This window comes from Vicia villosa, linkage group LG3 (assembly GCF_029867415.1).
Source record: "Vicia villosa cultivar HV-30 ecotype Madison, WI linkage group LG3, Vvil1.0, whole genome shotgun sequence".
Taxonomy (NCBI): Eukaryota; Viridiplantae; Streptophyta; class Magnoliopsida; order Fabales; family Fabaceae; genus Vicia; species Vicia villosa.
In genome coordinates, this window is record NC_081182.1 from 83,194,751 (window position 1) to 83,266,158 (window position 71,408).

The 71,408-nt window shown below is 36.5% G+C and overlaps 5 protein-coding genes across 7 annotated transcripts; all 5 read left to right on the forward strand.

Moving 5' to 3' along the window:
- Positions 1-566: 566 nt before the first annotated feature.
- On the forward strand, positions 567-4,992 carry LOC131662083 (protein STICHEL-like 2). Of its 3 annotated transcripts, none has more exons than XM_058931772.1 (6): positions 567-1,027; positions 1,439-2,985; positions 3,077-3,287; positions 3,402-3,572; positions 3,801-3,995; positions 4,137-4,992. In XM_058931772.1, the coding sequence occupies exons 2-6, from the start codon at positions 1,474-1,476 to the stop codon at positions 4,715-4,717; spliced, it is 2,670 nt and encodes an 889-aa protein (XP_058787755.1). In that variant the 5' UTR covers positions 567-1,027; positions 1,439-1,473; the 3' UTR covers positions 4,718-4,992. The 3 variants fall into 3 exon arrangements, with proteins under 3 accessions (XP_058787755.1, XP_058787756.1, XP_058787757.1); XM_058931773.1 differs by lacking the exon at positions 567-1,027 and adding an exon at positions 1,143-1,236; XM_058931774.1 differs by lacking the exon at positions 567-1,027 and adding an exon at positions 1,269-1,317.
- Positions 4,993-13,518: 8,526 nt separating this feature from the next.
- On the forward strand, positions 13,519-19,864 carry LOC131662084 (probable Ufm1-specific protease). The gene is made up of 12 exons (XM_058931775.1): positions 13,519-14,123; positions 14,826-15,085; positions 15,269-15,356; positions 15,448-15,623; positions 16,360-16,450; positions 16,622-16,744; positions 16,900-16,947; positions 17,034-17,110; positions 18,215-18,303; positions 18,500-18,611; positions 19,064-19,166; positions 19,283-19,864. The coding sequence occupies exons 1-12, from the start codon at positions 13,583-13,585 to the stop codon at positions 19,510-19,512; spliced, it is 1,938 nt and encodes a 645-aa protein (XP_058787758.1). The 5' UTR covers positions 13,519-13,582; the 3' UTR covers positions 19,513-19,864.
- A 7,151-nt stretch (positions 19,865-27,015) lies between these two features.
- LOC131662085 (probable UDP-N-acetylglucosamine--peptide N-acetylglucosaminyltransferase SPINDLY) lies at positions 27,016-32,096 on the forward strand. The gene is made up of 11 exons (XM_058931776.1): positions 27,016-27,234; positions 27,512-27,731; positions 28,101-28,193; positions 28,264-28,365; positions 28,441-28,608; positions 28,734-28,822; positions 30,003-30,124; positions 30,256-30,437; positions 30,756-31,040; positions 31,249-31,396; positions 31,573-32,096. The coding sequence occupies exons 1-11, from the start codon at positions 27,071-27,073 to the stop codon at positions 31,944-31,946; spliced, it is 1,947 nt and encodes a 648-aa protein (XP_058787759.1). The 5' UTR covers positions 27,016-27,070; the 3' UTR covers positions 31,947-32,096.
- Positions 32,097-32,518: 422 nt separating this feature from the next.
- LOC131662086 (CBBY-like protein) lies at positions 32,519-34,800 on the forward strand. The gene is made up of 8 exons (XM_058931777.1): positions 32,519-32,902; positions 33,018-33,088; positions 33,197-33,355; positions 33,563-33,629; positions 33,770-33,865; positions 34,036-34,082; positions 34,286-34,366; positions 34,516-34,800. The coding sequence occupies exons 1-8, from the start codon at positions 32,558-32,560 to the stop codon at positions 34,637-34,639; spliced, it is 990 nt and encodes a 329-aa protein (XP_058787760.1). The 5' UTR covers positions 32,519-32,557; the 3' UTR covers positions 34,640-34,800.
- A 21,443-nt stretch (positions 34,801-56,243) lies between these two features.
- LOC131658428 (uncharacterized) lies at positions 56,244-57,628 on the forward strand. The gene is made up of 3 exons (XM_058927722.1): positions 56,244-56,438; positions 56,552-56,950; positions 57,017-57,628. The coding sequence occupies exons 1-3, from the start codon at positions 56,244-56,246 to the stop codon at positions 57,626-57,628; spliced, it is 1,206 nt and encodes a 401-aa protein (XP_058783705.1).
- The last annotated feature ends 13,780 nt before the right edge of the window (positions 57,629-71,408 follow it).

Here is a 71,408-nt window from a genome sequence, read left to right on the forward strand (position 1 = left end):
TTAATCTTATTTAAATTTATATATATATAATTATAAATTTTATTAACAATTTTCTTTATAAACAAATAAGATTGTATTAAAATGCAGCACTAAGAATGCTTAATTCAAATACAACCAAGAAAACCAGTTCAGAATATATATCAATCAGCTTAAAAAAGAAAATCTACACGGGATAGCCGCTAACCAACCAAACATTCTTATAAATATAAATATAAATATAAATAATACTACTATTTATTTATGAATTCTTTTTACTATAATTTTTTTATATTTGTAAATTTAAGATAGATTAATGTATATTTAAAAATTAAAGAGATTTCTCAATCATTTTAAGAAATTTCTCGACGAGAGTAATTTTCTATTTTAATATATAATAATATTAATATAGAGATATAATTAACAAAATTCATCTACCTAAGTACTTTTGTAAACTCAAGGAAACTCTAATTTTATAAGATAGGAGTATATACTGTACATTACTAAAGACAAAGAGAAATACATTTTGATTTTGATATAAAGAAAGAAAGAAACATAAAGATGCATGGGGAAGTGAAATATGAATAGCTACCAGCTAGTAGTACAAGAAGCAATGTTGGAACGTGTAATCGACTATTGCCCACACAAACTGTAGAAGAAGCCGACCGCAGTCACATCATATCTTCACCTCAACTAAATTAACCGAAACTTTTCCAGCCATAAATTACCATAAAGCCCCCTCCTCCCTTTTTAATACCCCGAAAAGAATGGCTCACTGGCCGAGACAAACTCCTCTCACCAGTCACCCACAACCACCGACCTGTCACGCTGAAACTCTCTGCCTCACGCCAAACTCCTCCTCATATCCCATGCCGTGACTAACACACCATCATCGCATTTATGTCATTTACCATTTTGCCACTCCACCACTCTTCATTACTAGTCTCACACTCACACGTTAATTCGTTCATTCAACTCATCACCCGCTTTCTACGCTACCCTTCATTTTCCCAAGAGATTTTCCATTTTTCTATTATTTTTCTTTTGCAAGGTTTGCGTGTCTTTTTCCCTTTTTTTCAAACTCTCTTGTTTCTTCTCCGTTCATAATATTTTATGCTCCGGAATCTCTCTTTACTGTTCTATTATTTATTCATTTTTCTTTATTTTAATCTTTTATTATTTCTTATTTCTTATAATAATGCTAACTGATTGAATGTCAATGAAAATTTGATTACTATATCTGTTTTTCTCTTTCCGAAGGTACTGCATTTTCTACTCTTGTTCAGTTAGTTGCAAGTTTTTCTTTCTAACATCAAATTAATATCTTCACAATGAGTTACAGTTAAACTGAATTTTTTGTATTTAAATCTCCTTTGGATTTTACCTTTTTGCATTTGTATGCTTTTTTTTTTTTTGGATTTAGATGTATAAACTATATGTTGATGTTAAATTTATCTTTTAGGTTGGGGTTGAAGCAGTTTTCAGTGAAGTCTGATTATGATGGACGAGCGGCGCCATTCTGTTGATATACCGATTTCTAAGACTCTTGTGGCATTGAGGAGAGTGAGGTCATTGAGGGATCCATCTACTAACTCTATGATCAAACGTTCTTCTTTGATTGACAACTTACATTGGGATAACCGTTCCGGAAATGGGATTTCTCTGCTGTTTCCGGAGGATGTTCATGTTTGCGATTCTGATGATAGTGTTGCTTTTAGAACAAGGAGTTCAGGTTTTAAGGAGCAAAGAGAGCTTGGTGCTAGTGGTTCAGAATTGCATCATGGTCTGTTGAATTCACGGATGTATCAACCAAGTGTTTATGGAAATAAATCGCCTAATGAAAGCTGTGGTAGTAACCACGGAGGGAAAGGATTTGGTATCAATGATTTTGAGGATGGGGAATTAAGCTTTAGAACAACGGGCAGATCGTCTAAATTAGGGAGAATAGATCGCTTTAAGTCGGCCAAAAAGCCCCCGCGCAAGAGTCAAGTTAAACCATCTGATGTGATGGGAGATACTGCTAGCCATTTGAGCAGTCCGTGCCTTTCTGTTCGTGATAGTTTATTGCGCCATGGTTCCTCGGGGTATATGGATCAAGATTTTGATGTTCAAGATAATAGTGATAGTGGATGTGGATTAAGTTATTGTTGGTCAAAGTCACCAAGGTTTATAGAGTCGGATATTTATTGTGAGACAGAAGATCGTCCCTTGATATTGCATTGCGTGGAGGACATGGAACTTCATGAACGTAGAAGCACGAGACTTAGTGGTGGTGAAGTTAGTCCAAATTTGGAAACACCTAGAATGTTTTCAATAAAATTCAGGCCTAAATTGTTTGGTGATTTAGTGGGACAAGATGTGGTTGTTAGGTCTCTTTTGGGTGCAATCTCCAGTGGAAGGATAACATCATTTTATCTTTTCCATGGTCCACGCGGTACTGGCAAGACATCTGCGTCAAGAATATTTGCTTCTGCGCTGAATTGCCTTGCTGTTGGGGAGCAAAGACCGTGTGGTCTGTGTAGAGAATGTGTTCTATTCTTTTCCGGAAGAAGTAAAGATGTTAAGGTAGTGGATTCTATGAAAATCAATCAAACAGACCAGGTTAAATCTCTTGTTAAGAGTGCGTGTTCTCCTCCAGTTTCGTCACGTTTTAAGATTTTCATTATCGATGAGTGCCAGTTATTGAACGGGGAGACATGGGCTTGCCTTTCAAATAACCTAGAAAACATTTCTCAACATGTGGTTTTTATGATGATCACTCCTGATTTGGATAAGCTTCCTCAAAGTGCAGTTTCCCGGGCTCAGAGGTATTACTTTCCAAAGGTTAAAGACGCTGATATTACACGCCGATTAGAAAGAATATGTGCAGAAGAAAGTCTTGATTATGAACAAGCTGCTTTAGACCTAATTGCTGCAAAATCCTCTGGTTCTGTTAGAGATGCCGAAATTATGCTTGATCAGCTAAGTTTGCTTGGAAAAAAGATTAAAGTTTCCTTAGTTTATGAGCTTGTAAGTATAGTGCTTCCGTTCCATACGTTTTTAATGAAAACATTCTTCATGTTTTCCTTAGTGCTAAAGCTTGCCATTTGTTTTTATGCAGACCGGGATTGTTTCAGATGATGAATTGTTTGATTTGCTAGATTTGGCCCTATCACCTGACACTTCAAATACAGTTATAAGAGCTCGTGAGCTGATGAGATCGAGAATAGATCCTTCACAACTTGTGTCTCAGTTGGCAAATCTCATAATGGACATCCTTGCGGGGAAATGTGATTATGAAGCCAGAAGTAGATTTTCTAGTAGATACACATGTAAGTACTTAAGGATAATTTAGCATATTTCTGCAGTCCATGACTGTGTTTTACTGTCTAAACTCTATTCTGTTTGTATCTTCTGTTTCTGACCGGTAATTTTCTCTATCATAGCGGAAGCAGACCTTCAGAAACTAAGCCATGCGTTGAGAATACTCTCCGATGCCGAGAAGCAATTAAGAATTTCAAAAAATCAAACAACGTGGTTCACTGTAGCTCTTCTACAGTTAAGCTCTATTGATTATCCTTCCACAGATGCAAATGGTGCCAAGTTGCTTCTGAGAGGTACATGCAATGGAGACAGGCTTATTTTTTTTCTTTCAGATTGTTTGTTTTTTCGGTTTAATTACTTTGTAGATTTTCAAGTAGGCCCCTGAACTAACAAAGTTCTAATTAGAAAGATCTTTGGATTTGTTAGTTACTTATAACTAGGTCCTTAAAATAAAAAGTTTTTCATTTTTGTCATTCCTTAATTGGACGTCGGTGGTGATTTCTGCGATGCATCATCTACAGGGCAGAGCTTGGAACACCTTTCTACAGGTGGTTGTGAAAACAAGTCATTTAGATTAGTGGCACACGAGGATCACGAAGGAACACTGGATTCCATATGGTATAGAGCTACCGGGATATGCCAATCTAGTCAGCTCAAAAATTTTCTCAGAAAGAAGGGAAACTTGTCTTCACTTCATGTTGATCAATCTACTTCATGTAATTCTTTCCTCATTATGTTACTTTAAAATTATTGCTGTTATATTCTTTGTTTTGCCACACATTTTCTTTGAGAAATTTGCTTGTTACATTGTCTAAATCAATTTTTTTTCTTGCAACTTTCAATACTATCATTTTCAGGTCTTGCTATTGCAGAGTTGGAGTTTGGCCATCACCGCCATGTATCCAGGGCCGAGAAGTCATGGAAATTGATAGCAAGTTCCTTGCAACGCATATTGGGTTGCAACATTGAGTTGAGGATCACTCATGTACCTCATACTTTTAATTCACCAAAGAGGTTATCTTTCAACATCTTTAGTTGTGCGCGCAACATACAAGAAAGTGAAATAGACTATGCTGATCACACTTCTCAAAAATCCATGATGAAGAATACAACACTATCTTCTTCCTCTGATTGTGGATCCCAGGAGGCACCACTAAAGTCTTATGAAGGCATGGATGTCATAACGACTCTGAGGAGTTGTGAAGGGAACTTGCTCTGCTCAAGAGAAAGATTTTTGAATCGGCCTTCTTCTCTAGAAACTCTGGGAGCATCATGTTCAAGAGTTGATTCTTACAATGAAGAGGGACACAATGGTGCACATTTAGTTCCATATGTTCCCAATTCCGACAATCAGTCTAACTGTTTTCCTCAAACTCTCTGGCTTCAAAAGAAGTCCCCAGCTTCACATTCTTCCAAATTGTCTTTTCAGGGTATCTAGAAATAGAAAGATTTTGCTTTATATATCCAGAGTTGTACATGTTTTGAGACATATATATACCTATGCTGATTGATACTGCATTTTCTGCAGTAGCTTTAAATGTTTGCATTATTAACACTATGCCGACACTTGTGATTATTTTCAATTTATTTATTTTTATTCAAATTATTGGAGTTGTTGGACCACAAGTTCATAACTTTTATCATGGAGAAAAATGTAGCTGCCTATGTGGTGTATACATAACTGTTGTTGATGAACGTGCCTTCTTTGCCTGACTTTTACAGGAAGCAAAAACAAATTGTTTTTCTTTTTTAGTACAAAACTTGTATCAAAAAGATCAGTGTCTTGTCTGCTGCTAGGGAGGATAGTGACCTTGCATAAATTCTGGTAGTTGTACTGATGTTATACTTATTGTCTTGCTTGAATTTATGTAACTAACAAAATTGAAATCTTCCTTTAATATCTTGGGAGGTTAGATCCCAGTTTGCCCTCTATTTCAACTAGTAGTTATTATTTTCTGAAAAAGTTTTTTTTTTTTTAATGATTAACCTATTTTTCCAATCTACCATACTTTTTAAAACATATCCCTAAATATCATATTTTCTTGTTGCTAAAAAATAAACTTGATATGAATATATATACATTTTTTTGAAACTTATTAAAAAATTGATGTGTATATTTAATAATATTAAATTTGTTTTTCTTTAATGGGAGAATAATGGGCTATGAAGAGCAAAGGTTTTAAAATGTACTGGTTTTAATATCTTGCAGCCACCATTTAGAAAATATAAGTGCCTTGTCTATTTTTATTTTAAATTATTATTACATAGAAAATTAATTTAAAATTTTGTTGTATTTTTATTTAAATTGAAAAATGTAATATTAATTTAAATATGTTATGAAATTAAACAAAATAATATAGAGATGAAGAAAAGATGAATGGGAAAAAACATAAGAGAGAAAATAATCTTGTATTATTATCTTCAAAAAGTTTCATTTACATTACAATATGATCCTTATTTATAAGACATTAGGAAGGTGAGAAATCATAGCACTTAATAAGAAATAGGAAGATGGAAAGATGAAAATATATAAAGATGGACACCCACTTTGTATTTATTCATAACACTCCCCTTTGATGTCGATTGAGGATATGCCTCGTTAAAACCTTACTAAAAAAAATCCAGTGAGACAAAACCATAGTGAAGGGAAAAAGAGTGCAAAAATATTTAGGGTTAAATGCAATTCACCCCCTGCCATTAGGGCGTGTTTCAGATTTGCCCCCCTGAATCTTTTTTTTAAGAAGACACCCTTATAAAAGTGTAAAGCCAGTTTCACCACACCCTTTTACTACTAATGCTGACTGGGCTTTGACTGATTGGCTGACGTGACAAAGGAATAATTGCTGACTGTGTTATCTTCTTAAAAATAAATAGAATTCTAGGGTTTTGATCCACATATATCATTTCTTTATTATTATTATACATTTTTTTAAAAGAAACAAAGAGGAATAGTTGAAACCTCAACCCCAGCCCCTCCCCTTCTCGATCGTACTCTCCCTCTCTCAACTTTACCAACTATCTCTCTCATCTCCATCGGCCTTTCATCTTTCTCCCATAACCACCAAAAATCATAACACAAACCCAGAAGAAATCATGCATTCAAACCCAGACAAACCCTAATTTCCCCAAATAAATCCCTAATTCAGTCAATAATCAAGAACCAGATATCAATTCTAAGGCTAAGTGTTATTCGCGCTTACCTCTTTACCGTGAATCCCTGTATCTCAGTTCCGATGTCTCTAAATCTCCCCCTAATCCCCCTTCTTTTCTCTGTGAAGATCGCAAAAGACTTCAATCCCCCTTCCACTCCTTCTCCTCCTTTTTTTCTTCCTGAAATTAGTCTTAGTTTTTAATTTATAGTTAGGGTTAGATTTAGATTAGGAAAAATTAGATGAGTATGTTGTTACAAAAATATTGATTGATTCCATTAGTTGATTAGGGATTTGATTCGATTTGATTTGTATTAGAACAGATTGGATTTAGTTTTAATTTTAGGATTTGATTTGATTTTTAGAGTTAAATTTTTTGATTCGATTTGTTGTAAGTTTGTTTTTGATATTGAATGTAATAGATTGTTGATTCAGTTGTAGAATGTTTTCCTGATTTGCGTTTGATTTTGTTGGATCTGGGCCTGAAATGAAATTAGGGTTTGAGTTGATGATGGTGGTGGCCGCCGCAGCCCAAGGTTGAAGAAAGTGAACATGGTTCAAAACCCAAGTTGACTTAGTCAACGATTTCTTATAAATTAATAATAATATATTTTTCTTAATAATAATCATTAATAATAAAATGAAATATTAAATAACTGATTGTAATATCCTAATTAATAGCTATTTAATAATAATAATATAAATGATTAATGATATTAGTTAGCAACAATAGTACAATTAGATGTTTAATACTAACACTAATGATAGTATAGGGTGTGGTGAAACTCTTTTAAGAAGATAACACAGTCAGCAATTATTCCTTTGCCACGTCAGCCAATTAGTTAAAGCCCAGTCAGCATTAGTAGTAAAAGGGTGTGGTGAAACTGGCTTTACACTTTTATAAGGGTGTCTTCTTAAAAAAAAGATTCAGGGGGCAAATCTGAAACACGCCCTAATGGCAGGGGGTGAATTGCATTTAACCCAAATATTTATTTCTCCCCTCATGCATACATTTATATGTGAGAGTATATTCTTTGTAGTAGTTACTCAAAGTGTCTTTTTCAAAGTGACTTCATATAGTGCTAATAGTTATGCAGGATTTTATGAAGTTGTTGTCATGATTTGTTTCATAGATCTCCACAAAATGGTTGTACCATCACATGCAAACAAATAACATGTTTCAAATCTACTGTTGTGAGAATCTGTCAAGTAACCTGCATCTCTAAGATAGCAAAGTATATGTTTGACTCTATTCCAATGTCTTCGTGTAGGTGAATAATTGTATCTTGTTAATAGATTAACCGCAAATGATATATCAAGACGTGTATAATTAACAAGGTGCATTAGTGCTCCAATTGTTCATCATTTTCTCGAGGCCTGAAAAGATCTTTCTCCACATCTAATGATCTAACTGCCATATTGGAGTAGGCAACAAGTGACATTTGTCTATATAGAAGCATTTCAACACTTTTCAATATAGTCTTCTTGATGTACAAATATTCCTTTATCCAGATGCTCAATTTGCAAACCTAGACATACCTTGTTTTTTCTAGGTCCTTCATCTCAAACTCTTTACTTAAGCAATTTATAGTCTTTGGAAGCTCTTCAGGAGTTCCAATAATATTTTAATGCAAATCCTTTTCCACATCATTATATGAAAATACAAAGACAAATGGAGTTATTTGTATATCCATCCTTTAGTAAATATTCACTGAGGTGGTTATACCACATGCGTCCAGATTGTTTCAACCCCTAGAGAAACTCGTTCAATTTGATGGAGTAGTTTTCTTGAGATCCAAAATTACGAGCCTCTGATATATTGAACCCTTCAGAAAGTTTCATGTAAATGTCACTATTAAGTGAACCATATAAATAATATGTCATAACATTCATCATGTTCAAATTAAGCCCTTCATGTGCTACAAGGCTAATTAAATATCAAAAATCAATTGAATCCACTACATGTGGATATGTTTTATCAAAATCAATCTTAGGTGTTTGTGGAAATCATTGAGCAATAAATCAAGATTTATATCATTCTTATTTTTTTTCTCACAAAAACTCATTTACATCCAATTGGTTTTACACCTTGAGGTATTCGGACTACAAGTCCAAAATTGAGTCACTTATAAAGTGAGTTTAATTCTTCTTCAATTGAATATATTCATTTTGGTCAATTCCCACTTAGTCTACAATCTTTAATAGTTTGACTCATGATCCTGGTTATCATTGATCACTTTTAGCGCTATATTGTGTACAAAGACATTATCAATATTTACTTTATTTGGTTATCTCAATTTCGGTTTCATTCCATTTCATCCATGACAAAATTTATCGATATCTCTTTATTTCATATTTCAAGCACTTGATTTGTTCTTCTAGAACTGAAAATTAAATTAGGTCAAAGTGCTTTTAGAATTTTCATATCCTCACTTGGGTTATCTTTAACATTAGTTTCTTTTCTTGGCAGATGGCTTTTAACATTGGAACCGACTTTTCTACAATACTTCATGTACGGTTTCAATTCATTTGCAATATTAGATTATCCAACGGGAGAATCCACATCAATTGTAGTATTAGCAACTATAATGGGTTGTATAAAATTTGCAAATGAATAATATTTCATACTTCTAGTTCATATTGGTTTGTACGAGGATCAAGATATAAAATTGTTCATTGAATTTCTTGTTCATGATTTCGGCCACTTATTCCCTCCTCCTAATATTGGAAAAATTAATTTACTAAGTGGTAATCAGCCTATTGGACCATAATCAAGTATTTTATTATTTGCTCAAATTATATCCTCAAAATTGAGATTCGTATCAATTATATTTTTTCAATATTCTTTCATGAATCATCTTAATGTATTATATTGGAGCAATTGGAATATAGACACCACATCCAAAGATTCATTTAGATGAGAAGTATTAGAATAAATTGTAAGTTAAGGGAGGATTAAGATATAGGATCTTGTTGGCTTGATGCGAATAAATATTTTAATGTACTTGATTAAATGTTCCCAAAGCATAATATAGAAGTTATAATCTCATAAGTATCAATCATACAACTAACTTTAGACATCTAAAGAATGGATCTTCAAGTCCTTTTTTTTCTTTCATATGAACATATGCTACAAGATGTTCAATATCAATTTTTAATAATATATGTGATACTTATCAAGAAAGTTCTGTAAATAAAAAATTCAGAAAATGGGATCGTTGTCTAAGAAAACGATTTCAAAAACTTCTGGTTATGAGTAGACAATAAATATATTGCATGATATTTTGGTCGATGCAACAATTAATGTCATGAAAAACTCAATTTCTCTGATTTTATTTTTCTTTAGAAACACACAAGAATTTACTGGATCGAAGAAACTTTTGGTTCTTCAATACTAATTATCGCATCATATTATATCTAAGATGACCCAACCAGTTTTACCAACGATAAATTTAAGTGTAATTTGTAAACTCCTGTTTACAATGACATGTGTTTCAATTGTACTAATATAAGTGTAGTACAATCCCGAGGGAAAACCTGGTACGTAGGTTTTCTATTATACATTTTATGTCCAAATTCATTTGTGTAATACAAAGATATTCAATACCTCCAATATAATTCATGTGAATGATCTATGACGGAAATATTTGGCAAGATATAAAGAGAACACACAAAAACAAAATATAAATGATTAAAATTCATTCGAATCTAGGCTATATCAAAATATGAGCGTACTTTCGTGTGCCTTTATTAAGATGGACTAACAAATGTCATCCATACACTATACTTGTAAAAAGAAAAGAATAGTATAATCAAGATTTATATGAGAAATCTAAGCAATATTATAACAACTTTAAAATAAGTAGCAACTTTAGACTATTGATATATTCTTTAATAGGTTGCAACTAGGACCGTCTTTGAGGGCGTGCAAAGCGGACTACCGCACATGGCCTCAAAATTTCCAGAGTTAAACTATAACTAAATAGGGCCTCATAAAATATTTGGTAGGTTAAAACATGAGTACATAGGGCCTCTATTAATTTTTTGTGGTTAAACGATGACTATTCTACACAGGGCCTCCAAAAACTTGAGACGACTTTGGTTGCAACATATTTTTTTCTCCTCTAGTAATCAATGTTTCAATTCTCTTGTTAAAATATAAATATTTAGAAATAATATGAATAAAGAAATTTTATTAGGAAGACTTTGTTTAATACGAGGTATTACAATTGAGGACACAAATTAAACACTCATCATACTAATAATATCTCATGATTTAACATTTTAATTATACACATGCATATAAACATATTATCATATAATTATCCAAATCATATCACTAAAATTATATCATCATATAATTAATTTGTTTTACTATCCTTCATGGATGCTTGATAGGATCTTCAATAACTATATAAATAATTTGTTTTGTTTCCTAAAAATGTATGTTACAAATTTCTCCGTCAATAAAAGGGAAAAACTCAAATTTCTTTGTGAAGCAATCATTTTGTTAACTTTTAACATGATTGATACAATCCTTCTAGGATTTAATTATATTATAGGTGCAACCTTTTAAAGGTGCTTGAATGTTGAATTCTTCTGGAATTCATCAATTATTGATAAACACAATAATCAATTAAATTCAATCATTAAACAATAATTTGGAGATAGTTTAATATTAATGTTTAGTTCTACAAAGATCACATCTCAAACTATTTCCATAAACAACAGTCACGAAAAATTATTCTTTGTGCAATCTTTCAGGGATGCTTGAATATTAATGTTTAGTTCAAGAAAAACTAGTTTAATATTAATGTTTAGTTCTACAAAGATCACATAATATCACACCTTAAGGGAAAACAATTTATTCATGCCCTTAAATGTACATTTAACATTTGGGGACATTACCATAGGATAGTCCTATGCCTTCGCTTTCCAAGGCTTCGAACAGCGCGTCAAACCGTGTTATGGAACTCCAGATGCACCTTTTTCAAATTTGCGATTTTCCACCCAAAAAAGTGGTAACCGGTTACACTTAGTGATTAACCGGTTACAGGCTAGAAAAACAGTTGAGAAACTTATTTTTCACCATTGGAGGTATTTTGCACCTCTGATTTCGATTATGTAAAAAACCCTCGATCTCAAAATTCGGCATACTAAGATTATCCAATGATTAAAAAAAAATTCACAATATATCATAGATTGAAATCAATAAAATAATCACTTTTCAAAGTTTTTAGATTATGTTTTCAAAGCTTCGTCACAACACAATGGAAATAAAAAATTCATAATTAAATTATCCAACTCATGTATAAAAATCAGTATATAAGGGAGCACAAAATTCACATTCACAAACATCATAAAATTTTTATATACACACATCACAATAATATATTAAAATAGACCCAATTGAAATCCTATTGGAGGGTGAGGACCCCTCTCTACCCCATCATACCATACACCCATACAAGAGCAATCTCCCCCTTATCTTAGATTCCTAGCAGTAAAACTGAATTTATATTAGAGTGGCTGTTCTTACTTCTTCAAGCTCTAGCCTCCTTCTACCAAACTCTCGCCTTTCTTTCTCTTTTTAGTGTCTACATACCGATTAGAATTAGGGCTCTAAACTTATTTTAACCTAATTATTACAACTCTTAATTTAATTAACTCAGTGAATTAAAACACAATAATTGAGTTTATGGGCCCCTAAAAGACAAGGTGTGTAAGCTATAAATGTTAAAAATCTCATGTTGCCTAATGATAAACAATGTGATGAATGGGTAATAAGAGAGCTTTTTGATGTTGCAAAGGTTGAAAGTATTTTACTGGTCCTGTTAATGGAGGATAAGATGGTGTGAAAAGAGAAGCAAAATGGGATTTATAGTGTGAGATCGAGATATAAATTATGGAGGAAATCACAAAAGAATCGTGGGTATGAGAGGGAGGATGAGGATTGATGTAGCTTGTGAAATATTAAAGCACCGCCTCGTGTCAAGCATCTATTGTGGAAGATTGGTGTAGCTTGTGAAATACTAAAGCACCGCCTTGTGTCAAGCATCTATTGTGGAGGATTTGTAGGGGCTGTGTATCTACGCATTCCAGACTCCGACAACATCGGGTTCAGTGCCCGACAGAGTGTTAGCTTTTCGAGACTAATAGTGAAGATGATTGACATGTTCTGTTTTTGTGTAGTGCCACTAACCAATGTTGGTGGGCAACAAATTTATCCACTATTATAGATCCTCGTTTAACATCATTTACTAATGCGAAGTCCATTATTTTTTATATTTGTAGTAAGTAGGATAGGAAGGCCACGAGGAGAGTGGCGATAATGATGGATGTGATCTGGAGAAATAGAAATGATAAGCTGTGGAATGATAAGCAGGAGGAAGCATTGAAAGTCGGTATAATTGTGGTTTGTAACTGGCAAGATTGGTTCACAACTCAACAAGTTCGAACTAACAATAATATGCAACAACAATTGTTGACTTGGCAACCGCCGGTTGTTGGGTGGTTCAAATGCAATGTTGATGCCGATTTTAATGCTCAGAGAGGTACCACTAATAGGGGCTTGTATATGCGAGATCACCGTGGTCGCTTTATAATTGAAGGTACAACGTGAGACTTTAGTACTCAGTATGTCATAAAAGCATAAATCACGACCCTTAAAGAAGCAGTTTAGGAAGCTATAACTTTGAATATGCAAAATGTTATTTTCGAAAGTGATTCTCAACAGGTGGTTCAAGCTCTCTGGTCCAAGCGTAGGGGTAGCTCTGAGTTTAGAGAAATTATTCTTTCCTTACAACAATTGTTACAATTATACTTATAAAACACAAAGCAAATTCGGTTGTCCACGTGTTAGGGAAGGCGGCCAATCTTTTTTCAAGATGAGTTAAGTTTGTTTGTTAGTTAATGACAAGAGTGTATTTTGTGGAAAAAAAATTGTTTCTAAATAACATTATTGCACTTTGCATAGGCAATAATTTGTTTTTATGAAATGAGACTTGAAATCACCTTATGTCAGAATTGACTCCAAAATGAATCAGACTAAACCTGTGGTGGAAAAAAAAAAAAAGGAAAATTATAAAAAATTGAGGCGAGAGTGATATGTTGAAATTGATTTGAAAACAGCAGAGTGAAAGCAGAGAATCCCGATGGCGTACGATAGCAATCACACCGTGAGACTGCTATGCCGCCCAAAGCAACTCCCCAAAGGATCCGACCCGGGAATCCACCACTGGTTAATCGGATCCCCATTCTTACCGCCACTTACCATTGTCTCCATCATCCGCCGCATCAACACCACCCCCTCTTCCTCTTCTCCCGATTTCCGCAAAGAATCAGAGGACCTTCTAACCTTAATTCCGAAAGGTTTTCAAATAATCGGAGCCCTAGCTTCCGGAGACGACACCGATGCTCGTGCCGCAATCGAAGCTACTCGTGAATTAAGGAAGATCCTCTACGGTGAAGGATCGGTAGAAGATCAATCTCTGATCGGAGCTATTTCCAGTTCGGATTCTGGTGATCCCCGTTATTTTGTGGCGGAGAGTGGAAATGCAAATAGCGGACTTAAGCTTGTTACATCGGTTATACAGGAAGAACATCCTGAGAAGTTTTTGTGGGAGAATGGTTGCATGCTTCGTTGTGAGCTTCCGATTAAGTTGCCTGTCTATTACCCTCTCAAAAATCCAACTGGTAAGTGTTTCCAGAAACATACCAATGCTGTGATTTGGCAATGATTTTTATTTAACTTTTATTAATTTGTAATCTCTGAATGTTAGTCAGAATTGGGTATGTAATTTACACTCGTCGCGTTAGGTTTGCATAGTGGGTGGTAGGAAGTTACTGACCACATGCCTCGAGTAGTGAGTTGCAATGAAAACTCTAGCTGAAAGCACTTTAGTTTGAGTTCATGATGATATACACATACTACATGCGAGGTAGACAAAAAAATGCAGGTCACAAATGATAGTACCCTTAAACTAAGGGAAATTGATTACATGCAGTCACAAAAAACACACTGTCATTTGTCGAAACCGTTTGATGAAGATCAAGCAGTTCGCAGTTTGAGTTACTATTATTTATTTTTTTGGAAAAGCATCTTGAGTTATTATTTTAAGTCTGTTATGAGAAGTCATCTTATTATTATTTTAGTGTGCTTTGTGAATTCAATGTAATCTGAGTCCATAGGTCAAGATCCACAGTACAAATTTTGAACTTGACATGTATTTTTGCAGTCAATTAGATGAAACTTATGTATTTGATTTCAATTTAAATAAGTCAGGTACATCTTAGTGTTCATCTGTACAGAGTAATATCTGGATCTCAGTGAATCATCTAAGATGCATGTTTTACTATGTTCTAAATGCAGTAAACTGGACAAATTTTGTTCCACAGATGTTGAGAAAGCATATGTAAAGGCAACTGAAGCTGTTATTGCCAAGTTAAAAGACCCTCAGGCCGTGTACATTTTAGAAGTATTGAGCAAAACCTCTCCAGATAAACCTCCGCCTGCCATAGTTCGAGGTGTACAATTAGACTTTGACACAGACCTCTCCGAAACCAAGCCTTTGGCTAAGAGTGATGAGGGCTTTGATGCAAGCTCACTATCATGTTCATACTTTTCCTTCAACAATAAAGCAGCTTTTTCCATAGAGGTAAAATAAAAGGTTATGATATTCTTTTTATCTACCATTTTCTTTTTAACTATTTAATTTTTGCTATATTATTTTATTTTGTTTGTGATTTTGCTTATATGTTGATCTTAATTTTATGCTGGATCCTTTACGAATAGTTAAATGACTGCTATTGTCCATTTTGTGAAATTTTCTTTTGCTTAGAATGCAGATACTATCCAAGTGAGTGTTCTATTTAATAGCTTAGGGCCGTCATCAGCATCTGCTGCACCTATTGCAGAATATCTTCCAGGTCAGGATTTGGGTCATACTTGGTGTTGAATTACTTCAGTAGTGTTTTTAGCATTGTTGACTCTTAATTGAAATTGAGTTATTACTCTCAGTCCTGGAAGAAGCCAGACTCGTTGTTGTGGATATTAAGCTAGATGTACTCTGCTATTCTTCCAGGGATCTTCCACTCAGACATGCAGTTTCGTGTTTAATCATCCCTGGGTTAATTGACCAGTTAAATATCATGCAAAACTTTATGTTGCCTAGCCTATTGGTACAACATCCTCAGGTGAGGCAATGAGTTCATCTTTCTAACTATATAAGATTTCCATGGTTCTACTGTTCCACCATGATTCCAAGTCACGAGAAAATAACTTTTCTTTAGTTAGTAGATGTTTTGTTATTTATTGCCATTCCTTTATCCTATCATTGCTAAATTTCAGATGGGTTTTTGGTATTTGTCTTGCAAATTCACAATTCCATATCTATACATTATTTCTCCATGTAAAATAGTTCTCTAATGAAGTGACACTGTCTATTTGATGCGAGCTGTAATGTACCTGAGTTTTCAATTTCAAATATATCTCAGTTGGAGATCTGTCTTATAGTTGTAGAACAGCCCGGGATTAATTGCTTTAAAGAAGCAGACCTATTTCTTCCTTGTTTGATGGGTAATATGAATTATGAATGTGCAATTACAAAGATATATGCATGTTGTGAGATGCTAATGCTTTGACTTTAATCTGAACCTATTTTGCTACATATTATCTCATAGTAAAATTAAGATATGGAGGAAACTATTATCCTTTCTTTACAAAACATTGTGATGATTATTATTTGGGATCGATCAGGTGAAATTTATGAAGTAATTTTATTTGCATGAATAGTATATAGTAATTTCTGTTTTAAAAAAAAAAACCTTTTATGTTTTATTTATCAATGATATTTCATTGTAAAATTTTATTTTGACATGTATTCAATACTTATTGTTCTTTTGATTGACTAACTATTTATTCAATTTTCAGCTAAAACCTTATCACTTTAGTCCTCCTGGGATTCTGCATCCAATAACTGTTTTCTATGAACTGAATTTTGGGGAGACAGAAATGAAGCAAGGTATGCTGTTGAACTTTTGCTTTGTCCATGGATAGGATTCTTCTCATACCATACTGTATAGTGTTACTAAATTTCAGAAACAAATGTATCTATTAGGTCTGTCCACTCTGCTTTATCATTTATGATCTCAACATACGTCAGTGATTTATAAATTCTTCATACTTTCTGCAGTTGAATTTAGGAAATCCTTGCACTTTAGGTTGGGGCTACCTTATGATCGTCCCCTTCTAAGAATTGCCAATGCCTTGGATTTTTCAAAATTGAAAAATGGTGGTTCTGTCTCTCCGCAGAAAGGTTGTATGCACATCTCCATAGAAAGTTCATGTTATAAGTTGTGTAGATGCTAAAAATCATGATTGCATCGCCTCTTCCCATTTTGTATTTTCCAATGCTAACTCCTTGAAAATATTCAAATTTCAAAGTATTCTAATATTTGGTGGAAATGTTAGGTTCATCTTTGCTCAGAGATGTACACATTGGGATTCCAAGCAGTGGGGGTTAGTTGCCATTATGGCCTTTACTCATTCTTAATATAATTCTTCTTTGTCCCACTGTCTCATTTAAAGTGTCATGCTTTATGCAGTTATTGGGGGAACTCTTTCCCTTGTTCAAGGTTCCTATGAGTACCATCATTATCTTCAGGATGGTTTCAATGATTCGGTAATTGCAATTCTTCTGCTTCGTAATAGTTGTAACATGTTTTTGAATGTTGAAACTGTATTTTTTATTCTTGGCCTTGATCAAACCGTCCAAGTGGTGAATATTTTAAATTGAAACACAAGCACACCATAGTTGTTACTGTTTGAAATTTGAATACTGGGAGATCATTGTAAGTTATTAAAATGACTAAAAGTACGATATCAAATTGTATTCTTGTTATTTAATCTTTTAAACTATTCCTGCTTATTTGTCTATAAAAAATTGAATACAAAATAAAATTAGGCTAGCCAATCAAGACTGTGGTTTTAGTGTATAATTTTTTTATATGATAAAATAATTTATAGGAAATTAGAACTTCCAGCCATCCAGGAAAGGATGAAGGAGAATCCGTAATAAAGAAGATGATTCGATGTTTAGTATCTCAATAAATGAAACTCGTGGAGAACATGAACATCTTTTATCTGTCTTTCCTTGAGTTGCCAAATCCTTCTATTTTAAAATAAAAAATCATTATATCTTGGCTACTGTCTTTGCTCACGAGTTTTGCGAAATAATACTTTTTACACTGCTTAATAAAATGTTTCAATGCTCTTTAGAGCTGGGCTACCATCCTGGCTTTAGAAACACCAGAAATGTAGTAGTACCTCCCTTATAGAAAGGGCACCCTTTGGTAGGCATTTTGCAAGAGCTTCCTCCAGTCCACTTTTATCAATTTGATGTTTGACCTTTTGTAAATACATTATAAGTTATTTAACAATAACCTCAATGATTTTATTTTGCACTGAAGACCAGTTTAAGGGCATCTAAGTCGGGCTAATCACTTTTATCTGCTGCATTTGAAGCTTCTTTGTATATTGTCCTTACTCTTTAGTGTTACTTCTTTGATGAGCTGCTAGCCTTAAAGCTACTATTCAGATGCTAGATTCTAGGTTTTTAACCTTCTATCACTAAAAAAATCTCATCTTTTGTTTTCATTTTCTTGTGGTTTACTTCTTGATTCATCTGTTATGTGTGGATTTCCCATTGTGGTGTCAAGAGCATATATTAAAACAAAATGACTCAATTTTCTTGTAGTATAAAATATTAATTATTTGTATTTTCTAGGGATGGGGTTGTGCTTATCGGTCCCTCCAGACTATCATTTCATGGTTCAGGCTCCAAAACTACTCATCTATAGCAGTTCCTTCTCATAGGTATTTATAGTTTTTCTCTTCTCTTGATGGATTTTGCTGTAATAGGAGATGTTACTTCCTCATTTATCTTTTGAATTTGTTATCAGGTTTTAAAAATTGGTTGTATTTGATTCTTCACACTATACAAAGGATTATTAATTTGGTTTTTTAAATGTTAGTTTTTTAATTTAGCCTAACAAACCTGCAAATGTTTCAGAGAAATACAGCAGTCACTTGTCGAGATTGGTGATAAAGATCCTTCTTTTATTGGGTCACGAGAGTGGATTGGTGCCATTGAGTTGAGCTTTGTTTTAGACAAACTTCTCGGTGTAAGTGTTCTGCTCATTTTAATATTTGTTGATGTTTGTGATAGTTAAGGAACAGTATAATTTAGAGAGAAACTGTAAATGTGATGAATCTGAAGTTTGTTTATTATTTGCATTCTGAATCTCACAATACAGAGTGTAAAGGGAGTTTATAAATTGCTGCTAACAAATTGACACAGCTGGTATAACTAACAGCTAACTACTTTAACAATATGAGCTGTTAAGCTAAGTTTACAATGCTTACTGAGAAATCTGATTCCCATCCACTGATACAAAGCAGTACAAAACATATACTATATCAATGTTGAATTGTACGTTTATAGATAGCCTGTATATATTATAGTTGTAATTGGGAGTTTGGCCCAACTGATATCTATGTTGCTTGTGAGCATAATTGTGTTCTCTTAATGACTTGACTGAGTTGTTTGCTTTTTTTCTTTCTTTCTGAAACACAGGTTACTTGCAAAGTCATCAATGTTAGATCTGGAGCTGAGCTTCCGGAAAAATGTCGAGAGCTAGCATTGCACTTTGAGACCCAAAGTACACCTATTATGATTGGTTAGTAGATGCTATATTATTTGTGTATTCTATCAGCCATTTATTTGGCATCTCCCAATATGGGATCACTTAAATTTGACAGTATATAGTGATAACACTTTGGATCTTAAATGCAGGTGGTGGTGTCCTTGCATATACACTATTGGGAGTGGATTACAATGATGCAACTGGAGATTGTGCATTTTTAATACTTGATCCACACTATACAGGCACGGATGATCTGAAGAAAGTAATCAATGGGGGATGGTGTGGGTGGAAAAAAGCTGTTGATAGCAAGGGAAAGAATTTCTTCTTGCACGATAAGTTTTATAATCTACTGCTGCCACAGAGGCCTAATATGGTTTGATAGACTGGGGATTCAATGGATGGAACTAATTCCGAATTTCGAGACCCAATTTCTTGCAGTGGAAGATTTTTTTTATAGTTAGATGTGATTGGGAAATAAGGGTTCTGTTAGTTCGTTGTGTCTCTTTTGGGTTAGTGATGTTCTGTAATTGACTTTCTGTGACTAAAACAAAAATTATCGGGCATACCATGCCTTGACCTGAACCTTCTGTCGAGTCACTTTGTCAAAATCCTAGGCAAAGGATATTTCGAACACGGGCAATGTAGGATAGAATGATACCTTTCCTGTCATTTATGATGCCAGTTGCTCAGGACAGTGAGGTTTATATTTCCATACATTTGTGGTTTTTTAATTCTCTATATTTTTTTTAAAAAGGCAATTTTTATATTAATCACACCAAGCACAGGAAATACAATGATTAGAACCCAGACAGAGATACAAAGCAACAAAAAAAAAGCAATTCTGCAACTGCAACAATTGGTGAAAGACTCCAAAACTTGCTTCAAAATGCTTTAAAAATTGAAGCAGAATAACATTTTAAGCAATCAATACTCACACCTAGACAAATTAAACAAAAGATTTCTTTAATACCTTTGGATAATGAAATGCTCGATTCTTACCACATGCCGGATTCTCTAAAAGAACATATGTATTAAGGGTATATTTCACTACACCTCGAGTGTACTGATCACACACACTATAAAAACTCTAAAATACGCGTTGTATCATTCGGATTTTAAAAAATTCTAGTGCATCTATTATACCCAAATCGGCACTACTACTTTTGCCAAATATATGTTTGAAATTTAATTTCTTGACGCAGTCTCGATTACGATCTCCAAAAATGCGTATCGTTCGGATTTTAAAAAATTCTAGTGCATCTATTATACCAAAATCGGCACTACTACTTTTGCCAAATATATGTTTGAAATTTAATTTCTTGACGCAGTCTCGATTACGATCTCCAAAAATTTAAGCGGGAAAACAAATTTGACTATTATCTTGCATGTTACCACTCTTCATTATACTATTTTGAAAAGTTCTACAAAAATCTCTTTCCATTTTTATTTCAAAACAACATTCTTCTAGATTTTGGTATCGAAATAAATAAAAGAAGCTAAAACTTCAAGTAATCTACATGCATTAAATTGATTATTGATTGTGATCGTCTAATTTAGTTTGCTGAAATATGTGCGTTGTGTCAGGATTTTGGAATTCGAATTCTGTTACATTGTGTCTGAAAAGTGAAATCCAGACTATTTTGATGTTGAATTTGAATTGTTTTTTGTTATCATTGTCTTCGAGGTTATTGTATCTATGGATGTTATACCAGGTGGTAATCATTTAGATGTTGAAAAATAATTTACAAATAAATAGGAGTTTGTTATACGAACAAATGCTTTAAGGGGTTCGCACAGATGTTGCCAAATTAGAATTCGACGTTGTAACCATGAGGTCGGATTTTGGTTCTGATAGAAGATAAACATTTGTGACAATTAGATGGGAAAGAAATGGCAAGTATAGAGAACCTATCTAAAAGTTGAAACGTGATGACACCAGATCGAGGAAATGTGAGTGCCCTTTTAAGTTGCGTAGGTACTTCAAGGCGAATAATACATGAATATTTAATATGATTTGTGATATACATAACCATGTTTTGTGTTACAAATTAGTCAGTCATCCTATTGTATTTCGTCTGAATTCTGAAGAGAAGAAACTTGTCTCTGACATGACATTGAACATGGTTTAATCCAAAAATATACTAGTCACTTTGAAAAGAAATCCGAAAGTGTTGCAAATATCAGACAAGTGTACAATGTTCGCATCCGAAACAACAAGACAATAAGAGGTCCAAGATATGAAATGAAACAATTATTAAAGCTTTCAAATGATGATCATTATGTATTTAAGTACAGAGTGTGTGAGGATGGAAAAATCGTTCGAGATATATTTTGGACTCATCTTGATTTCACCAAATTGTTCAACACATTTTCACTCCTCATAATTGATTCAACATATAAGGCCAACAAGTACATGCTACCACTTTTAAAAATTGTTTGTGTTACTTATACAAATTTGACTTATTCAATTAAATTTGTATTTTTCAGAATGCGAAAAATAAAACAATTTTATATGAGTTTTGGAATTGTGTCAAATTATGTTGAAAGACCTAAAAATTATGCCAGTTATTGATTGAGATGTCACACTTATGAGTTCGGTTGCAACAATTTGATCTAGATACACTTTAATGTGTTTTAATGTATATATAATATTTTGTAAAAAATATTGTTTAATTTTTCTCTACTGGAAAATAAGTTTTGTTTGTGTGTAAAATTGTTTGTTTAATAAAAGAACTTGTGTAGAGGGTGAATCCGAATTTTAATATCCAATCAAATCTTATCTTTTATGTATTATTTTATATCTAAAAGGATTAATTTCGATTTCAATCTCCAAACAAAGCTTTATTTATATCATTTTAAATTTGGATTTCAATTTTTAAAATATTCCTTGAGACAAGATTTCTTTAGTATGCTTTCTGAAATTGAAAAGAAAAATGGTATTTTTCCTGAATTAATTTTTTTAAATCTAAGAAAAATACTTTTTCCCATGAAAGTAAATTTTGTTTTTTTAAATTTTAGTTTAATTTTTTAAAACAAAAAAAAATTCTTAAGAAAAATTCAAAATATAATAGTACTTTATAAATGCAAACCATTGTAAAAAGTTCTTAAATATAAACCAATTTTATATTGAATTGAAACTGTTTTATAACATACTTTTCGAGAAACTTCCCAGAAATCAAGATGGGTTTTTTTTTAACATGAGTTGTCCTCACTCACACGCTTTCCGAGAAATTTCCCATAAGATCACCCATCCCAAAATTGCTCCAAGTCAAGCTCGCTTAACTGAGGAGTTCTTATGGAACAAGCTACCAAAAAGATGATGCATCTTGTTGGTATAGGTAGTACATATCAATCCTTATAAAACATCTTTCAACCATGCAGTCTCTTCCCTACACAACCTTAGGATCCCTCTCATTACGATGTGGCGATCACCCTTGCCATCTTCGGTCACGAGTGTTACATACAGTGCAACCACCCTTTTCCCTCATCGGTCTCGGGTGTTACATGCCCACCACCTAACGCATGGTTCATCCTCGAACCACATCGTACTAGGAGAGTTCTGACTCAGATACCATTTGTAACGCCCCAACTGCTTTCGGGATTATCGATTGATCCCACAAACCAACACGGTCTTTTCAACATGATTTGTCCTCACTCACACACTTTCCGAGAAACTTCTCAGAAGGCCACCAATCCCAAAATTGCTCCAAATCAAGCACGCTAAACTGAGGAGTTCTTATGGAACATGATACCAAAAAGAAGATGCATCTTGTTGGTATAGTTAGTACCTATCAATCCTCATAAGACATCTTTCAACCATGTAGTCTCTTCCCCACACAACCTCAGGATCCTTCTCATTCCGATGTGGCGACCACCCTTGCCATCTTCGGCCACGAGTGTCACATGCAGTGCAACCATCCTCTGCCCTATTCGGCCCCGGGTGTTACAACGGGTGCTGTCATAAACAAGAAGTGACCATGACAAGGAGTTTGAGAAAGTAAAATTATCTAAATTTTGTACTTTTGAAGATATCAGTCATAAATTTTCTTTTTCCATCACTTCTAAGCAAGATGGAATTGTTGAGCAAAAGACTAAGACTATACAAGAATCATATAGAGTCATGCTTCATGCTAAGCAATTGCCATTGCAGCTTTGGGCTGAGGCTATGAATAATGCATGTTATATTCATAATAGGGTCATTTTGAGGGGAAACACTTCAGCAACTCTGTATGAGTTATGAAAAGGAAGGAAGTCTACAGTCAAAGACTTTCATATTTTTAGAAGTAAATGTTATATCTTGACTGACAAAGATCAAAAGGACAAGATGGATCCCATAAGTGATGAAAGTATATTTATGGGTTACTCTTCAAACAGTAGAGCTCATAGAGTGTTTAACTCCAGAACGAGAGTTACAATGGAACCCATAAGTGTGGTGATTGATGGTTCAATTATTGAAAAAGAGATGGATGTCGAAGACAATGTTGGAACATCTTTTGTAAAGACTGATGAGGCAGGAAGATAAGTAATTTGTGAGTTCACAAGTATCGAATCTGAAAACTTCCAAGGAAATTATTACAAGACACCTTAATAAATGAGACATCATTGAATTCAATGAGGAAATATCAAATTCATATCTTTTCTTTAAACTTGAAACAAGGACGAGTCCTATTATTCAAGAAAAGAAGATATGGAAATATATCATTGGAACAAGTTTTTATGGTGTACTTTATTCTCCCAACACAAAATTCATGCTGAAATTTTTTTGCAATGCAAAATGGGATAGTAATGTTGATGGATGTTTCTCTTTGAGAAATAGTATGATTCCTAGTTCAATAAGAAGCAAATATGTGTTTCTTAGTGTAATGCTGAAGTTGAATATGGTGAAACAAGAAAAAGTTGCTTTCAACTAGTGTGGATGAAATAGATATTGAAGGAACATAATGCCAAGCAAGATGTTATGACATTATACTGTGAAGATTTAAATGAGATTAAATATTTCATTCAACATAGCTGGAACAAGAACTCTGACAGTAATAATCACCCCATTAGGAATCTTCTTGAAGGCAAGGTGGCTACTCTGGAGGATGTAGACATTAAGGAACGACTGACTGTTATGTTCACTAAAGCCTTATATGAAAATCAAAGTGAAAACATAAGAAGTGGGCTAAGGACTTGCACTATTGAGGAGTTATAGCAATTACAGGTGTGGAGAAATGCAACAGATATTATACTTTTCCTTTATTTTTTGATGCATGATAAGCCTAACCAGGTTGATGTTGTTGAAGGATAGAACAAAAGATCTCTGCAGGATAAAATGACTGGTTCGAAGAGGACATGTTCTAAGGTGGTGGCAAGGGAGTTCAGTATCAACACTCTTAAAACATGTGACATCAACAAGAAATGTAGAAGGATTTTTTACAGGGGTAAAAGGTGCAAGACCACCCGAAGATGATCAACAAGTTTGTACTGTGTGTTTCCATCTGATTTAGTGTGTGTTTCCACAAATGTATGTCTGCCTCCAACTTTATTTGCATATTTACTCTATTTTTGTCAATTTTTGACTAAAAAGAGGGAATAAAGTGTGTTGTCATGTCAAATATGTTGACATGTTGATAGGACTGTACTATTTCTAGGAAGAGTAGTCTTTGGTTGTTGTCTTCATAGTTGCTTGCTATATATGCAACTATTTAGGGGGAGCATGATTGTCCGTCATGCTTGATTTGAATTGCTTCTGCTGATATGTATAAACTTAGACAATTCATAATTACTTGGATGTTCCCTTGAGGGGGTTGCTGGTTCTGTGATGTCATACATGATGTCATGACATCTGGTCTCTGAAAATTCCGGGATTTGAAGGAATTGTAATATCTGGTGATATGTGTGTGAGGCTGGGTCTCTATGTGTGGGTTTACTGTGTATAAATATGATTATTTTTGTTTGTGCATTATTATTATTATGAAGATAAGTCTTTGAAATAATGTTTATTGTGTATCTCTCCTAGTTTTCTTTTTGGATGTTTTGTGCTAAAATTGTTTTAGCCAAAATATTGCCAAAGGGGGAGATTGTTAGGTTTTGGTTTGTTGGTTGCATTTTGGTAAAACAATAAGTTCAACAAGATGTTGGATAAGATGTCATGACATGTTGCTACGACATTGCAGCCTGTGTTGTTTCTATTTTTGGAAGATTTATTCTTATTGTTCCAGAAGATTTGTTTTGTTACTTATGAATCAAGCAGCACATTGAAGATTGGATTCTCTGAAGATTTGTTTCAAAGCTGAAGAGATAACAAAATATTTGATTTGCTTGATTGGATGTCAAAACCTTTTGCCTTGCAGTTGAAGATTTGATTAGATTTGATATGATATGATTTGATTTGCATAAGGTTATAGCCAGATTCAATATCCAAGCCCAAGCGTTGCACTGACTTATAAAAGGAAGAGCCTAAACCTAATGACAAAGTGTGAAAAATAAGGATAAGTTAATTTTGCAAGAGTCCTAGGGCTTTAGGAGTCTTTTTAGAAGATTGTTTTTGTGTATGTCACTCGTGTATCTTTTGAGGTATAGAGTTTGACTGATTGTTCATTGTCAATCACTCATGAGCTTTTAAGCAACGAGTGTATTGTGTGTAATTGAAAGTATGACCTCTGTCAATTGTTATTGTTGTTATTATCACTGAGGTGATTGTGACGTGAGAGGGGGATCTCATATCTAGGTGTGTCCTAGGTAGAAGTTGCATAAAGTAGTGATTATGTGATAAGTTGTAAACTCTGGTTGTTTAGTTTTGAACTAATACTATCTTAGTGGATTTTCTTCCTGGCTTGGCAGCCCCCAGAGTATGTGAGTTGCACCGAACTAGGTTAGCAATTGGTCCTTCGGTTTCAGGGAAAGAAAGACATGGAAACAAGGCTTCCCACAGGCGGCGCCACTAATCTACCGAGATCAGAAAGTAAATGTGGCAGGCGGACGTCGTAAGCTCGATGGAATCAACAAAGGATGGGGTGTACCTGTAGACAGACATAAGCTCAAGTAAGAACGAGTGAAGAGGTAGAAATTAGGGTTTGAGAATATAGTTAGAATACCCGACCCTCCTATAGAGAAAAATATTTATAGTGAGCCCCCAACGATTGGCTAATAGTCTCCCTTATTGGCCGAGGATTCAGACCCATAACAAACGACTACCAGGATTCCCACGTGCACATGGAGATGAGCAGCATGTGCTCATCATCCTGGGTCAGTTGTCCCGTGATTTTCAGAGGCGTGGGCGGAACTATTTGTTATGGAAGATAACTGTTTCGCTAGTCGCATGAAATGTGGGGAGACAGTTGATGACGTTCTCCTCGAGTGAGGGGAACGTGTTCTCCAATGTCCCTAATAGATTGGGCCAGTATTTTGGGTCGTCCTCGGTGGACCAGCCCTAGACCCAATCCAGAATAATATTATTATTTAATTGCAGATTTTTTTAAGGTTGTCGATATTTTGTTTCGGAGTTTTTTAGGAAATTGCTTGACATAATAGTATATCACTTTAAAGATAAATTCCTAAAAACACTACTCCCTCTGTCCCAAAATAAATGTCATATTAAGAAGAAAAAAATTGTCCAAAAATACTTGTCACTTTACATTACCAATGTAATTTTATATTTAATCTTTCAATTATATCCTGTAATAAATACTCTTAATTTTTTGTTTTCCCACTTAATATTAATGTTATTTCAAATACACAAATAGTTAATCAGGATAAGTAAATTTATTATTCTTTCTCTTTCATTTATTATTGTTTCTTAATTTGTGTGAAGTGGGCCATTGCAATAAATAATTTGGAACATAGAGAGTATTTTATATTTTTTTATCTCTAATTTATTTAACCGGAAAAAACACAAAACAACACAGAAAAAATACATATATGAAATGCAGAATTCAAAACCTAACTGACGAGAAATGGCTGAGAAATTGGGAGGAGGTTCAGTAGAAAGTTCAAGCTTCAAGAGACTTAACCCTACCACTCCCAAACTCGTTGTTTTGGCTGACCTTAACGTCGATCCTCCAGAAGCCGAAGACGACGATTCTCCACTTCTCCCTCCTCCACATACCGAAATCACCAGGTTTTTCTTTCTCACCTCACTTTTCTTCGTTTCAATTTTTCCATCATTTTCCATCTGTAGATAACAATTTGAAATCTCGAACTTAGAATTCCGGCGAAATTGAACTGAAACAATCAATTAAACTGTATCTGCAAATGCGCTATAATATAACATTGTAACTGTATTAATTTTGCAAAAAAGTTTTTAAGTTATTTCAATATGAATTGTTTACATTAATACTGAGTTTTTTTTTTTTTTTTGCTTTTCTTTTTATTTTTGTTTTTGAATTAATATATAGGTTGATAAATGATGAAAACAGTCAAGATAAGAGTTTGTTGTCCAAAGACACCGATAGTAATGATGGCGAAGGGAAGAAGTTGAACAACAAACTGGGGAAATACCGTTCCAAACCTAGTAAGACGGATTCTTCTATTGACTGTGGAGTTGACGCGGATGGTGATCAACATGTTCAAGGTCCTCCTTCATCACGGGAGGAAAAAGTTAGCAGCATGAAGACTGTGAGTTTAGTTTAGAATAGTTCAATTTATTTTCCTTTCGTTTAAATTATCGCACTTTTAAGCTTAATTACTGTCAATCAATCATTCGTTGTCTGTGTTTTAGGATTCCACTTTGTCAGAATATATAGCTATCTTTTCTAATTCCTTCCTAAAACTAGTTAGTTAGTTATTAAGATGTGATCTTTGACATAGTAATTTATTTTCATGATTATGGCCATTGTTGCGGTCCTGGATAGAACATTATGGCAAAATTTTATTTGTGTAGCTGACTCCACTTAGTGGGATAAGATTTGGTGGTTGTTGCTGTTGTTGATTATGATTTATGGCCATCGTTGTGGTTTGTTGCTGACAAAACTAGTTATATTGTAGGGATTGGTTCATGTTGCGAGGAAGATGCCAAAAAATGCTCATGCTCATTTTATACTAGGCTTGATGTACCAAAGATTAAACCAACCTCAAAAGGTAGTTCTTCGAAATTTACCTGTTATGGTTCCTACATATAGGTTTCTCATTAGGTCATTGATTTTTTCAGGCTATATTGGCTTATGAGAAGGCCGAAGAGATATTACTCAGGCCCGAGGTTGAGATTGATAGGGCAGAGTTCCTTTCTTTAGTTCAGATTCACCATGCACAGGTAAAATAATCTTAATTTGATAAATTACTGATTTTAGTCTTACCGTTCATTGACATATTCTTATAATCCTTATAGTGTCTGATAATAGAAAGTTCATCAGAAAATAGTTCAGACAAAGAACTTGAACCTCACGAACTTGAGGAAATTCTTTCTAAACTGAAAGAATCAATGCAATCAGATATCAGGCAGGCGGCTGTGTGGAATACATTGGGTTTTATCCTTCTTAAAACTGGGCGTGTGCAGGTACAACTTTCTTCTCTCTTTTCCATACACTTTATGTTCTCAAGGCATATATGATGTTTCAATTTTAGCAATTGACGTGACTTCCTTTTTTCCTGGACCAATATAAACTCCAAACCCTGGTGTAGAGTGCTATCTCAGTTTTGTCATCTCTGTTAGCCATTGCACCAGAGAACTATGACTGCCTTGGTAACCTTGGAATAGCTTATCTTAAAATGTAAGTTCAAATGATAATTACCTCTTTTTAATTTATAAAATAAATAAAATGATATGCTTGGGATGCTATTGTGTTTGATTTAACTCTTCAGATTAAGTTGTACATATTAGTCTGTAACAAATGTGAGATTCATTCTCATGTAATATGTGATGATAATGTCTTTCATTTTTAGCGAAGCGTTAACCTTCAGTACACCCGCAATGCACACCAAATGGAAGAGATTACGAGTATTGTTTTAGGCAGGAACATTCTTGTAAAATATCAGCCATGGTGGGTTGTGGTCACGCGTTTTTTTACAGCTACCATGGCCAATTGCAAATGATGGCGGTGCTATGGCGTTTTATAGTGGATATGGCTAGGCTAGTGGTGTAAGAGAATCCAAACCAATAAAAAAATAGTTTGTTTGATTTGGTTCAGTTTTTGTAATATTTTTTCACGAAATCCAAACTAAACCAAATCAATGAAGACTGTGTGTGACTTCAGTCAAACCGACTTCTTAAAAATTTTAAAAACTTATTTTATATAATCTAAAAACAATCCAGATTTTTTTTTCAAATGCTTTAGATTTTTATACCATTAAAAAAAGTACTTATGCTCCAATGAGAAAAATAATATATAATGATTGAAATAAAAGAAATAATAATAAAATATAACCGTTTGGTTTATATCTCGGGTGATTGGTTTTGAATGACGTAAAACCGATACCTGAACCAATAAAAGCCAGGTTTGATTGGTCTGGTTTGGTTTGGTTTGGACTCGAGCACAGACAAAAACCGAACCAATTAATTGGTTTGGACTCGAGCACAGACAAAAACCGAACCAATTAATTGGTTTGGTTTGGACTCGAGCATAGACAAAAATCGAACCAATTAATTGGTTTGGTTCTTATACCTATAGGTATGTCAGTTTTATATGGTGCATGTTTGGCTTTCCTCCATTGTTAATTCTGACGGGGAAATTTAGAATGGAGATTACTACAGGTATTTATAGTGGTTGGTTTTATAACAACTCTCTTGCTATCCGGTTCAAGGAAATATTCAAACCTTTAGTAGTGTTACACTATTGCATTAAATTATTTGAGGAATACCAATACTTTTGTGGCTTTAATTGAAAAGAGTTTATATGAGTTTTTATTCTCTTTGTCTCTCATCATTGTTGTTACTAACTAAATTGCTTTCAGAGGAAATTTGGAATTATCTGCGAAATGTTTCCAAGAGTTGATCCTAAAAGATCAAAATCACCCTGCAGCTCTGGTCAATTATGCTACCTTTCTTTTGTGTAAATATGCTTCAGTAGTAGCAGGTACTATGATTATATGATCTATACGCTCATGCAATATTATCTTGATTTGTCCTTCATATGATTATGTAGTGATTGGCGAAATTTTTGCAATATGGTTTTCATTTTTAGTCATGTGGATTTTTCAATTCCAGGTGCTGGTGCAAATGCTTCTGAAGGTGCTTCGGAAGAACAATCCATGGCGGCTAATGTCGCTAAGGAATGCTTGTTAGCTGCAATTAAAGCAGATGGAAAATCAGCCCATATTTGGGCAAATCTTGCCTATGCATTTTCTATTAGTGGGGATCATCGAACTTCCAGCAAGTGCTTGGAGAAGGTGCTCATGGCCCCTTGCTACAGTCATTTTTAACGTATTTGTTGAGGTTGTTCTTGGTTTCCTGGTCCTTGTTCTTGAGAGAAATGTTTCGATCGTTGATTCTCTTGAACGAATTCTCGTGGCTAATTTTTTTGGCATTTTTTCCATGATTAAATATACCTGGAATGACTCACATTGATTTTACTTTTATTGCATTTTGGGTAGTGTTAGTGTCACTTTGATGTTTCTCCATTATTTTTATTAAGCCATCTTTTGACGATGTTTTGGTCAATATGGATTGTGATTTACTATTTCTTTTCTCCTTCCCTTTGTTGCCAGGCAGCAAAATTGGAACCCAATTGCATGTCTACTCGGTATGCTTTTGCTAGCCATCGAATGAAGGAGGCAGAAAGATCTCAAGATCCAACTGAACTGCTTTCATGTGCTGGAAATGAGATGGCTTCCATAATAAGAGACGGTGATTCATCCCTGGTTGAGGCTCCAATAGCATGGGCTGGGCTTGCAATGGTTCACAAGGCTCAGCATGAGATATCAGCAGCTTATGAAAGTGAACAGGATGGGCTGAAGGAAATGGAAGAGCGTGCTGTTTCCAGTCTAAAGCAGGTAATATATTTGCTTTCTTAAAGGTATTTTGAAGGAAATTTTAGTTATCGGGTCTCTTAAAATTTTCTGTTCCTTATCTTAAGTATCCACTTGTTAATGGAGCTTTTACCATGCATATTATGCAACTAGTCTGATATGAAATGTTTCGTGTCTCTGATGGATATACAATCTCACATCGTTGCTTGATGTATCATTCTTTTTCTACCAGGCCATAACAGAAGATCCGGATGATGTTGTGCAGTGGCACCAACTTGGCCTTCACAATCTTTGTGCTAGGCAATTCAAAACATCACAAAAATACCTCAAAGCTGCTGTTGCCCGTGACAAAGGTTGCAGCTATGCCTGGTCTAACCTTGGTATGTGCTTTCTTTCTACATCCCTTGGCTGTACAAGGAATATGCATTTTCTCTAGTTCGATATTCTATGCCTTTGTATTGCCAGGTTCCAGCTGTAGTTTGGCACTTCAGTTCAGCCCCTTCTTCCATCTCCTTTTTCCACGAATTTCCTGATAGGTTTTCATATTTGAATGTAGGTGTCTCACTTCAACTATCAGAAGAACATTCACAAGCTGAAGAAGTATTCAAGCGAGCCTTGTCTTTGGCGACAACACAAGAAGCACATGTGATACTATCCAATTTGGGAATTCTCTATCGCCATCAGAAAAAATATCAACTTGCGAAGGCTATGTTTACAAAGTCGCTTGAACTAAAGCCTGGGTATGCTCCTGCATTCAACAATCTGGGTCTTGTTTTTGTCGCCGAGGGTTTGTTAGAAGAGGCCAAGTATTGTTTTGAGAAAGCACTCCAATCAGATCCAATGCTTGATGCAGCCAAGTCTAACTCTATTAAGGTTGCCACAATGTCGAAGCTATGCAAAGGCCTCTCCTCATGTATTCTTAAAGAATGATCTTGTATGTAGTTCCTCTCTTCTGCTGCACCTCCATTTATAATAATCAAATCAGAGAGGAAAAAACTTGTATATTTGAAAATGAACAATTTGAAATTAAAGAGGAATGGACTTGAATCCTCACATGCTTTGAAAATGAGCATTTGGGTATATAGTTTTCTTTTTCTTTATTAGTTCCTTTCAAGTTATGTAATTACTAACTGATTATATTTTCCATTTGATTGAATGTGAGTTTTTTGAAATAAGAAATAAAATGAAAAATAAAAGGAAGTGAAAACAATCAACAAACCAAGCAATGTTGGTAATGCAAAGGCCTTCAAATGTTATTTTTTTCAATCTTAAAGATTGTGTAAAGAATCATTTATATGTCATTCAAGAAAAACAAACAACCATTTGAAAAATTAATAGTTTATTAATTAATATTTGTCACAAAAAAGGAAGAGGGTGTGGGAAGGAAATATGGGATGTAAATAATAATGCCACGTGGAGAGTAAGAAAGACAACACTACCTAATCAAAACAAACCTGTGTTGGAAGTTGAAAACCACAATTAACGGCCCCACTTCAAAGGAAGCAGATAAGTAGTTATTGAAGTGCGTTTGATGATTTGGTATGCAAGGGAAAGCTAAGGCTATGGCCATGGCATCAACAAATAGCATCATCTCCATTTCCTCTGCTTCATTGTTGAATCGAACTCCTCAACCAAAAGCAACAACACTAATTAGCCTCCTGAAGCACAACAAAGATCATGAACAACGTTGTACTTCAAAATCCTCTTTCACCTTCACTGCTCTTAAGATATCAACTCCAAAAACCAGAAGAAGCAAGTTGATTTGCTCAGCCTCAGCTTCAGAAGCTTCAACGCTTCCCGCTGCTCTTCTTTTTGACTGTGATGGAGTTCTTGTTGACACTGAAAAAGACGGCCACCGCATTTCTTTCAATGATACCTTCCAAGAGGTAGGTTCCTCAACCACCTGAGCTACGATGCCTAGCAGACAGTTTTTAATGTTTGTTAGTATGCAATGCTTTAATGTAACATTTGTGAGTGCGCGTGTGTTGTTGAGTTATGCAGAAAGAACTAGGCGTTACATGGGACGTGGAATTGTATGGTGAATTGCTCAAAATCGGAGGTGGAAAAGAAAGGTAAGTAATTCAAATACTTACATATATTTTTATATTGTTGTTTTGAATTTGAAGTTATATTGTTGTTTTGAATTTGAAGTTACAATTTTTATGAGTTTCTTTTTTTAGGATGACGGCGTACTTTAATAAGACAGGTTGGCCTGCGAACGCCCCAACAGGCGAACAAGAAAGGAAAGATTTCATTGCTTCACTTCACAAGCGAAAGACAGAATTATTCATGGTGCTTATTGAGAAAAAACTGTTGCCTCTTCGCCCAGGTGTTGCAAAGTTGGTTACTATCTATCTATATTCTTTATCTTATTTACCCAAACTTATTATTTTTTTTAATGTTCTTTGTTAATCATATAAAATAAGTTAGTTTTCATGTTACATGTGAGTTGCAATATTAATCAAGAAGGCATGTTTCTTTTATTATCAGGACATATCGAGTCTGTGCCTCATCTTATTGTGTGTTTCTTTCTGTCAAACATATAGGCTTATTGATCAGGCTTTAACTCAAGGAGTCAATGTTGCAGTTTGCAGCACTTCGAACGAGAAAGCGGTATGCATAATCACTAACACAACTCCTTAAATGAAATGCGGTGCTACATAGTTTATTCATAAGTGCAACGCGGGTGATTTTTCTCTATGCATAGTTTGTTTGTATTTCATCTCAGGGCTTAAATTGTGAGTTGATTTTAGGTCTCTGCAATAGTATCATTTTTACTTGGACCTGAGCGAGCAGAAAAAATCCCGATATTTGCAGGAGATGTGGTTCCCCGCAAAAAGCCTGATCCGGTAAGATTCTCATCATTCCAATGCTAATTTGGTAGATTTTTAGGACACAATCTAAGTATATATGCAGTCCCATTTTACATAATATAGTTGAACTATGGAGATTTTCATCATTCCAATGCAAATTTGGCTTTACCTATGTGTGGCTAATTGGGTTATACTCTTTGTGACAGGCCATCTATCTACTAGCAGCCAGCACTCTGGGCGTCGAACCTTCAAGGTATCTTATGATAGTAACTTGTCTCAAACTATGGTTCAAATAAATGTTACACAGTTGTACAGTTGCTGAATAGGTTTTTGATACAACATGTGATTATACGATGCCTTAAGCTGAACTCATTTACATGTAAATGAAACGAGTTGATATTTTGATGCCTTTCGATTTTCAAATATCGAGCTAATGTTGTTATTTGTTATTTACAGATGTGTTGTGGTCGAGGACAGTGCCATAGGCCTAGCAGCTGCTAAAGGAGCTGGGATGAAGTGTATAGTAACAAAGAGCGGGTATGTTTCTATTTATTAAATGCGAAGCAGATTTATTATTCATTATATTAGTTTCCTAGATCGAAAGCAGGATCTTTGGCTTTAAACTCCTTTGACGTCCCTTAACTCACCAACCGAGCTAATTTCGTGGTCTTAAATGGATTGTGCAGATATACAGCAGATGAAGATTTCCTGAATGCAGATGCTGTATTTGACTTCATTGGTGATCCTCCTGAGGAGAGATTCGATTTAGCATTTTGTGGTAGCCTTCTTGAGAAGCAATATGTGAGCTAGAAAACTGTGAAGTGATCATCTGGATATTGTATGATTCAAGTCTTGTTCACTATTTCTATCAATGCTTAATTCCTCATTTGTTTTCATAATCACCCTTTTAAGTCAATGATGAAAAGATTAATGCTTATATTGATTGTGTAAAGAAGCTTGTTTGTTGTTAAGCTTCATTTATGTTCGATTTTATTATTTTTCTTTTCTTTATTATCATTTACATGAAGAGAATGAATGGAGCTTAAAGTTTTTAGCGAGTAAAAAATGTCAGCCTAAAAAATGACATTCCTGACTATTTAGTTCCATTATTCACAAGCAAACTTAATAAAAATCAAAAGCTTTGGAAATGATTTGGCAACCCAAATGAAAAGATTTCATTCAAATCCTATGAATTTTCAAAAATGCCCCTCTCGTTCCGTTCGAAGATTGAAATTCGAATGCACCACACAACATAACAAATCAAATTCATCTGAAAACACATCAAATATGCAAATGGGCCTGTCCGGATATTGTACTTTGTAGACATCATCCAAATATCAAAATCTAGATTCACCCTAAGTGGTTATGACAAACCTTGGAGGATGTTGAACAGGTTGGTGCTGGACATCTTCATGTGGTGAATGGCAGTGAACTGATGTACCAGCTTCCTCACCAATTTATGATACTTGTTAATAAAGGCATGAGGGAGGCCAATGTACCATCAAAGGGCGGCCTCCTTGAGGGTACCTAACAACATCTTATACTTTAGTGAGTCTGGTGCTCCTATGATGGTCATCTATGTGTTGATGAAGGCAACGTGCTCGTAGGGGTTACGGCGTCCATTAAACTTGGCCAAGGATGGAGGTTTGAAACCCTCGGGAACATGCCCCCCCATATTTCATCCGAGAGGGGCTATGGATACAACATTTCCATCTCTTATGTGGGATTGACCTCCTGTTGGCGCTGTCTCGTATTTTAGACATCGTCTTCTGACGCCCGGTTGTGGTATCGATTCGTCCATGGTGGCTCACATCTCTACCATGACCTCAACATTTCCTGTATCGCTAGTACCATCAAGAGTAGGGGATGAAGCTTTTTTGTTCACCATGACTAGTAATGATTAGAAGTTGGATTTAAGGGTACGACAGGAAAAGTGATGGTTATCAAAAAAAAGGTGTGGCCTAGGTTAGTTTTAAAAAAAGGTGCATCAATGTACTGCCTAAAAAGTACAGGTGTGTGTTCCTCCTACAAGGGCAGGAAGACTCAGAGGCCCCATTAAGTACATTACACGTTTGAGGGTGAGGGTTAGCTCACTGAGGCTAGTAGCCATGTGCAGTGGTTTTTGAGGCATTTTAAGGGACCAACTCACATGAGGGGAGATGTCTTACTAGTGGTCGGCTCTGCTGGGTTGTAGACAGATGATTAGAGTGGTGTTGTTAGAGTTACTCGGAGCGGAGTGCTCTCTGAGTAATGTTGGATAGTAGTAAGTGTGTATGACTTGAAAAATTTCTTTATCCCATTGCGGGATAATGTATTTATAGAAATTCCCGAGGACTATGGTTTAGGACGTCTTGGACGTGGTCTTAATTTTTCCCCTTTATTAAGGAGGTTATTGACCGAATACATTTTCGGATTAAAAAAAGACTTTTTCTTATTTAACTTATATGTTGGATGGGCCGCATTGGCAGCTCCATTGGGTTTCGTTCGAATGGCCCATTTCTTAGGCAATGGACGCCCTAATCTAGATTTTGCCAAATAGGATACTACACGTTTCAATGATAAAAGCACATTAAATACCCATGTGCCCCATTACTTTTCAAAACGAATCTTAAGTGATTCAGTTTTACTTCACACCGGACTATGACTTAGAGGTCAATTAATGATACTTAAGGTTTACTCGACTCTTTCAACGCCGAATCAAGCCTTACGAAGAAACTATTCGAGACCGACTAAAGACTCAATTTATCTCAAGCCCATTCACTCTAATCGAATCAATTATAAAAATAGTTCACATATGATGTGAAGGTACACAATCTTTGGTCTCCAATTTCACTTTACTCGTATTAAACCTTAAATTAACTTGGGTGTTAGAGTGCTAACTATGCAGGTCCACCATGTGGCGCAATAAATGAGATTGAAGCCACCGTTCAAAACCATTAATATGAAACTCTCTGTAGATGTTCTTGATTGACTGCATTTTGTGGTAAAACATATTTCTGTGTTTAGATGTCTTGACTGATGTCATGACATGCATGTGTACTGTATTGCAGGTTTTGTATGGTTAGCTAATACAAACTTTATTGGATGTCAAGTTGAATGTTGTGACATCAGTATCTGACACCATGGACTGTTATGTGTTCTATTATGTTTCCTTATTAATCTCAGACTATATATTAGGAAATTGAAAATTCTAGTAACTCACACGCGATGTCGTACTGGATGTTATGACATCCACAATCACACAGAATAAAACGTTAAAACAGAAGTGCGTAAAAACAGTAAAGAACACAACAAATTATTCACCCAGTTTGGTATACAACAATACCTACTCTGGGGGCTACCAAGCCAGGGAGGGAATCCAATATAAGCAATATTAATTCAGAGTTAAACTCTCACGTTTACAACTCCTCACTTAAGACCTAACCAATGTAATTCCAATCTATTCCTAGACCTGAGGATCTCCACTCACTCCCCCTCAATCACAACAGTGATTACAAACAGACATTAAACAAATAAGAGAAGTCACACTTCAAAAACACACCTTGATCTGCTTAAAAGCTTCAATCAAGAGACACACACTCGTGCTTAAAAGCTTAGAGTGACAAAGTACATAAATAACCTATTCCAATACAATCATCAAAAGACAATTGCTTGGAGTACAAGAGACTAAACACACAGACACAAAACTACGGTGAAGGATAGAAAAACACTTAGAAAGGGGGGGGTTTGAATAAGTGTAGCTTTAAAAACTTGACCGATAAAAATAAATTGCACAGTTATTTTTCTGGTTCGTTGTTAACTAAACTACTCCAGTCCACCCCCGCAGAGATGATTTACCTCAACTGAGGATTTAATCCACTAATCGCACGGATTACAATGGTTCTCCACTTAGTCAGCAACTAAGTCTTCCAGAGTCTTCTGATCACACACTGATCACCCCAGGAACAACTGCTTAGATACCCTCTAAGACTTTCTAGAGTATTCTGATCCACACGATCACTCTAGTTACAACCTGCTTAGATAACCTCTAAGACTTCCTAGAGTATTCTGATCCACACGATCACTCTAGTTCCTTACAACTTAATGTAATCAAATCTAAGAGTATTACAATTGCTTCTTAAAAGCTATAATCACAAACTGTGATATTTCTCTTATCGTTTAAGCTTATTCTCACTAATATATTACAACAGCAATGTAGTGAGCTTTGATGAAGATGAAGATTCTGAGCTTTGAATAGAACAGTGTTTCAGCAAGTTAATATTCACAGAGTCGTTAAGAATTGGTAACCTTGCTTCTCATCAGAACTTCATATATATAGGCACTTGAGAAGATGACCGTTGAGTGCATTTAATGCTTTGCGTGTTCCGTACAGCATCGCATTTAATGTTATACGCTTTTGTCAACTACCTCGAGCCTTGTTCACGCTGTGTCTACTGACGTTGCCTTTAATAGCTTCTAACGTTCCTTTTGTCAGTCAGCGTAGCCTGCCACTTGTACTTCCTTCTGATCTGATGTTTGTGAATACAACGTTTGAATATCATCAGAGTCAAACAGCTTGGTGCAAAGCATCTTCTGATCTTCTGACCTTGAAGTGCTTCTGTGCGTGATACCATCAGAACTTCAGTGCTTCTGATCTCATGTTCTTCTGATGCTTCCATAGACCCATGTTCTGATTCTGCTTCGACCATCTTCTGATGTCTTGCCAGACCATGTTCTGATGTTGCATGCTGAACCCTTGAGAGACAAAGCTTCTGAGCGCTGAATTATGCATACTCTTTATATATTTCCTGAAAAGGAAATTGCATTGGATTAGAGTACCATATTATCTTAAGCAAAATTCATATTATTGTTATCATCAAAACTAAGATAATTGATCAGAACAAATCTTGTTCTAACAATCTCCCCCTTTTTGATGATGACAAAAACATATATAAATGATATGAATTTGCGATCAGAAAGAGCAGACGACAAAAGACAAATTACACAGCTATAGCATAAGCATGTGAATATGTCTCCCCCTGAGATTAACAATCTCCCCCTGAGATAAATAATCTCCCCCTGAAATAAATACTCGAAGAACTTTAATAAAAGACTTCCCTGATTATTTCGGTAGAGACGATCACATAAGCTTCTGTCTTCATAGAATTCATAGCTTCTGACTTCTGCTTCCATTGGACAGCTTCAGAACTTGAATTTCTTTAGATCCCTAGAACACTCATAGCTTCTGATTCCTGCTTCCATTTAGGACAGCTTCAGAACTTGAATTTCTTTGATCATCAGAACATTCACAACTTCTGATTCCTGCTTCCATCTAGGACAGCTTCAGAACTTGAATTTCTTTGATCTTCAGAACATTCACAGCTTCTGATTTCTGCTTCCATTTAGGACAGCTTCAGAACTTGAGTTTTCTGGATCTTTAGAACATTCACAGCTTCTGATTTCTGCTTCCCTCGGATAGCTTCAGAGCTTTGAATTTCTGCCAACATCACTTCATGCTAGATTTGTATCAGAACATTGTTGAATGTACCAGAGCATCATCAGAGCATCTCTACATCCTGAAATGTTACAGAACAAAAACTAAACGACAAAAGTCAGCATGAACGAGTCAGAACATAAAATGTATATTAGAACACATGATATGTATCAGAGCCATATAGGCTAAAATAATGTATCAGAGCAAATAGAATTTTGTCAGAGCAAATAGACAAATATGGATCAAATTCTATTATCAGTGCTTCTGATTCTGAAGCTTGACAGCACTCAGCTTGCTTCAGTTTCCATGAGCTTATTCTTTTTACAGAATAACGCTTCTTATGGTTTTGCTTCTTGTGTGCTTTGAAGATTCTCTTCATTTCTTTATACCTGCAAAACACTTAAACCATATAGAACTTGCAGTTCTTGTTAGTGAAAGCAACTGATTAAATCAAATCATTTATCACATATTTCTCCCCCTTTTTGTCATATCATCAAAAAACAGAAAAGATTCAGAGACAACAAAAAGAAACACACGGAGGAAGAAGATGATTTCATTGAAGTTCAAACATCAGGTACAGAAGTACATGAAGATAAGTAAGATCAGATGCACAAAAACAGATGCAGCAAAAAGAAAGAAACAACACAAACTCAATCTAAGATGGCCCTAGCCTTGACAGGATCTTGGCCAGCATCTCTTGAACCTCATTGTTGTGTCCAACTTGCCTCACCATGAAAGCTCTAAACTCAGCATTGAGTGAGCTTTGCTCATCCTGTCTCTTCTGAATTTCTTCCAGAGTCCTTGCAAGACGAGAAGATTCATCAGAAGAAGCTTCACCGCTTTCAACCACAGGAATAGCAACTTGATCTGTAGCTTCCATGGATAGATCATTTGCAGGGATTTCCTCAACAGGATCTGATTCAGCAACATGATCTTCAACATCTGCTTCTTGCATAGAAGCATCTCCATATTCTGCAGCAGGAATTTCCGAGTCTTCATTCTCAAGTGCCTGAAGAATGGCAGCTAGATTCCTGGGAGCAGAAGGACCTTCAACTTCTGGTGGGTCAACAACTTTTGGAATGACCAAGCTTGGGTCTTTCTCAGAAGGGTTTTCCCTCAGATAGTTAAAGAGAGTCTTGAAGTCTCCGAGCAGAACAGGATAATCAGGAATAAAGATAACAATATCCCTGCATGGATTTGCTTCCATTTCAGCAGCCAGTCTTAATTGTTCCATCTCATCCAAGAAGGGCTTCTCTTCCAACAGATGTCTTCCTTTGAGACTAGCAAACCAGAAGTCTTCATAATTCCTCAGAATTCCACGTGGCCGTGGGGCAGGAGCCACTAGTCTTTTCTGTACTCCCATTGCTTCTTCTTGAAACACCTTGCGAAATCTTTTCCAGATATTTCTTGTAGAAACATCATTCAGACCATTTAGGAAGGCTTCCTTCAGAAGGTCTAAGCCATTGATTACCTCATATCTGAAAAGTTCCAGGTAGGTAGAGAGTTCAGGTTCAGGCGGATTGAGGGTGAATTTGTAGTCCGGGTAGAGAGGACAAAAGGGTTTTGATTTTCTGGTAGGTAAGGGATGGGATACAGAAGGTGGAGGTGCGGTGGATGAGGAGGAGGGAATAACTGAGAGAATGATTGATGAGGATGGATTATTTGTAAAGGGAATTGGTGAGAAAGTCTTATCAGAAGGAGTTGGGGGAAGAATATTTAGAGGAGTGGGATTTAGAATGGGAGAGGAGGAGGTTGATGGAGAAGGATTTGGTAAGGTGAAGTTTATTTTTGGTTCAGATGGAGGTGATTGGAAGGATGGTTTAGGGACAGAGGGAGGTGGAGTAAAAACCTGCCTGGAGATTTGCACAGAAGAAGAAGATCTGGTTCTGCGAAAGGAATCTCTAATCCTTTTCTCCCTTCGTTCTTCAGAGTCCACCTTGTCAGGATCAAAGGTGACTCTCAACTTCTTGGCTTCCTTAGCCTCATCTTCTCGGGCTTTTCTTTTAAACCTAGCCTTTTGTTCCTTCTGATCCTTCTTCAAAAGGTCAGCCTTGGACGGAAGTACTCTGCCACGGATCCAAGCAGGATCAATATCTGATTGCTTCCTAACACAATCTTCCAGGTAAGACTTGACAACCTGATGCAGTTCTTCTTGAAACAAGGAGGCAAAACCTTCAACAGCAACTCTTCTTGAGAGAATGTCAGGAAAGCTTGAGCACACAGAAGGTACATTTTGAATGAGTTCTAATCTGAACAAATCCACACCATTGAAAATGGGACCTTGAACTACTCCAAGCAAATGGGATGCATTGAGTTTTCTGATGGAGTCCAGCACTTTGCTTTCAATAAGAATGTCTGAAATCATTCTTCCAAACGGAATAGTCGTTCTTGAAAGATGAGGGTACTTCGCCCTTTCCTCTTCTCTTGACTCAAAGATTGAAGTCTTCAGATTCTCAAACAGAATATGAGAAATGTTGATCTCAGTCTTTTTGCCAATGCAGAAAAGAGTGTGCTTGTGATCTGGACTGATGTAAGAAGAGGAGAGCATCCTTTTTCTGTGGTGAAGAGAACCCAGAATAATCTCAGCCCATACTCTATAAAATGGCCTCAAGGTGCCTGTGTTATTCGAGTCAATCCCAGAAGACTGAGAGATTTGTTTTTCAACTATCGACCAATCAACAGATGCATGTCGAAAACCAGACCAACCTTCTTCATCATTCAGATTGTATAGCTTCCTGATCAGTTTTTCAGAGATAACCACTTCATGCCCTAGCACGAATGAAATGATGGCCGTTGGGGTAACCGTTGCATGTACCCAGAAATCCTTCACAAGATCAGGATAAATTGGACCAACCAATCTATTAAGGTACTTGGACCATCCTTGCTCAAGGATTCTTGCATCACACTTAAAGCCATTCGCTTTAAGATTGTTTAAGTCCACAGCAGTTTCACATAAAACCTCCAAGTCCTTCGTGGGTATCAAGCAAGTTTTCAAAGGAGCATATTCATAATTTCGTAGAAGGATTTGTGAAGAAGTAAGTCTTTCTTTTGAGGAAGATGAACAAGAGGAAGAGTTCATGATGATTATGCCGTAAGATCAGAACAAAGACTAGGGTTTGTAAAAAAAAAAAATAGATGCAGCGAAAAGAAGATGTAGAACAAAATAGAGAGAAGGAGAAAAGAATGAAGTTGAAGCGGGCTATTTAAAAGATTTGAAAATAATTAAATCATTTTGCATTAAATGAGAAATGACATTAGGAGAGATAGCATGGTAAATGAAATGATTTAATACAGTTACCTAGGTCGGCGTCTTTTCAACTGCACGCTTCGTACTGACCGTAGAGACACGTATTCATCATCAGATAATGGATGACAGGTGTGAAATATTCAATAGGCTTTACGCCTTCTGATTCCGATCACTGCTTCTGAATTGATCAAGTTTCTCTTCTGGAAACACTCCTTCTGAAGTGTGCTGATGTAAATCTGAATGATCTTCTGATCCATTACTTTTGATATACACAGCTTCTGGAGATTCACTTCTTTGTTCTGCAGCTTCTGATAAGACAAAACTGTATCTGCAGAAATTCTTAAGCTGCTTTGTTTCATCAGAAACAAGTTTATCATCAAACCAGATATTTATTGATTCGTCCACAATCAATGTTTCAATATTGTATATTCTGTAGCATTTAGAGCATTCAGAATAATCAAGAACGAAACACCATTGCTTTAGAAACAAACAAAACAGATGGTTCCAAGACTAATAAACTTTCTTTTCTGATCTCCTACGAACATAGTTTCTTCAACAGATTTAAGTACCAGAACTTGGAAGACAGTCCTTCTTCCCTTCAAGTGTTGAGACCAACTTGAGTCCAGGTGACATGACATGTTGACTTTTATCTTCTTTGTCGCCAAGAGAATCTGCAAAAGAAATAGTCTTTTTCTTTGGTACCCACATCTTCTTGGGTCCTTTCTTGTTAGTTCTCCTCAAGTTCTGATTGAACTTGGGTTTAACATTGTAAGCAGAAGGAGGAACAGCATGATAATTCTTAATGTGAGTTTCATGATATTTCCTAGGTTGTGTCACATGCTTCTTAGTGTGTGTAATGTGAAAACTTTGAGCATGTGAAGTGTGCCTAATATCATGTGAGTGGCCATACTTGAACTGATCATACAATGGCTTGTATGTGATTTTCATCTTATCAACAGGTTCAAGTTTGTATGGGGTTTCACCCTCAAAACCAATGCCAACTCTACTGTTTCCAGACACAACATATATCATAGAAGCTAGCTGACTTCTGCCAATACTTCTAGATAAGAACTTCCTGAAACTTAAATCATATTCTTTCAGAATATGGTTTAGACTAGGAGTGGATTTTTCTGAATCAGAAGGAGATCCAACATTATTGGATAATTTTAAAAGTTTTTCTTTTAATTCAGAATTCTCCAACTCAAGCTTCTTTGTTTCAAATTCAAATAGCTTTTTCAGCTTTTTGTATTTGAGACTAATCTGAGACTTGAATTCCAGAAGTTCTGTTAGACTGGAAACTAACTCATCTCTAGTAAGTTCAGAAAATACCTCTTCAGAATCTGATTCTGATGTAGATTCTGATCCGTCATCTTCTGTCGCCATCAGCGCACAGTTAGCCTGCTCATCTTCAGAGTCTGAATCATCTTCTGACTCATCCCAGGTTGCCATAAGACCTTTCTTCTTATGAAACTTCTTCTTGGGATTTTCCTTCTGAAGTTTTGGACATTCATTCTTGAAGTGTCCAGGCTCATTGCATTCATAGCACATGACCTTCTTCTTGTCAAATCTTCTGTCATCAGAAGATTCTCCACGTTCAAATTTCTTTGAACTTCTGACGCCTCTGAACTTCCTTTGCTTGTTCTTCCAGAGTTGATTTAGCCTTCTGGAGATCAAGGACAGTTCATCATCTTCTTCAGATTCTGATTCTTCAGGATCTTCTTCTCTAGCCTGAAAAGCGTTAGTGCATTTCTTGATATTGGATTTTAATGCAATAGACTTACCTTTCTTTTGAGGCTCGTTTGCATCCAGTTCAATTTCATGACTCCTCAGGGCACTGATCAGCTCTTCCAAAGAGACTTCATTTAGATTCTTCGCAATCTTAAATGCAGTCACCATAGGACCCCATCTTCTGGGTAAGCTTCTGATGATCTTCTTTACGTGATCAGCCTTGGTGTATCCCTTGTCAAGAACTCTCAATCCAGCAGTAAGAGTTTGAAATCTTGAAAACATCTTTTCAATGTCTTCATCATCCTCCATCTTGAAGGCTTCATATTTCTGGATTAGAGCAAGAGCTTTAGTCTCCTTGACTTGAGCATTTCCTTCATGAGTCATTTTCAAGGACTCATATATGTCATAGGCCGTTTCCCTGTTAGATATCTTCTCATACTCAGCATGAGAGATAGCATTCAGCAAAACAGTTCTGCATTTATGATGATTCCTGAAAAGCTTCTTCTGATCATCGCTCATTTCTTGCCTTGTCAGCTTTACGCCACTGGCATTTACCGGATGTTTGTAACCATCCATCAGAAGATCCCATAGATCACCATCTAGACCAAGAAAGTAACTTTCCAGTTTATCTTTCTAGTATTCAAAGTTTTCACCATCAAATACCGGCGGTCTAGTATAACCATTGTTACCGTTGTGTTGCTCAGCAGAGCCAGATGTAGATGTAGACTTTGCAGTTTCATCAGCCATCTTTTACTGAAGTGTTTTTCTCTTCCTGAATCTTTTCTAAACACGGTTAAGTGCTTGCACCTTAGAACCGGCGCTCTGATGCCAATTGAAGGATAGAAAAACACTTAGAAAGGGGGGGTTTGAATAAGTGTAGCTTTAAAAACTTGACCGATAAAAATAAATTGCACAGTTATTTTTATCCTGGTTCGTTGTTAACTAAACTACTCCAGTCCACCCCCGCAGAGATGATTTACCTCAACTGAGGATTTAATCCACTAATCGCACGGATTACAATGGTTCTCCACTTAGTCAGCAACTAAGTCTTCCAGAGTCTTCTGATCACACACTGATCACCCCAGGAACAACTGCTTAGATACCCTCTAAGACTTTCTAGAGTATTCTGATCCACACGATCACTCTAGTTACAACCTGCTTAGATAACCTCTAAGACTTCCTAGAGTATTCTGATCCACACGATCACTCTAGTTCCTTACAACTTAATGTAATCAAATCTAAGAGTATTACAATTGCTTCTTAAAAGCTATAATCACAAACTGTGATATTTCTCTTATCGTTTAAGCTTATTCTCACTAATATATTACAACAGCAATGTAGTGAGCTTTGATGAAGATGAAGATTCTGAGCTTTGAATAGAACAGTGTTTCAGCAAGTTAATATTCACAGAGTCGTTAAGAATTGGTAACCTTGCTTCTCATCAGAACTTCATATATATAGGCACTTGAGAAGATGACCGTTGAGTGCATTTAATGCTTTGCGTGTTCCGTACAGCATCGCATTTAATGTTATACGCTTTTGTCAACTACCTCGAGCCTTGTTCACGCTGTGTCTACTGACGTTGCCTTTAATAGCTTCTAACGTTCCTTTTGTCAGTCAGCGTAGCCTGCCACTTGTACTTCCTTCTGATCTGATGTTTGTGAATACAACGTTTGAATATCATCAGAGTCAAACAGCTTGGTGCAAAGCATCTTCTGATCTTCTGACCTTGAAGTGCTTCTGTGCGTGATACCATCAGAACTTTAGTGCTTCTGATCTCATGTTCTTCTGATGCTTCCATAGACCCATGTTCTGATTCTGCTTCGACCATCTTCTGATGTCTTGCCAGACCATGTTCTGATGTTGCATGCTGAACCCTTGAGAGACAAAGCTTCTGAGCGCTGAATTATGCATACTCTTTATATATTTCCTGAAAAGGAAATTGCATTGGATTAGAGTACCATATTATCTTAAGCAAAATTCATATTATTGTTATCATCAAAACTAAGATAATTGATCAGAACAAATCTTGTTCTAACATACGGTTCTTCACAATTAACAAATCTCTCTGCGTTCCAAATTAGGATTGCAGTCTTCTTATATGCATCTCTTTGGGCCTCAGGCTTTCCAAGAACCAAATTAGGGTTAACCAAGTTAACCTAATTTACACGTCATCAGGTTGTTACAGAATGTGCTGGTAACAAAATCTTCTAGGAGAAATATTCAGCACACAATAAAATGTTTCCTAGATTGTAGATTGATAGAAATCAGGAAACATAATAATAAAACATAACAACTCTTGCTTTCAGACATGGATGTCATGACATCGGTCATGACACTCACTAACAAAACCTGTATTAGCTTAAACATATGCATCCTGCATAACACCATATAAAGCATGTCATAACATTGGTCAAGACATTAAACACCCATGAATGTTTTACCACAAATGCAGCCAACATGAAAACACCTACAATCTCCCCCTTTGGCAAATTTTTTGCTAAAACAACCTGTCACACCATATCAGAGAAACACTTACAGCAGAAGGCACACAACCATACATAATCAGAGCTAATACAGTACATCATACCACTTTGTTGTCGTGTTCTTGCTTATAGCAGGAATGCATTTTTCTTTTTCGAGACCGTCATTTTGTCTAGGTTTCCTTCTTCTAGAGCTTCCTGTTTTCCTTATAGCCTCCTCCTCATTTATGCCACAACTTGAGTGTTTAGTGTCAACACATGACTTCTGTTGAGGTGGCTTTATCTTGGCCAATTTTTTTTGTTGAGGGATATTTCTTCTTGTAGGTGTATGAATTTCAGGACATGTGGACCTTAAGTGACCTATCTTACCACATTGATGGCATCTCTTGGCTGAGACAAGTGTGTGTTTTTCCGGATGTTAAAGCTCTTGATTGAACTTCTTTCTCTTCTTCTTGTTAGGAATGATTCTCATCTCTGACTTGCTGATATTTGTGTCTTGAGTACTTCCCATTGTTGTCTTATTGTTTGATCTTGTGTTTCGCAGTTTCCTCTCTAGATCAACAATGTTAATCATGAGACTTACTCTTTCTTCTTGTAATAGTGCATAAGCATTTTTATACACTTTCAATCTTTTGCTCAGTTCTTCATTTATTAGTCATGTCTCAGAATATCCAGCAGCAAGTTCACTAATGTGAGTTCTTCAACACAAGACTCATCATCAGACTCATCCATTTCCTCAGTCTAGTTCTTTTTTCTGTGAATGGGAACCTCTAGTTTGATAGTCCTTTCTTGATGATTACCCCCAATTTTTTCTTTGGCCACGGGACAAGCAGAGGGAAACTTGGAGTTTTTAGGCTCTCATAGATAGCAATAATCCTTAGACCTAAATCCCTTCATGACTTCTTCATTTTCTCCATTTGTGACAATGCATTCTTCTTTAGTGAACCTGAAATTGAACCCTTCATCACACAGTTGGCTGATACTTATGAGATTTGCAGCCAGTCCTTGTACAAGTAATACATTATTCAAATTAGGAACACCAGGACATCCTGACTCGCAAACACCTTTGACTTTTCTTATTTCTCCATCACCAAGAGTCACATAACTGGTTCCATCAAGTTTGATGTCTACTAGTAAGTTCTTTCTTCTAGTCATATGATTTGAGCAACCACTATCAAGTTACCAGTCTTCCTTGGCAGGCATTCTTAGAGAAGTGTGTGCTAATAGAGCAACATTCTTAGCCATCCATTGTTGCTTTCTGTTAAGAGTATCATGTTTAAGTTTGGCTTGATGAGTTTGGTTTGGATATCCAACTAGTCCGAAACAGAATGGCTTTATGTGACCAAATCTTCCACAGTGGTGACACCTCCATCTTTGGAATTTCTTCTTTGTATGGATCCTTCTTCTGTTTCCTTGATGTTGTGACATTGGTGCTGACATCTGGTTTGTCACACAAGCTTCAGGTTTTGATCTCCTGATCCCAGAAGTTAATTCCTCTTTAGCCAGAAATCCTACCCCAGACATATCTCATGCTCCTTGCCCAAACTCTAGAATTTCTTCCAGAGTGTCAGTTCCATTATTCAGCATTCTGAAGGATTTAGTCATTTGATCAAGTTTGTAGTTCAACATGCTCATTTCACTACTGAGAGAGTCTATGGTTGCAAGATGTTTATTCTTCTCAGTTTCCAGATCCCTTATGATTATCTTTTGCTTCTCCACTTGTTTGCAGACTTCAGCATTCTTGATACACAGCTTCTTGTATGAGGCAACAAACTTATCAAAGGTTAGCTCATCATCACTGGAATTTTCATCAGATACATAGACACTTGTTGGAACTGTGACATGTCTTGCAGTTTCTTCTTCAGACTTAAAGTCTTCATCAGACCAAGTGACAGACAACCCTTTCTTTTGCTCTTTGAGGTAGGTAGGACATTCAGCTCTAATGTGTCCATATCCTTCACATTCATGACACTGAACCCCTTTTCCTTGATTGGGCTTCTCTTCAGCTTTGAATCTTCTGCTATGATCATAGGTCTTGCTGATGTCATTGGAAGTGTTCTTGACATTGGGTCTGTACTTTTGATCAACCCTTTTAATGAACCTGTTGAATTGTTTTCCAAGCATGGCTATGGCTTCTGATAAATTTTCATCACTTCCACCATTGCTTTCTCTTGAATTATCTTCAGTGTTGGAAACAAAAACTATGCTCTTGTTCTTCTTTTCAACAGATTCACAAATACTCATCTAAAAGGTTTGAAGAGAACCAATGAGTTCTTCCAGTTTCATGTTGCTGATGTCCTGAGCTTCTTCTATAGCAGTCACCTTCATAGAAAATCTCTTACGCAGTGATCCGAGGATCTTTCTTACTAGCTTTTCTTCAGACATTTTTTCTCCTAAGGCTCCTGAGTTATTTGCAATCTAAGGACATTCATGTAGAACTCGTGAATGGTTTCATTCTCTTTCATCTTGAGATTTTCAAACTTGGTGGTAAGCATTTGAAGTTTAGACATCTTCACCTTGGATGTGCCTTCATGAGTTATTTTGAGAATATCCCAAACTTCTTTAGCTAGATCACAGTGATGCACAAGTCTGAATATGTTTTTGTTAATTCCATTGAACAAGGCGTTTAGTGCCTTGGAATTGCCCAAAGCTAGCTCTTCCTCAGTTTTGCTCCATTGTTCTTCAGGAATTATAACAGTGGTTCCATCTTCCATAACCTTCTCAGGATGTTTCCATCCGTTTTCCACAACTCTCTAGGCCTTACTGTCCATGAACTTTATGACAACTACCCTACGAGGTTTCCAGTAGTCACAGTTAGAGCCATCCAGAATGGGTGGTCTATTCCCAAACACAAACAATTCCTTCTCCATAGTACCGGAATTTTGTTGTCCCTAGATCTCACCCAGATGTAAACAGGAAGGGTGCCTGCTCTGATGCCAATTGAAAATTCTAGTAACTCACACGCGATGTCGTACTAGATGTTATGACATCCACAATCACACAGAATAAAACGTTAAAACAAAAGTGCGTAAAAATAGTAAAGAACACAGCAAATTATTCACCCAGTTTGGTATACAACAATACCTACTCTATGGGCTACCAAGCCAGGGAGGGAATCCAATAAAAGCAATATTAATTCAGTGTTAAACTCCCCCGTTTATAACTCTTCACTTAAGACCTACCCAATGTAATTCCAATCTATTCCTAGACATGAGGATCTCCACTCACTCCCCCTCAATCACAACAGTGATTACAAACAGACATTAAACAAATAAGAGAAGACACACTTCAAAAACACACCTTGATCTGCTTAAAAGCTTCAATCAAGAGACACACACTCGTGCTTAAAAGCTTAGAGTGAAAAAGTACATAAACAACCTATTCCAATACAATCATCAAAAGACAATTGCTTGGAGTATAAGAGACTAAACACACAGACACAGAACTACGGTTCTTCACAATTAACAAATCTCTCTGCGTTCCAAATTAGGATTGCAGTCTTCTTATATGAAGCTCTTTGGGCCTCGGGCTTTCCAAGAACCAAATTAAGGTTAACCAAGTTAACCTAATTTACATGTCATCAGGTTGTTACAGAATGTGCTGGTAATGAAATCTTCTAGGAGAAATATTCAGCACACAATAAAATGTTTCCTAAATTGTAGATTGAGAGAAATCAGGAAACATAATAATAAAATATAACAGCTCCTGCTGTCAGACATGGATGTCATGACATCGGTCATGACATTCACTAACAAAACCTGTATTAGCTTAAACATATGTAGCTTGGATAACACCATATAAATCATGTCATGACATTGGTCAAGACATTAAACACCCATGAATGTTTTACCACAAATGCAGCCAACATGAAAACACCTACAGAAACTATCTACTTAGTGTTGTTTATGAAAGACCACGATTATGGCCTATATTTTAGCACCCTGATATGTGAAAATTAGGTTAACTTGGTTAACCCTAATTTGTGTTTATTATGCCCTAGGCCCATGTTCTGCCTATAAGAAGGTTGGTAATCCTACTTGAAGAAGTAGAGATTTTTACGTGAAAATTTCAGTGTGCTGCATTCTGTGTGTTAGGTTTTATTGTTCTTAGTGTTCTCTTGTGAGCCAAGCAATTTTCACTTTGATAATTGTATTGGAGTAGGGTGTTTTTGAGTTGTAATTTGTTGTGTCACTCTAAGCTTTTAAGCACGAGTGATGTGTCTCTTGATTGAAGTTTTTAAGCAGGATTAAGATTTGTTTGAAGTGTGTCTTCAAGTTGAATTTATTTGTGTTTGTTTGTTTGTTATCACTGCTGTGATTGAGGGGGAGTGAGTAGGAACTCAGGTCTAGGATTAGATTGAGATTGCATTGGGTAGGTTTTAAGTGAGGGGTGTAAACTGGTAGTTTAGCTCTGAACTAATACTGCTTATAGTGGATTTCCTCCCTGGCATGGTAGCCCCCAGAGTAGGTGTTGTTGTACACCGAACTGGGTATACAATTCCTTGTGTTCCTTACTGTTATTGTTTACTTACTGCTTAATTTAATAATCTATTCAGTAGTGGATGTGATAACATTCGATACGACATCGATCCTCTGTTACTAGAATTTTCAATTGGCATTAGAGCAGGCACCCTGCTTGTCTATTTTTGGGTGAGATCTAGGTACAGTAAATTCTGGTACTATGGACAAGGATGGAGGATTTGGGAATAGAGCACCCATTCTGGATGGATCTAACTATGACTACTGGAAACCTCGTATGGTAGCCTTCTTGAAATCTGTAGATAGCAAGGCGTGGAGAGCTGTAAACAAAGGATGGGAACATCCTGTTAAGAAAGAGAAAGATGGAACAACTGTGTTAATACCTGAAGAAGAATGGAGCAAGGAGGAGGAAGAGTTGACTCTGGGAAACTCTAAGGATCTAAATGCATTATTCAATGGAATAAATAAGAATATATTCAGACTGGTGCATCACTGTGAACTGGCCAAAGAGGTTTGGGATACCTTAGGAGCTTTAGGAGAGAAAATGTCTGAAGAAACGCTGGTGAGAAAGATCCTCAAATCATTGCCCAAGATATTTTCTATGAAGGTTACTACCATAGAAGAGTCTCAGGATATCAACAACATGAAGGTAGATGAACTCATTGGTTCCCTCCAAATATTTGAGATGGATATGTATGACAATGTTGAAAAGAAGATCTAGAGCATAACTTTTGTATCAAACACTGAAGAGGACTCAGAAGAAAGCAATGGTGGAAGTAAGGAAAATCTATCAGAAGCCATATCTATGCTTGGAAGAAAATTCAACAAATTTATGAAAAGAATAGATCAGAAGTCCAGACCAAATGTCAAGAACATTCCCTCTGACAACAGCAGGGCTTATGATTCTATCGGAAGATCCAAATCTGAAGAAAAGTCCAACCAAGGCAAAGGGATTCAATGTCATGGATGTGAAGGCTTTGGACACATTAAAGATGAATGTCCCACTTACCTCAAGAAGCAAAAGAAAGGGCTATCTGTCACCTGGTCTGATGGAGACACTAAGAGTGAGTCTGAAGAAGAATCTGAAAAACATGTCACTGCACTAACTAGTGTATGTGTATCTGATGATGATTCAAGTGAAGATGAGCCAACCTTTGATGAACTGGCAGCATCATATAAAAAGTTGTATGTCATGAGTGCAGAAGTGTCCCAACAAGGGGAGAAGCAAATGAAACTCATAAAGGAGTTGGAAGCTGAGAAGAAAGAGCATCTTGCAACCATAGACTCACTCAATAGTGAAGTCACCATGCTGAACTCCAAACTTGACCAGATGACCAAATCTCTCAGGATGTTGAACAGTGGAACTGACACATTAGAAGAAATCCTACAAGTGGGTCAGAAAGCTGGAGACATGTCTGGAATAGGATTTGTGGGTAAATTAGAATCCATCTTAGGGTTCAAAAGGTCAAAGCCTGAAGCTCACATGTTAAACCAGATGTCAAGACCAATGTCACAACATCATGGGAACAGGGGGATGAACCAGACAAAGAGGAAATTTCAAAGATGGAAATGTCACTACTGTGGAAGATTTGGACACATAAAACCATTTTGTTTCAGACTGTATGGTTATCCTAGTCAGACACCTCAGGTCAAACCTAAGCAGGATGTTCATGTCAAGAAAGAACAATGGGTTGCTAAAGTTGTTGCCTTAATAGCCCACACTTCATTAAGGGTGTCAGCCAAAGAAGACTGGTACTTTGATAGTGGTTGCTCAAAGAACATGACTGGAATAAAGAACCTATTGGTAGATATCAAACCTCATTCCACTAGCTATGTGACATTTGGTGATGGAGCAAAAGGAGAGACCAAAGGGGTTGGAAAACTAGAATGTCCTGAAGTTCCAAAATTGGACAATGTTCTGCTGGTAAAAGAACTGACTGCAAATCTTATCAACATCAGTCAACTATGTGATGAAGGCTTTAATGTCAGATTTACCAAAGATGAATGTGTAGTCACAAATGGAGAAAATGAGGAAGTCATGAAGGGATTCAGATCCAAAGACAACTGCTACTTGTGGGAGCCTAAAACCCCTAGTTATTCCTCTGTATGCTCTATGGCAAAAGAAGAAAAAGAGGTTAAATTGTGGCATCAAAAACTTGGACATCTACATCTAAGAGGGATGAAGAAGATCATATCCAAGGAGGCTGTGAGAGGAATCCTAAAGTTGCAAATTTATGAAGGAAAAGTCTGTGGGGAATGTCAGGTTGGCAAGCAAACCAAGATGTCACATCCAGAGATTAGACATCTTACCACTTCCAAAATTCTGGAATTGTTGCACATGGATTTGATGGGACCAATGCAGGTAGAGAGTCTTGGTGGGAAGAAGTATGCTTATGTGGTGGTTGATAATTACTCTAGATACACCTAGATAAGCTTCATCATAGAAAAATCAGATGTGTTTGATGTGTTCAAAGACCCATGTACAAGACTTCAAAGAGATAAGGAAAGTGGTGTGGTCAGAATCAGGAGTGATCATGGGAAGGAGTTTGAAAATGCCAAATTTGCTGAATTATGCTCTTATGAAGGAATCAGTCATGAATTTTCTTCACCTATCACTCCTCAGCAAAATAGAGTAGTGGAAATAAAAAACAGGACTATTCAAGAATCTACTAGATCTATGATCCATGCAAAGAAGCTACCTCTATACTTTTGGGCTGAAGCAATGAATACAGCTTGCTATGTTCATAATAGAGTCACATTGAGAAAGGGAACTTCTTCCACTCGGTATGAAATATGGAAAGGAAGGAAACCTACTGTAAAGTACTTTTATGTATTTAGAAGCAAGTGCTATATTTTGACATATCATGAACAAAGAAGGAAAATGGATCCCAGAAGTGATGAATGTATATTCCTGGGATACTCTACAAACAACAGAGCATATAGAGTATTCAACTCCAGAACACAAGTTTTGATGGAATCCATCAATGTTATTATTGATGACCAGCATGAAGACTCCATTGTCAAAGGGGGTGTTGGAACATTCTTTGAAACTCAAGCTGAAGGATCAATCAAAATTGAAGACCTCAATGATACTCCTCCAGAATCTGAGTCAGAAGCACCCAACAAAGGACCTTCTATTAGAATTTAGAAAGATCATCCCAAAGAGCTTATCATAGGAGATCCCAGCAGTGGTATAATTACTAAATCTAGATAGATCATATCAAACCCATGCTTTGTATCCAAAATTGAGCCAAAAAATGTGAAGGAAGCTCTGACTGATGAGTTTTGGATCAATGCCATGCAAGATGAACTAGAACAGTTCAAAAGAAATGAAGTATGGGAATTGGTCCCAAGACCTGAAGGAACAAACATTATTGGTACCAAGTGGATATACAAGAACAAGTCTGATGAAAAGGGAGTTATAACTAGAAATAAAGCACGACTGCTGGCTCAAGGCTATACTCAAGTTGAAGGGGTTGATTTTGATGAAACTTTTGCACCTGTTGCAAGACTAGAGTCAATAAGATTGCTGTTAGGTGTAGCCTGCATCTTGAAGTTCAAATTATTCTAGATGGATGTAAAAAGTTCCTTCTTTAATGGATACTTGAATAAGAAAGTATATGTGGAACAACCTAAAGGGTTTGCTGATCCTAACCTTCCAAACCATGTATACAAGTTAAGAAAGGCCCTCTATGGATTAAAATAAGCTCCTAGAGCTTGGTATGAAAGATTGACTGAGTTTCTGACTATAAATGGCTACAGGAAAGGAGGGATAGACAAAACCCTCTTTGTGAAGGATGAAGGTGGAAAAATCATGATAGCTCAGATATATGTGGATGATATAGTTTTTGGTGGGATGTTAGATAGGATGGTTAAACATTTTGTCAATCAAATGCAATTTGAGTTTGAAATGAGTTTGGTTAGAGAACTGGCATATTTTCTTAGGCTGCAAGTTAAACAAATGGAGGACTCCATTTTCTTTTCTGAAAGCAAATATGCCAAGAATATTGTCAAAAATTTTGGAAATGATAAAGCTAGCCACAAAAGAACACCTGCACCTACTCATCTGAAATTATCTAAAGATGAAGGTGGTACCAGTGTTGGCCAAAGTCTAAATAGGAGTATGATAGGGAGCCTGCTGTATCTAACAGCTAGCAGACCTGATATTGCTTTTCCAGTTGGAGTATGTGCTAGATATCAAGCAAAACCCAAAGTGAGTCACATAAATCAAGTCAAAAGGATTCTCAAATATGTGAATGGGACTTGTGATTATGGTATGCTATATTCTCATGGGTGTGAACCTATCCTATCTGGGTATTGCGGTGCTGATTGGGATGGAAGTGCTGATGATAGAAAAAGCAAATCTGGAGAATGTTTCTTCTTGGGGAACAATCTCATATCATGGTTCAGCAAGAAGCAAAATTGTGTTTCATTATCTACTGCTAAAGTTGAGTACATACCAGCTGGTAGTAGCTGTTCCCAACTAGTTTGGATGAAGCAAATGTTGACTGCATACAATGTCACACAGAATGTCATGACATTGTATTGTGACAATCTTAGTGCCATCAACATATCCAAAAATCCTATTCAGCATAGCAGAACCAAACATATTGATATTAGACATCACTTCATAAGAGAACTTGTAGAAGACAAAGTGATTTGCTTAGAACATGTATCCACTGAATTACAACTAGCTGAAACTTTCACAAAGGCTCTTGATGTTACTCAATTTAAAAACTTGAGGGGCAAGTTAAGAATATGTCTCTATAAGGAATTATAGCAATTAAAGTTATTAGGGGATAATTATTTGGACAATTTAAATGACTCATATTTGAAGTGGTTGCTGATTGGGAAAAACCTTAAGTTTCCTCCTCTTTTGCAATCATATCAAACTCACCTCTTCTCACACTCTCTCTCCATCAAGAACCTACTAAACTGTTTCATATTCCTCACTCTCAACTACTCCCAAAGAACAAAATCTGCATTCCTCTCAAAGCTCTAAAAAATGTCTCAATCTTCAGAATCTTCCTCTCCCAAGAAGATGTCCCCCATCGCTGCTCCTGAATCCGTTCCAAGAATTGAACCTATCAACCTTAATGAAGTTCTTTATGTTTCTCTATTGAAGATGGTGACTGCTGATGATCTTTCTATGAAGAAGACTCACACCCACATGCAAGAAGACTCAAAGAAATTTTTTGTGGTAAGGTCTCTAACCCTTCATCTTCTACTGCTCATGAAGACCTAACTAAGAAAGGATCGGAGTATGTCCACAATGCCATTGTTAAATTTGTTACGAGGATCTTGGATGAAAAGCATAAGGTTCCTGGGATATCCGTCCCTCTGCAATATGTGATTTATGAGCCTCATCGAAACCCTGAACCCAATGCTGGACCTAGGGAAGATATCATAGGGAAGTCTACTAATGATGATGATGACCACATGTCTGGTGGTGATGCCCACATGGCTGATGATTATGTACACACCCCTAATGCTGATGTACAAATGGCTGAGGAGGAAGAGAATGATGATGATGTTCAAAAAGATGAAGATAATACTGATGTTACTCAGGATGTCAATGACAATACTGAGGCTGGACCTGAAGCTGTTGCAGGTACAAATGTTGTTAATCTTGATGATATGTCTGACAGTGATTTGGTTGCTAATGTGAACCCTAGCATAGAAAAACGTCTCATGACAAGGAAAGGGAAGAAGGTTATTGATCAAAGCCCTCCCAAGAGGAAGGTTGTTCTTAAAATCACCCCTAATGGCCCTACCTAGAGGAAAACAATTCCAAAAAGCACTTCTACATGTCCCATTAAGAGTAAAGCTGTATCTAAAAGTGCTGCTGTTGACCCCACCAAATCTTGGAGCAAGGTTGTCCCCAAGAAAAGGAAGGCTAAAGTCATTACTGACTCTGACTCAGATGTAGTTGCTGATGTCCAAGACATTCCTTTAAGGAAGAAGCCAACAACTAGCAAGCTTGCTGCTAGTGTGCCTGAGGTACCTATTGATAATATCTCCTTTCATTATCCTTCTAGTGTCAACAGGTGGAAATATGTCTACCAGAAGAGGTTGGCCTTGGAAATGGAGTTGGCTCAAAATGCTCTTGAGAGTAAGGAAATCATGGACCTGATACATGAAGCTGGGCTGATGAAGACTGTTACTCATTTCTCTAAGTGCTATGAAATGCTGGTGAAGGAGTTCATTGTGAATCTATCAGAAGACTGTGCTGATAGAAAGTTAAAGGATTTTAGAAAAGTGTATGTGAGAGGAAAGTGTGTCACATTCTCCTCAATTGTTATCAACAATTATCTAGGAAGATCTGATGAGGCTCAACCTGAGCTGGAGGTATCTAATAACAAGGTGTGTCAAGTGATCACTGCAAAATAGGTTAATAGCTGGCCCCTGAAGGGAAAACTATCTGCCAGCAAGCTCAGCATAAAGTATGCCATGCTCCATAAGATTGGATCTGCCAACTGGGTACCCACAAACCACAAATCAACTGTTGCTACTGTCCTGGGAAAATTCATATGATGTTGGAACCAAGACAAAATTTGACTATGGCTCCTACATCTTTGATCAAACAATGAAGCATGCAGGAAGTTTCAGTGTGAAAGGCCCTATTTCTTTCCCATATCTTATATGTGGTATCATTTTGAACGAGTATCCTAGTATCTTAAGTGAAAATGACTTTGTTTGCAAGAAAGAAAGTAGCCTGTCTTTTCACTATAAACTGTTTCAAGGAACTCATGTTCCTGAAATTGTCATGAATTCTGCTGAGACATCCAAGGGAAGCTCAAACGCAAGCAAAGATGAAGTAATTGCAATGCTCAAAGAAACATGCAAGGAACTGGAAACAAGGAAGCTGATCCTTGAGAAGCTAATCAGCTCTTTGGAAATGGAAGAGGATGCTGACTTTACTGTTGGGGCTGAAGAAGAACAAGATGGGGTTGGTAATGAAAGGGAAGCTGGATCAGATGAAGAGGTTGAAGCAGATACTGTAACACCCCATATTTCCTAATATTTAATTTTATCATAATTAATTATTTAGAATTAATTAATTAATGGAATTATTGGGAAATTGTGGAATAAAGAGCTATGGGGCTTAAGTTGTGGTTAGTAAAGAGGAGGTGTGATGGTTAGGCCTTTTACTTAAGATAATTTATATTTTTCATAAAATAGAGGAAAGTGTGAAAAGGAGTAAAAAAAAGGCAAAAAGGGGAGAAAGAGCAAGAACACGTAAAAGAGAAGGGAAGAAGAGGAAGATCTTTCAAGATTTTGAATCAAGGTAAGGGGGGACTCTTCCTTTTAGTATCTCTTATGTGATTATAGGTGATAGAATTGATTAAGATATGGATTGATTCAATTGGATATATTGGGATTGTTAGGTTTGGGGATGTCGTAGTTTAGGGTAATTGATGAAATTGCATGAACTATTATTTGAAAACCCGTTTTTATTGATGTTCGATGATGTGTGATGATGTATCTGATGATTTTATACCTTTAATCGATGTTTAGAAGGGATTTTGGGTGAAGAATGTGTTGAATCGCAGGTCTGTCACAGAGGTAAATTTCTAGATAATCGCACGTCCGCTAAGCGGCCCCTGGCTCGCTAAGCGGATGCTATTTGTTTTTCAAAAATTAATTAGGCTTGCTAAGAGGAGCTAGTCCGTTAAGCGGAGGTCCCAACATGGTTAGCTTCTGTCATATATCGTTGAAGTGGGATTGTTGAAATTTCAAGTGCATAAGCACACTTGAAGGTCGTTGAGCGGACCTTGCTGTATGCATCTTTTTCCAAACTTTGAAATAACATATCTTTTGATCCGTGTATCCTTTTTAAGTGTCGTTTTGGACGTTGCAAAGCTAATTAAATGTTTCATATAATAAATTGATGAAATGGGTAATGGCCTGATTTTATTTTAAAAACTCGATTTAATTGCTTTGGTAAAATGAACATTGTGCATATATGTGATCTTGTGAGTATGACAATGTGTTGGTGTAGTGATGAATGAATTGAGGCTTTGCTATGTTTATTGCGATAAATATCTAAATGATTGAATGATTGTGTAAGCATGTGCATACTTTATCAGTGATGGAAATTGTGAGCTACGGTGAGACGATGCGGTGCATCGGGTCGGTGATGTTTTTAAGTATGTCATATGTGTGCATTCATTCATAAACATTTGGTGATGGATCCTGGCGATGTTTGGATAAATGGTGGGCATAATTCCCATTGTATGGAATTTGTGCTGGTAGGGCCGTATCTCGGTGATGTTTAGATCGGTCGGGTGGGGTAATTCCACGGCTTATTGGTACCACATGCATAGTGTCAGTCGATTCATATGCATTTGTCATAACATGATTGAATGAATTTCAGTGTTATGTTGGGTGATGTAAATTTTGTGGTTGATGAATGATAATTGGAAATTTGAATATATTGCGAGTTGGGTGAATGATATATTATGATGTTTTGTTGCTTATGAATGCATAATATTTATTAATTGTGAATGAGACTCACCCTTACATGTTGATATTTTCAGATTAAGGAGTAGCGGCTTATTGCTCGGTGAGGATAGCTTATAGAGCTCATCTAGTAGTTCGGTGTCGTGTCAGTCATGCTCTGATAGTGTAACACTGGGGAACGATTCAGTTAGAGTTTAAATTGCGTACTTTATTTCGGTGGTGTTGGTTTTATTCTGTTACTTTGATTTGGTGATGTATACTTTACGCTGTGTTAAACATGATGTGGTTTAATTGGTGAAACGTTTCTATAAGGCATGACAATTGACACATGTTTGTTTTAAATTAATTGTGGCACCCTTGGTTGCATGTTTTTACTCTGATTATTTTATTAATTGCTACGGGGTTTAGAAGGGTGTTACAATAGTGGTATCAGAGCATAATCAGTCGTAGTGTCAGTTATTCCCTTGTATGCGACTAGTGCGAGTTATCACTGTCGATACTTTTGGTGCTAATGGAATTGTTTTATGATTAGTAGATCAATGGCTGGAAGAGGCGGAAGAAATGATGATGCTATCGCTGAGGCTCTGGGCATGATTGCGGGTGTGCTGGGAGAGAATGCCAATGGAGCTGGGATTGGTGCTGACAGGAAATTGGGGAATTTTCAGAGGAACAATCCTCCGTTGTTCAAGGGAACGCATGATCCTGAAGGTGCTCAGAAGTGGCTGAAGGAGATCAAGAGGATTTTCAGAGTTATTGATTGTGCTGAGAACCTGAAAGTGAGGTATGGTACTCACATGTTGTCTGAAGAAAATGATGACTGGTGGGTCACTACGAGAGTTGAACTGGATGCTGACAGTGTAGCTATTTCTTGGGCCATATTCAAGAGAGATTTTCTGAGGAAGTACTTTCCTAAAGATGTCCGGGGAAGAAAGGAGATAGAGTTCTTGGAGCTGAAACAGGGTAATATGACGGTGCCGGAGTATGCTTCCAAATTTGTTGAGCTAGAAAAGTTCTATGTTAACTACAACAATGACGAAGCCGGTGAGTTATCGAAGTGAATTAAATTTGAGAATGGTATTCGGGACGAGATTAAGCAAGGTATCAGATATCAGAGGATTCGCCGATTTGGTGGATTGTAGCAGAATCTTCAAAGAGGATAACCTTAAGCTGAAGTCATCTCACTCTCGCGAGTTAGTTGACAAGAAGGGTAAGAAGCCTATGGATAGAGGTAAGCCATATGGTAGAGGAAATCCAAAGTCTGGTGATTAGAAGAAGCCTAATGGGGGAGATTCTAGTGCTCTCGTTAGATGCTACAACTGTGGTGAGACTGGACATAGAAGGAATGAGTGTAAGAGTGGGGAAAAGAAATGCTTCAAATATGGTAAGGCATGTCATATTGCTTCTGATTGTATGAAGAAGACTGTGGCTTGCTACAATTACGGCGAAGAAGGTCATATCAGCCCGCAGTGCACTAAGCCGAAGAAGAATCAGTCTGGTGGGAAGGTCTTTGCTTTGTTTAGGTCAGAGACTACTCCGGAGGATCAATTGATTAAAGGTACGTGTTTCATCCATGGCACACCTTTAATTGTAATTATTGATACTGGGGCGACTCATTCGTTCATTTCATTGGATTGTTCTAAACGATTGGGATTACAAATATCTGATATTAACGGAAGTAGGGTTATTGACACTCCTGCGTCGGGTTCAGTAACTACTTCTCCTGCTTGTTTGAACTGTTCGGTTGATATTTTTGGTAGAAAGTTTGGGATGGACTTAGTGTGCCTTCCGTTGGAACAACTTGATGTCATTCTGGGTATGAACTGGTTGGAATTCAACCGGGTTCATATTAATTATTTTACGAAGATAGTTATCTTTCCTGAAGAGAGCAGTGCTGAGGATTTGGCAATGACTACTAAGCAGGTGAAGGAAGCTGTTAGAGATGGGGCTGCAATGTTCATACTATTTGCATCAATGGAAGTAAAAGGGAAAGCGGTGAGTAGTGAATTACCGGTAGTACGAGACTTTCCAGAGGTTTTTCAAGAAGATGTTAGAGAGTTGCCACCTGAGAGGGAAGTGGAATTTTTGATTGAATTAATTCCTGGGACGAGTCCTGTGTCGATGGCGCCTTATCGCATGTCAGCATCTGAGTTGGCTGAATTGAAGAGTCAATTAGAAGAGCTGTTGGAGAAGGAATTTATTCGTCCTAGCGTTTCTCCATGGGGTGCGCCGGTGTTGTTGGTAAAGAAGAAACAAGGCTCTATGAGGTTGTGTGTGGATTATAGACAACTAAACAAGGTTACTATCAAGAATCGGTATCCATTACCGAGGATTGATGATCTGATGGATCAGCTGGTTGGAGCAAGTGTATTTAGGAAAAACGATCTGAGGTCTGGGTATCATCAGATTCGGGTGAAGGCGGACGATATTCAGAAGACTGCATTCAGAACAAGGTACGCTCATTACGAGTATACAGTAATGCCTTTTGGAGTAACTAATGCACCTGGTGTTTTTATGGAGTATATGAATATGATTTTTCATCCTTATCTCGACAAGTTCGTAGTGGTGTTTATAGATGATATTCTGATATATTCTAAGAACGAAGAAGAGCATGCGGAACATCTAAGAGTGGTATTGTAATTGTTAAAAGAAAAGAAGCTTTATGAGAAGTTGTCAAAGTGTGAGTTCTGGTTAGAGGAAGTAAGTTTTCTTGGTCATGTGATTTCTAAGAAAGATGTTGCCGTAGATCCAACGAAAGTAGAAGTAGTATCGCAGTGGGAAGCGCCAAAGTGTGCGTCAGAGATTCGTAGTTTTCTGGGTCTGGCGGGTTACTACAGGAAGTTTATTGAAGGTTTTTCGAAGTTAGCATTGCCGTTAACTAAGTTGACTGGAAAGGGGCCAGCGTTTATTTGGGATTTTAAGTGTGAAGAAGGGTTCCAAGAGTTGAAGAAAAGGTTAACTAGTGCTCCGATCTTGATTTTGCTGAATCCGGCGGAATCTTTTGTGGTTTATTGTGATACTTCATTGATGGGATTAGGTGGTGTATTAATGCATAATTAACAGGTTGTGGCTTATGCGTCGAGACAACTCAAAGTGCATGAAAGGAATTATCCGACTCATGATTTACAGTTGGCGGCGGTAGTCTTTATATTGAAATTATGGAGACATTATTTGTATGGTTCGAGGTTCGAAGTATTCAGTGATCACAAGAGTCTGAAGTATCTTTTTTATCAGAAAGAACTTAATATGAGGCAGAGAAGATGGTTAGAGTTTCTTAAAGATTATGATTTTGGGCTGAATTACCATCCGGGTAAAGCGAATGTCGTTGCAGATGCATTGAGTAGGAAGTCCTTACATATGTCTATGCTAATGGTGCGAGAATAGGATTTGATTGAACAATTCTGAGATTTAAGTTTGTTATATGAAGGTACTTCTAATAGTATTAAACTGGGTATGCTAAAGCTGACAAGTGGTATCCTGGGTGAAATTAGAGAAGGTCAGAAAGTTGATGTTGGGTTAGTTGATAGATTGACTTTGATCAACCAAGGCAAAGGAGGTGATTTCAGGATTGACGAAAATGGTATAATGAGGTTTGGTGATCAGGTCTTTGTTCTGGATGTTGCAGAACTGAGAAAGACTATTCTTGAAGAAGGGCACCGAAGTGGATTGAGTATTCATCCTGGTGCTACCTTGATGTATCACGATTTGAAGAAGTTGTTTTGGTGGCCTGGAATGAAGAAAGAGATTGTTGAGTTCGTTTATTCTTGTTTGACTTGCCAAAAGTCGAAAATTGAACATCAGAAGCCGTATGGAGCTATGCAACCGTTGTTTATTTCGGAGTGGAAGTGGGACAACATATCTATGGATTTTGTTTCTGGTTTGCCGAGGACAGTTAAGAACTGTGAAGCTATTTGGGTTATCGTGGACAGATTGACGAAGTCTGCTCACTTCATACCGATGAGAATGGATTATCCGATGGAGAAGTTAGCTCAATTGTATATTGATAAGATAGTGAGTTTACATGGTATTCCTTCGAGTATAGTGTCAGATAGAGATCCAAGGTTTACATCGAGATTCTGGGAAGGTATGCAGAAAGCATTGAGTACTAAGTTGAGATTGAGTTCTGCTTATCATCCGTAGATTGATGGTCAGATGGAGAGAACGAGTCAATCGTTGGAAGATTTGTTGCGTGCTTGTGTGTTGGAAAAGGGCGGTGCGTGGGATAATTATTTACCGTTGATTGAATTTACCTACAATAATAGTTATCATTCAAGCATTGGTATGGCTCCGTTTGAAGCTTTGTATGGTAATTGGACGCCATTGTGTTGGTATGAATCCGGTGAGAGTGCGGTAATTGGACCAGAGATTGTTCGAGAGACGACAAAAAAGATTAAGATGATTCAGGAGAAGATGAAAGCTTCTCAGAGTCGTCAGAAGAGCTATCACAATAAGAGGCGTACAACACTTGAATTTCAAGAAGGAGATCATGTGTTTCTGAGAGTGACTCCTACGACGAGTGTTGGTCAAGCGCTGAAGTCAAGAAAATTGACACCGTATTTTATTGGTCCGTTTCAGATTACGGAAAGGGTAGGAGAAGTGGATTATCGTATTTCTTTACCACCGACGCTTGCGAATTTGCATGATGTATTTCATGTGTCTTAGTTACGAAAATACATTGCGGATCCGTCTCATGTGATCCAAGTGGATGATTTGCAGGTGAGAGACAATTTGACAGTTGAGGCATTGCCTACGATGATCGAAGATCAAAAATTGAAGCAGTTGCGTGGAAAAGAGATAGCATTGGTTACATGGGAGCTGGAGAGTCAGATGAAGGACTCTCATCCTGAGCTATTCACTTGAGGTATGTTTTCGAGGACGAAAACTCTTTTAGTGGGGGAGAGTTATAACACCCCATATTTCCTATTATTTAATTTTAGGGTTAATACCTATTTTCACCCCTGCCATATGGGGTTGGTTTGAAAAACCCCATGTCAAAAAAAAAGTTGCAAGAATTTCCTTAGCATTTGAAGATTCTTTCGTTTTAAACCTTGTAAAAAATTTCTTTTTAAAACCAACCTTGCCATTTGAAGATTCAGTCATTTTAAACCCTATAATCTTGTAGATTATGTCATTTTAAACCCTCTGGAATATGACGGGCAAGGTTGGTTTTACTAAAAAAATAAATTTACAGGGTTCAAAATGATAGAGCCCTTCAAGTGGCAAGGTTGGTTTTAAAAGTAAAAATTTTACAAGGTTTAAAACAAGAGAATCTTCAATTGTTAGGGAAATTCTTGCAACATTTTTTTTTGGTAGGGGGGTTTTTCAAACCAACCCGATATGGCAGGGGTGAAAATAGGTATTAACCCTTAATTTTATCATAATTAATTATTTAGAATTAATTAATTAATGGAATTATTAGGAAATTGTGGAATAAAGAGCTATTGGGCTTAAGTTGTGGTTAGTAAATAGGGGGTGTGATGGTTAGGCCTTTTACTTAAGATAATTTCTATTTTTCATAAAATAGAGGAAAGTGTGAAAAGGAGTAAAAAAAAGGCAAAAAGGAGAGAAAGAGTAAGAACACGTAAAAGAGAAGGGAAGAAGAGAAAGAATTTTAAAGACTTTGAATCAAGGTAAGGGGGGACTATTCCTTTTAGTATCTCTTATGTGATTATAGGTGATAGAATTGATTAAGATATGGATTGATTCAATTGGATATATTGGGATTGTTAGGTTTGGAGATGCCGTAGTTTAGGGTGATTGATGAAATTGCATGAACTATTGTTTGAAAACCCGTTTTTATTGATGTTTGATGATGTGTGATTATGTATCTGATGATTTTATACCTTTAATCGATGTTTAGAAGGGATTTTGGGTGAAGGATGTGTTGAATCACAGGTCTGTCACAGAGGTGAATTTCTGCATAATTGCACGTCCGCTAAGCGGCCCCTGGCCCGCTAAGCGGATGATGTTTGTTTTTCAAAAATTAATTAGGCTCGCTAAGCGGAGCTAGTCCGCTACGCGGAGGTCCCAAAGTGGTTAGCTTCTGTCATAGACCGCTTGAAGCGGGGTTGTTGAAATTTCAGGTGCATAAGCGCGCTTGAAGGTCGCTGAGCGGACCTTGCTGTATGCAACTTTTTCCAAACTTTGAAATAACGTATCTTTTGATCCCTGTATCCTTTTTAAGTTCCGTTTTGGGCGTTGCAAAGCTAATTAAATGTTTTATATAATAAATTGGTGAAATGGGAAGTGGCCCGATTTTATTTTAAAAACTCAATTTAATTGCTTTGGTGAGATGAACATTGTGCATATATGTGATCTTGTGAGTGTAGCGGGGAAAATCTGAGATTGAAGTCATAGGATTGACTCGACTCAATATTTCAGTGAAAGTCGCTACCACGCTTTATTATTTCCAAAGGAAAAGGGAAAAGAACGAAGAAAACCCAAAGTTTGTTTTTAAAACAAAAAAGAAGAGATCTGAGGTACGGGTGTTGTTTATACAAGGGGAAGGTTTTAAGCACCACTTATATATGTGGTACTCCACAGGAACCTTTTTGAAAATTTGTGTCGTGTGTGCTAAAAAAATGGGTTTGTTTTATTTTTAAAATAAGCTCGGCAAGACGTTAAGCCTTGTGCCTACATACCTCCTCGGTGCAATGGAGAAGTCAGAGCTAATGTAGGTCCGCTTAAAAGGGAAAACATTTTAAAACGAATAAACACTTTATCGTCGTCGGAAAGAAATACTCAGCCATTGATCTTGAGCATGAGAACAAACGAGTTCTTTGCATCGCAAATGAAAGAAGGGCTCCAACTCGGATAAAATCAACGAGTGTGCCACTAGCTCTCTCACGCGGAAAATATCTCATTATATCAATCAATTTTCAAAATTGTGGGGTATCGCCACTCGTTTCAACGATTAGTCGTGTCTAAACTTTTTGAAGAAAAAGGCCACTAAGGGCAAAAGATATTTTTTAAGAAAGATTTTCAAACATAAGAAGGTTTTAGAAAAAGAAAGAAGATTTTGAAAATTAAAGAAGAGGAGGAGATGAAGAGGCTATCCTATTGCGTAAAATAAAAGCTAAGGAAAAGAGCGGTCTAACCGAAATAAGAAGCCAACACTTGACATTATGAGTCAAGGTAGATTTCCCATCCTTTGGAATATCGACACTAAACATCCACATTATCACTTGGGGATCCAGATGAACTTATTATCTTTAGCACCACTTTGCATTAAGCACATTAAAATTCTGACGGAAATCGGGCAGAGTAACGGCTGTTTTCGGGTAAAGTCCTTATATCAATGCCTTGGAATTAGCCATCAAGGACTTTCAAGGAAATACCTGCATGCACAAACAGACAATAATCCAATGCCAGACAGACAGAATAACAGCAGTGTAATAACGGAATAAGGGTCCAGAGGTACTAAGTCCATAAGTCAAAATCTCCATAATGCTCGGTATAGTAACCAATAGTCCGAAAGAGAGCCTTAAGTGTTTTTTAGATTTTTGTTATTTATTAATGTTTTAGCATAAAAGTAAAGTATGGCCCAAGTGGACAAAAGAAAAATAGCGGAAGCATAAACATATGTCCAAATGGACAAAGAGAAAATAGCGGAATATAAACGTCCAAATGGACAAAGAAAAAATAGCGGAATGTAAATATGATGAAATGATAAAATAAGGCAATAAAGCGAAAAATAAAAGAGCGATATAATAAATTGTGGAAATTAAAGTCAATTGTTAGATGTTAAAGATAACCATCTTGAAACTTGTCAAGTATGTTATCAAAGTTAGTAATGAAGATCGATGGTGAGTGAAGGATGTTCTCGGATTTAAATTCAATGGAAATTTATCAGAAGCTTGATAAAATCATAGCGACTACACGATAAACTTCCATAAGTCATAAATCAACCGCATACAATTTTCTTCCATATTTGATCTTTTTTATTCGGGACACGAAATATTGCGCTATGTTAAGCAGATCGCCAAGTGATTTATATAGAAATCACCCTACAACGAGGCCGGTCAAAACTTTATGTGCTAATGCATGCGAGAGAAATGATATGTAGATCATTCTCCGAAAGCAATACCGCACGAAAAGAAAATAAGGAGTGATCTAGTCTTTACCAAGAATCCATAAGAATTCTCAAGGTATCAAAGACTTTCATCGATCAAAAGAAAAAGAAATAAAAGATGGAACCACATTCAAAAGCTCCTTTCATCCATAATTTCAATCACTTAATATTGCGGATTTGGATTCTCATCCTATCGACGCCCTAAGTCCATTGAAATTAGAGAGAAATTAGGCCTCTAACTTGTGATTCAAAGAAAATATCAAAAGAATGGAGTAGAAGATGAGTTAGAACCAAAAACAAGTCAAAAAAGGCAAAAAAACACATTCTGCTCAGATGTAAATCGATTTGCACAGAGTGTAAATCGATTTGCATAACTCTGTTTTCAAATCTGCGCAGTTTTCCAGTTATGTAAATCGATTTGCACCAGATGTAAATCGATTTACACAACACAGTTTTTCAAAAAAACAGCAAATAAAGAGAAGAAAACTTGTTTAAACATAAAACCAAACACCTTGTAACCTTGGATCAATTTGTGCATGAAAATGTATTAAGTAAGCAAGCAAAACTCATCAATGTAGCACCAAAGGTGCATCAAACATAAACAACAATGGATCACATCTTGAATTATGGAAAGGATCTAGAATTTTACCAAATCTTTCACAAACTTTGAATCTTCTTCAAGAACACGCAACCACAAGCCTTGATCTCTCACAATTGATGAAGAAAGTAGTGTTTATGTTGAGGTTTAGCTCTAAATTAGTGAGATTCAAGATGTGACTCACTAATTTTTCTGGAAGAAACAAGAGCTTTGAGTGAGGGGTTTGGAAGAGGTGAGGAGAGAAAGAGCAAGAGTTTTCTTGGCTATCAAAGCTTGAAAAAGGAAGAGGGGAATGCCTCAATTTATAGGAGCTAGGCTTGGGAATTTTTGTGGTTTGGAGTTAGGATTGGAAAATAGAATTAGGCTTGGGAAATGGATTTAGAGCCAAAAAAGAGATCCAATGGTCTTGATGCAATCACATGAGGATTTATGATCAAATGATGTAGGTAATCAAATACAAGAGGTAAGTCATGCTTCCCATGCTTGCAAATGATGTCAACACTTCCAAAAGCTAAAATTTGTCTTCATTTTTCCAAATTCGCACTGGTGCAATCGATTTACACTTTATGCAAATCTATTTACATTGCTGTCATACCCCAAATTTGTCCTACCCTTTATTTTCATCTGGCTTATAGCTTTTGAATCATATGCATACCTCCATTAGGGCATTACATGATTTGGCATTCATTCATCAAATAAAACATCTAAAAAGGGGCATGGGATCAAGGATCTTGGAAATTCAGGGATCTCATAATGATGTTGAGGCATGCATAGCAAATTAAAGTTTGATTCCCCCGGTTATTATTCAAGCAGTGAATTTGAGAGTTAACGTCAAAATCAAGGCTTTGAATCTTTTGCGCTTCAACTGAGGTTCATTGGATTCTTATTTCAAGGTTATCTTGGTTGTACTTTTTCCACATCTTCATATTCATACTTCAAGGATTCTTCAAGACTTGGCCTTTGTACTAAGGTCAAGTAAGAGAAGATTAGGTAAAATTTTGCGGTTTGAGTTACAAAAGTTAAGTCACGATGCAAGAGGTGATGTTTATAAACTCGTGTGGTGATCAAGACATTATCATTGTCCTTATTGTTTGTTGCACGACTTGTGAGGTGTTTCGGATTTGATTTGAGAAATAAAAGCGAAAATTCATTCAAAGGATAAAGAAGCTTAATTTAGAAGATCCATTCACTACATTTACATATGGTTCAAGTTTGCATCATTCATCATTCATTCAAAAATCCACACATGTTTACAAATTACAAAAGAAAGTTCTACATCATTTACATCTCAAAGTTCAAATCCACATCATTTAATAACTGTTGACAAAGAGAAGAGAAGTATTTGAATGTGAAATTGAAATGGAAGAAATACTTGAATGAATAAACAAGGAGAAGGGAAGATGAATTCAAATCTCACTTAAGGCTTCCACAACAGCCATATTATATGGTACATTCCAAGATACATCTCATGGCCAAACCATATTACATATCATTATACTATTACACCACCAGCATCACTATACTATTACATAGAAATTACACAAAAATGCACGTGAGCCTATGGTGTCTAAAGCTTCTTCACCTTCATCTATCATCATGTCAAGCAATACAACGCGTCCTCCTTTTGGATGTATGATCCAAAGATGTCTTGATGCACATCAAGAGAAACCGGGTCTCACACAAGAACACCCGAACCGGCAGCCACCAGCCCCTGCATTAAAATTCAGAAAAGCCAATACAAATCAGCATCACAAAGAAAAATAAACAAGTTCAGTTTCCATCCTTCAAGACTAGCCATTCTATTTATAGTTGATCAGCAGACCACGACAAAAAGGGGAAACCGGATTCGAATGCACTCGAGTCCTGTCTACAGTCAGCATGTGTTCAGCTTCCAAACAGTTTTTAACTCATTAACAAGTGTTACTTGGCAGGGAGACTAACTTCAAGCAGAAATTGAAAGAAGGACAGTTTCTAACAGATTCAGTTCTAACTTATAACCACCTTCTAACTGTCAAACAGAGCCATTCAAACCCTTTGCAACCATTCAAAGCTAACACCAATAACAGAATCCTAACTACCTCCAAAAATCAGTTACACAACAGCTAGCATTTAACCGAGTCTCATAACTAACCAACAGTTCATAACAGATTTGTAACTGATATTAAACAGAATAAAAACTGAATCATAACTGAAAAAAGAGAGCTGTAACCACCTTCCACATTGATTCAATCCCCACCCTCCATTTCTCTAACCGATTTTCAATCTAATGGTTCTAATCTCTCACTCTCTAACTGAACTCACCCTCTCAATCTATATAACAGATCCACCATCTTCACCTCTTCTCTGTCCACGCTCACTTCCATTTTCACCATTCATCCCTCATCATCATCTTCTCTCAGTCTTCAACTTTCTCTTCATCATCCACCATTTCCACCTTCTTCATCCAACTCCACCATTCCCCTTCACCTTCTTCACACGCTTCATTCATCACACTCACCTTTCATTCTTCATCACTCCCTTCCATCTCCCTCACAATGACCTTCAACCTCTCTCTCAATCTTCTCTGCAACTCTCCAACCTTCATCTTCTATCTCCTTCCGTCCTCTCCAAATCCCAACCTCCTTCTACCATACGCTCACACTTCGGAAGCCATTGGCGTTTCTCATTGAAACTCCAATCGGTTGAGCTTCAGCCACTCCCTCAACTCACATGCTCTCACGTAGCAAACATCTATCTCTACACTCAACAAGTCATCAGCGACAACAACTCGCTCTCTCACGAATTCTAAACCAGAAGCTCATAAAGAATCAAGAAAAAGCAAAAGAAAAATGAGGATATAACAGAAGAAGAAGAAGAAGAGGATCGAAGGAATTAGAGGACGGAGAAGAATCAAGAACAAATTACCTAGGGTTCGTCGTCGCCGTCTTTGTATTTGCTTCAAGCTAAGTTTCTTCTTCAAGACTCCGCGTTTATTTCGCGTCGAGCTACTGGTTTTCCATTACCGTCATCGGCGTTGAAGAGTCACCGGAACTGCTCCGGTC

Excerpts from the sequence above, each read along its gene's own strand:
- LOC131662083 (XM_058931772.1), top strand. The coding sequence starts at position 1,474 with ATGATGGACGAGCGGCGCCATTCTGTTGATATACCGATTTCTAAGACT. Across the intron at positions 2,986-3,076 it reads TTTCCTTAGTTTATGAGCTT|ACCGGGATTGTTTCAGATGA; the intron begins GTAAGTATAGTG and ends GTTTTTATGCAG. Across the intron at positions 3,288-3,401 it reads ATTTTCTAGTAGATACACAT|CGGAAGCAGACCTTCAGAAA; the intron begins GTAAGTACTTAA and ends TCTCTATCATAG.
- LOC131662084 (XM_058931775.1), top strand. The coding sequence starts at position 13,583 with ATGGCGTACGATAGCAATCACACCGTGAGACTGCTATGCCGCCCAAAG. Across the intron at positions 14,124-14,825 it reads CCCTCTCAAAAATCCAACTG|ATGTTGAGAAAGCATATGTA; the intron begins GTAAGTGTTTCC and ends TTTGTTCCACAG. Across the intron at positions 15,086-15,268 it reads AAGCAGCTTTTTCCATAGAG|AATGCAGATACTATCCAAGT; the intron begins GTAAAATAAAAG and ends TCTTTTGCTTAG.
- LOC131662085 (XM_058931776.1), top strand. The coding sequence starts at position 27,071 with ATGGCTGAGAAATTGGGAGGAGGTTCAGTAGAAAGTTCAAGCTTCAAG. Across the intron at positions 28,366-28,440 it reads TTCAGATTCACCATGCACAG|TGTCTGATAATAGAAAGTTC; the intron begins GTAAAATAATCT and ends TAATCCTTATAG. Across the intron at positions 28,609-28,733 it reads TTAAAACTGGGCGTGTGCAG|AGTGCTATCTCAGTTTTGTC; the intron begins GTACAACTTTCT and ends ACCCTGGTGTAG.
- LOC131662086 (XM_058931777.1), top strand. The coding sequence starts at position 32,558 with ATGCAAGGGAAAGCTAAGGCTATGGCCATGGCATCAACAAATAGCATC. Across the intron at positions 33,356-33,562 it reads CTTCGCCCAGGTGTTGCAAA|GCTTATTGATCAGGCTTTAA; the intron begins GTTGGTTACTAT and ends TCAAACATATAG. Across the intron at positions 34,367-34,515 it reads TGTATAGTAACAAAGAGCGG|ATATACAGCAGATGAAGATT; the intron begins GTATGTTTCTAT and ends TGGATTGTGCAG.
- LOC131658428 (XM_058927722.1), top strand. The coding sequence starts at position 56,244 with ATGTCTCAATCTTCAGAATCTTCCTCTCCCAAGAAGATGTCCCCCATC. Across the intron at positions 56,439-56,551 it reads ACTCAAAGAAATTTTTTGTG|CATAAGGTTCCTGGGATATC; the intron begins GTAAGGTCTCTA and ends TTGGATGAAAAG. Across the intron at positions 56,951-57,016 it reads TGACAAGGAAAGGGAAGAAG|AGGAAAACAATTCCAAAAAG; the intron begins GTTATTGATCAA and ends GGCCCTACCTAG.